The sequence below is a fragment of the Saccostrea cucullata genome, unplaced genomic scaffold (assembly GCF_032062105.1).
Source record: "Saccostrea cucullata isolate Sc308-1 unplaced genomic scaffold, CSIRO_AGI_Scuc_v1 ctg1450, whole genome shotgun sequence".
NCBI classification, from domain to species: Eukaryota; Metazoa; Mollusca; class Bivalvia; order Ostreida; family Ostreidae; genus Saccostrea; species Saccostrea cuccullata.
This window is the reverse complement of record NW_026932943.1, coordinates 449,843-521,931: the sequence shown is the minus strand read 5'-3', so window position 1 is coordinate 521,931 and position 72,089 is coordinate 449,843. Positions and strand designations below refer to the sequence as shown.

At 31.8% G+C, this 72,089-nt stretch overlaps 3 protein-coding genes across 6 annotated transcripts; 1 reads left to right on the top strand and 2 right to left on the bottom strand.

The window, feature by feature from the left end:
- Positions 1-19,492: 19,492 nt before the first annotated feature.
- LOC134236627 (uncharacterized) lies at positions 19,493-20,953 on the bottom strand. Its single transcript, XM_062718802.1, has 2 exons — positions 20,735-20,953; positions 19,493-20,316 (listed from the first exon to the last, which is right to left on the bottom strand). The coding sequence occupies exons 1-2, from the start codon at positions 20,869-20,871 to the stop codon at positions 19,515-19,517; spliced, it is 939 nt and encodes a 312-aa protein (XP_062574786.1). The 5' UTR covers positions 20,872-20,953; the 3' UTR covers positions 19,493-19,514.
- A 12,013-nt stretch (positions 20,954-32,966) lies between these two features.
- LOC134236616 (carbohydrate sulfotransferase 1-like) lies at positions 32,967-68,656 on the bottom strand. 2 transcript variants are annotated; one of them, XM_062718791.1, is made up of 4 exons: positions 68,401-68,656; positions 65,514-65,603; positions 65,217-65,397; positions 62,727-63,546 (listed from the first exon to the last, which is right to left on the bottom strand). In XM_062718791.1, the coding sequence occupies exons 1-4, from the start codon at positions 68,483-68,485 to the stop codon at positions 62,748-62,750; spliced, it is 1,155 nt and encodes a 384-aa protein (XP_062574775.1). In that variant the 5' UTR covers positions 68,486-68,656; the 3' UTR covers positions 62,727-62,747. The 2 variants fall into 2 exon arrangements, with proteins under 2 accessions (XP_062574776.1, XP_062574775.1); XM_062718792.1 differs by lacking the exons at positions 62,727-63,546; positions 65,217-65,397 and adding an exon at positions 32,967-33,142.
- Positions 37,192-41,850, top strand: LOC134236626 (carbohydrate sulfotransferase 1-like). 3 transcript variants are annotated; one of them, XM_062718801.1, is made up of 4 exons: positions 37,192-37,406; positions 38,934-39,023; positions 39,504-39,684; positions 40,435-41,850. In XM_062718801.1, exons 1-4 carry the CDS (start codon positions 37,322-37,324, stop codon positions 40,448-40,450), a joined length of 372 nt encoding a protein of 123 aa, XP_062574785.1. In that variant the 5' UTR covers positions 37,192-37,321; the 3' UTR covers positions 40,451-41,850. The 3 variants fall into 3 exon arrangements, with proteins under 3 accessions (XP_062574785.1, XP_062574783.1, XP_062574784.1); XM_062718799.1 differs by having other exon boundaries at positions 37,194-37,406; positions 40,004-41,850; XM_062718800.1 differs by lacking the exon at positions 39,504-39,684 and having other exon boundaries at positions 37,194-37,406.
- Positions 68,657-72,089: the final 3,433 nt, after the last annotated feature.

Genomic DNA, 72,089 nt, shown 5'->3' with positions numbered 1-72,089 from the left:
TATATTTAGAATAAGCTATATGTACTTTTGCTCTAAGTCAATGTTCTAATTTTGAAAAAGTAGGGCTACATCTATCACTATCAGTATTGTACTCCCTTGGATTTCATTTAGGCCTATGTAATTTGCTCACATTAATGGCATGTTTTTATTATATCCACGGAAATGTGTTGTAAAATAAATAGACTAGACAAAAGAATAGCATTTCATAAACAGTAGACATTACCACAAAGTACAATGAGTAGTAAAGAAAAATATCAGTTTCTAGTACATGTATTACGTTTGGAGATAAAAAGTTCAGAATAATAATGAAAGTGAAATAAAGATTTATGAAAAACAAATTGTAACATATATGTATTCAGCCTAATGTCACAAATCGGAACGGAAATCGACAAGCTTTCTGTAAAAAAAAAAAAAACAAGCCCGGCCGGATAGGTCAGGTCCCTATTTATATTGAACTTTTCAACGCAATTTTGCGATAATATGATAGAGTTTTCCTGCGTTTCGTAGAATAGCGGGAAAGCATTGTATGATAGAAACGTATTTTATTGGAAATGCCTGTTTATGGTAGGCGTGGCCAAAGGAAGACCAATGAGAAGGCGTTATTTTGTGAGGTGTTGGATCATTCCAAGCCAGTGCTCCGCAGAACACACACACGTGTTTTTTATATTTATATTCAAATGAATACGTTTCTATAAATAATATTAACAACAATATTGTCATATTATTTGATTTTGCTTTATTATACATATGTACATATATGGTGTTTCTGCATACCATGTACTGCTCCGAATGCATGTTCGGCATTCTCCCTTGAGGCATTATTTATACATAGCGACGTGCACATGTTTTCCATAGTTACTCGTCTATGTTTTTTTTCTGGGCGGTTTTTAATGTCTTTAATAGGGGTACAATGCATAGCATGTAACGTATAGTTACATAATGTAACCATTGCAGTTCTTCATTGATCACATACACATTAGTGTATGGCTGTTTGTTATGGATTGTTAGTTAAAGAGATATATGCCGTATTAGTGTTTTATTTTAAAAGAAATAAATGTATAGGTGGTGTCTCATCAAGTCGTATCGGTATAAGTTATATACTTTCTGCAAATAAGACTATTCCACTCCATCACTTTTAAAAGTTATGAAATATTATTAGGTAAAAATTATTTTCTCTCCGAGACGGATAATAAACCGCCTCTTATTGAAATATTCATGATCACGTGGTTTCGCATGCTCACAGCAAACAATGGTCCAATCTCGTGAATGAACCGAAAAGCATAATGGTCTACTACGCTTTTACTACAAACACTGAGTTAGGGATTGTCAATACGTGAGCACACCTCAGAGTTTGTTGCTTTTTGTACCGAGGAATAATCACGTGCAATTGTCTTTTCACTAGCAGTACAGCACGGTGAAACTCGAAACAAACGGACCTGTACAATGGAGTGGGGAAAACTTTAATCTTTATCATTGTTAATCATTTGTAGGCAAATATGAGCATGGGATTAGTAGATAATAAATGTACATAATGTATTAAGGATGTAAATGCTTGGGAAAATGCATCAAGTCTTTCCGAGAGCGATTTAAAAAAAACTAGCCTTTTCGAAAAACACATGTAGTATTTTATGTAGTAACCCATAAATGCATTAAATGCAACTCATTGAGCTGATTGGTATATTTGTCAGTCATATTGGTTCCTCACTGATCAGACGTCACAAAAATATTTTCCTCGACCTGATTATTCACATGCGCAGATCCAGGATAAACGGTCAGTCCTTTATAAATATGCATGAGAATATCGTGTTCTTTTCCGGACCAGTACTTTGTTAATACCGAATAATATTTCGTCGAATTTTCAAGAATGCTTCATTTTTGATGGCTTATCATAATTCAAAAATTTTGTTCGGTTTCAGCTGTGCAAAAATACTGCTTAACACGGCACACATATCTTTAAGCTTACAGCTTAAGTGTTGTATTATTTGTCTATTTTGAGGCAAAGTCTGTCAAATAATGTGTGAAGAATATACTTATTATATAAAGCTGCTACAATAAGGAAAACATATTTGAAAAATAAGCCAACTTTACACATATTATGTAATTTTGAATGTTTGATATGAGAAATATCATTTAAAATTGATCACATTAAAGCAAACACGTTCTTTCATGTAGTACTAGTACTTTGCATTTCTGATTATTATTTTCACACTGCATGTGAAAAAATATCACTTATATTCAATGGACGAAATATATTGCAAGAATTTCACTGTTGAAAATGATGTATGTATTGTCTTAATTCATGAAAACAAGAAATGCTTTGTTAAAAGAGGATTTAGTGGAGTTGTAAGTTTTGTCAAAACTCAGCATTTTTTTTTGTTAATATTTAGTAGAACTACGATTGTATAAAGATAAAAAAAATATTTCGAGTTAATTTTCTGACGTAAAAACCTGGAAATCCATGGGCTTACAGGGCTTCGCTATAAATGGTTTATCGAGTCACTGAGATTTTTTTATATACATATAATAAAATAATTCCATGGTCATACATGTATAGTCAGGGAGATTTTGGCTATAAGTTATAAAACTGATTCCTGGACTAAATCCGTTATTTTGCGTAAACGGGGAAGAAGGGATGTTGGCAGGTATCAGGCGCGGATCCAGGATTTGGAGTTAGGGGGGGCGCCAAAATTAGGCAAGGGATCTGGGGGCCGCCTTGGGCCCCCAGTGGGTCCAGGGCAAAGCCCTGAAAAGCCCCCGGAAACTCGTTCTAAGATTTTGAAGGGTTAAAATTTACCAAAGCCCTGGTGGGGGGCCATTTTCTAGTGATTTTGTATATATAGTATTTGATTTACGCTAACTTTGAAAATTTAGTTTTTTCCGCCACTGGATATAACAAAGTAGTGGCGCTGTGGGGCCTAATAAAACGTATAAATTTAAGATGCCATTTTCCTTATGTATATATTGTGAAGCAAAAATATGTCTTTTGAACACATCCCCCTCATTCCTTAAAAAAAACGTAAACCCCACCAACAGCGCATAGAAATATATTATTTTTACACGTTTGGGAAATGATATAACATGTTCTTTTTTCTTTTTTTTATTTTCATTTGTTATTGCTTATTAAGGAATTTCTGGATTGGAAATTTTTGGACTAAGGATAACCCTTTCCCACATTGAGAAATCCCTGAATCCGCGCCGGAATATATAAATAGATAAACATGTCCAACCATCTTCCAAACTTAAATTTATAAATATGTCCCCATTTCTGTTCTTTGTGTATGAGGGACTGAGTAAAGGTCCCCAATTCTGTAAGCTTATGAGAAGTTGGGTCCCCTACCTTTACACAGAGGTCCCCATATTGGCACTTCCGGGTCCCCATTTTCTAAATTTATGAATATATCATTCTAGCTCAAAGACTCAGTTTATTTACTTATTCCAGGATACTTACGGGGTAAAATAAGTTAAACAATACCAATTCTGCCACGAAATCGCTTAGTCCCCATTTTAAGATTTTTTGGCAGGGTCCCGTTATCAAAAAAGATATGTAGAACTTCTGATATACATGCATGTGTCCTTTGCTTACCTAATCAAGTTTTTCATATAAATAACAGCAAAGAAATATTGTTTCATCTTTTACATGTTTTATCATGTTTCATCTTGTACGTATACATGTACCTACGATATCATGTTTAAATCAGAAAAAAAGAAGTAACTCTCTTACGAGTTAAAAATTGCTTTTAGGTCCTATTACGAATTTTTGCAATATTACGAATTTTCTTATTTGACTGGACTGTTGATGAGCTAGACTCTAATGAGCATGAACCCATTGTTTTGTACAACTATGAAATACACATCAACTACGTAACAGGAAAATGTTTCCATTTCTAATTTTTTTCTCTCTGTGATAACTTTTTGAAAGTTAGCGGAGTTGATGTCTTGATAATTCTACGCAAAACGGGCTTCGCCCGTTATGCAAAGTATCCCATGTTTCCCACTATCTTTGATGCCCTGGCATTCTATACTAACTAGACAGTGATTCCTTAAATCACTTTCAGCTTGAACCACAAGTACTTCGGTCTTGCTTTATGAAAATGTTTGTACCTTGTACGGAGCCTGAATACCTTTACTTTTTTTTATATACAGTTTTGTAGGAATAAGGTACATACATATTTATAAACCAAGACCCAAGTACCTGTGGCTTGAACGCACACAATACACAGGTAATCAACAGAGAGAGATCAGGGAAGTCCGTGCATATGTCACAAGGTCATATACATGTACAGTAGTGAGTACATGTTTTTTGGTTATTTTTTTTATCTAGTCAAGTATATATGTACCAACAACAGAAAACTGCATAGTTACGGTGCTGCTCAGTAATATTCTTGCAAGCATTCTTTTGCTGATTTGGATGGTTTATTAACAACATGTATCTATAGTTATTGAATGTATTGTTTTTTCTTTTCTTTTTTTTTTATACCCGCACTTTCTAAAGAAAGTTCGGGTATATTGTTGTTACTCATGTCCGTCCGTCCGTCCGTCTGTCATACTTTTCTTCCCTGAACTTCTCCTACATTTTACAATAAATTATGCTAGGAATATACGAGATCAATTCCATAAACAGGGAGACATGGACAATTATAGATTTTGGAGAAACAAAGTCACCTCATTAATTACTGATGCAAAATCTACATATTATAAGACAGTAATGGAAAATAGTTCTACATCAAAAGAAATGTGGGGTCATTTAAATCAGCTTGCCTCAAAATCAGAAAAAAAATCATCTCCTTCTAATATCACGTATAATGGATTAAATCTTGATAATTTACAAGACATTGCAAATGCTTTTAATGAGCATTTTGCGCAAATTCCAAGAAAATTGTTAAATAATCTTTCGTTCTCTGGTTTTCAGTCAGAAAAATTGAAAAGATACACTGGAACAAAACTTGGAGATCAAGACTTTTTTGAAATTCCCTTGATTAATGAAACAAAAGTATTTGATATGTTAAAGAGGCTTGACATAAACAAATCTACTGGCATAGACTTTCTTGGACCTAGGTTGCTTAACCTTTCAGCTAGTGTAATATCCAAACCTCCAACACATCTAATAAATTCTAGCATTATCAATGGATCTTTTCCTTCACAGTTAAAGGTCGCAAAAGTAACTCCTCTATTTAAAAAAGGTGATGAATCAGATCCAGGAAATTATCGCCCAATCTCAATTTTACCAACTATATCGAAAGTTTTAGAGAAGCATGTAGCAGAAAATATACGCATCTTTACTTCACACTTTGATGTATTAATGAAAGCACAATCTGGATTTAGAGAATTTCACTCGTGTCAGACAGCTCTCACAAAACTAACTGATAATTGGCTGCATGCAGTAGACCAAGGAAATTTCGTTGGCATTACTTATTTGGATTTTAGCAAAGCATTTGATCTTGTAAATCATGATATACTTATTAGTAAACTCAAATGCTACCACTTTGATCCAATATCAATTAAATGGTTTCAATCATATTTAAATGATCGAACTCAAAGTGTAAAAATTGGTGCGTACACATCTGAATCACTGCCCGTCACAGCAGGTGTGCCACAGGTCTCTATTTTAGGTCCCTTGTTATTTCTGTTATATATCAATGATTTACCGTTATCTGTTGAACACTGTAATGTTGATATGTTTGCTGATGACACAACAATTCATTTTCATGGTAACAATATTTCACATATTGAAGCAACTCTCAATCATGACCTGTTTCAAATACAAACCTGATGTCAACAGAATCAGATGATTTTGAATACTGATAAAACAAAGTGTATGTTAATGGGAACACACCAAAAGAAATCAAAATTAGAAAACGCTAATCTTCAACTCCAACTTGCTGGCCATCCCCTTGAAAATGTTAGAACAGAGAAATTATTAGGTGTTCACATTGACCATACTCTTCAATATACTTGTCATGTAGATGCAGTTTGCAAAACCCTTACTTATAAATTATTTACTTTACGAAAAATTAAAAAGTTTCTACCATTGCATACTAGAAAGTTATTTTATAATGCATTTATTATGTTCCCCAAACGAAGTTGGGGAACATATTGTTTTTACATTATTATTATTATTATTATTATTTTTCCAAAATTTTGTCAATTTTAAACTATTTAGGTGAAACCTTTTTAGGGTTAGTAGGCATGTTATGTAGAGTTGCCAAACAAAGGTCATTTTGCGCGCACGTGCTTGCAAGAGCGCGCACGTGCATTAGGTGAAATTACCAATATAATGGATATTGCCGTAACTTTTCTATTTTTTGATGAAATTTTTTGAAACTCATAATGTAAGGATACATTAGTAGTATAGACAAGATAGCATGGTCAAAATAGCAAGATTTCACGCGCATGCACGTGCGCTTTGCTCTGATTGGCTGAAACTAAAGTATCAATAACTTTCTTGTTTCTTGTCATAATCCTTTGAAATTTTGAACATAGTCCTACATTATAATGATCAACCGCATGATATATAAGAATTTTCATGAAAGCATGCGCATGTGCGTGTGCTGCAAGCTGATTGGCTGAAACTTTAAATGGCTATATCTCCTTTGTTTTTTGACGAAATTCTTTGAAATTTAAAATATAGTCATGCATTGGGATATCCTACAAAATGATATAGAAAAAAAATCATGAAATCACGCGCATGCACCTGTGCTGCAATTTGATTGGCTGAAACTTTAAATTGCTATTTCTCCTTTGTTTTTTGACGAAATTCTTTGAAATTTAAAAATATAGTCATGCATTAGGATATCCTACAAAATGATATAAAAAAATCATGAAATTACGCGCATGCACGTGTGCTGCAATCTGATTGGCTGAAACTTTAAATGGCTATAACTCCCTTGTTTTTCACCAAACAGGATGGGATTTAAATAGATAGATGTAAGGGACTCCTACAAGAAGGTATGATCATCATGCACGTGCACGCACGTGCGTGCATTTCAAACGAGTATATTTAAAAATACTCTTGAAAGACAAGATGATATGGTCATAACGCACATGCATTCACATGCGCTTGGGTGCAATGCTAAAAATTGAATATAATTGGTATCCTTCTGGAAAAACGTTGTTAAAGTCAAAAATGCACAGAGTTTGTCTTATTTAATGAAGCTTACAGGGAATATGGCACCGAAAGGGAGTTAGGGAGCGTTTGGGGAACATCTGTAACGGTTCCCGTTACAATTAGCACTAGTTTTACCATCAATTTTATATTGCCTTTCTATTTGGGGTAACTCTCCTCAAACTCACATCGATAGAATATACAAACTTCAGAAACGAGCAGCTAGGATTATTTTAAATGAAAAATATGATGCACTTTCAATGCCCTTGTTTAACATTTTAGGCTGGTTAACAGTTCACGAACTTCTATATTTACAGAAAAGCATTCTGATGTTCAAAATATTTCATCAAATGTCTCCGGATTATATGCATGATTTTTTTGAATTTCAAAGTTCTGGATCATACACGTTACGCTCAGAGACAAATTCAGAACTTCGTTTACCAAAACATAAAACAAATTTATTCAAAAATTCCTTACAATATTCAGGGGTTATTATCTGGAATGAGTTTCCTATTAGTATTAGGAATTCCCAATCCCTTGCAATATTTAAAAGTAGTGTTGAAATTTTTTTACTTATAAAACGTACTGGTTCTGAATTTATGTTTTCCTCTCTTTTCAATGAAATGTCAATATTTAATTTTTCTGTTGTAACAAGTGTTTATATTTTATTGTTCATGTGTGTGATTATTGTCTTTATTGTATAAAACATTGTATATACATGTATGTTATAAAGAGGGCCCTGAGGAAGACTAGTGCTTGCACTAATCGGGTTACCTTCTATAAATAAAGTATTATTATTATTATTATTATTATACAATTTTTCAAAATGCTACTCCTCCTACAGTTTTGGTCTGATTTCAATATACCTTGGCACACAAGTAGACTGCATAAAGATACATGATTCTCTTTATCGATTTTTGTTTTCGGTGAACAGTGTTGCCGCGGTTACTAAAAATAGAAATTTCTATGAAAAACCTTCAAAATGCTACTCCTCCTTCAGTTTTGGTCTGATTTCAATATAACTTGGCACAGAAGTAGACTACACTAAGATACATTATTCTCTTTATCGGTTTTCGATTTCAATGAACGGTGGTGCCGTGGCTACTATAAATAGAAATTTCTTTGAAATACATTCAAAATGCTACTCCTACAGTTTTGGTTTGATTTCAACATAATCTGGCACACAAGTAGACTACACTAAGATAAATAATTCTATATACTGTAAACCAACTTTTATTTGAGACGACTTTAATTCACGATTTACTGGGGTAAAACTAGTTTGCAACGAATAATTTTAGCGATCAAGCCTTTTTAATCTGTTTTTAATAGACACAGCGACTTTAAGGACTTGTTTGCGGCGAGAAATATTAGCGATGATGAGGCTCTCGCGAACTTTGCGAAAATTTCTAGCAAGCGAATAAAAGTTGGTTTACAGTATCAGTTTTTGATTTCGACGAACGGTGTTGCCTTGGTCACTAAAAATAGAGATTTCCGTGAATAGATATAAAAAGATGGTATTTCAGAAGGTCAATCTTTCCTACATAAGTTTAAAAAATACAACTTATAAGCGAGTCACTTTCAAAATGCTACTCAAAATATGGTTTGAGTCTTATTATAATATAATTTAGCATGCAAGTAGACTACACTGAGATGCCTAAAATCGGTTTTGTGTTTTTGATTTTGATGATTGATGATGAAAAGCTACTCCTACAGTTGTACACTGTAGTCCTTTTGCAATCTTGCCACAAAATTAAAGAGACTTATTCAAGGATCATTATTCTATTTATTGTTTTTGTAAAGATTTAAGTCCCAACTGCTACTTTTCTCTCCCTGTAGTTATTACAGGTAGTTATTAGATCAGGGAAATAGTACATTCTCGGGGAAGTAGACAGTATTATGCTATTAAATTATATAACAATGTATAAAGTAACAGCAGAATAGGTTTAAAAATACACTTTACCCTATTGAGTAAAAATATATAACATAATAAGGTTATACTAAATTCCATTCATTTAATTAATAACATTGAATGATTTCAAAACTTTTGACAGATGAAAGAACTCTGAAGTATTGTATATTTTGAAAAGATAAAAACACTGTAACAATTTTTTAAAGGTAATTTTCAAGCTAGACTAAAATCTAAATAAGTTCAATCTTGATCCAATTCTTCGATATGGATTGTACGAGACATCACCGGAATTAATGCATTCTAGAAGCCTCTTGTAATAGTATTTTCCAGCATACGTTGTATTGATACAAGGTAGAATGCTGTTGCTCATGCGGCGTGGTTGATCTAAAATATTAAAGAATGTAACATGTATTTTCTATTTTCCCGGTCAATAAAAAAAAAATGAAAACCAATAATTTGCGTATTTCTTTTCAAATGATCTCCTTTTCACTTTGTAAAGAAACCCTTGGTTTTTTGTTTCATATTCCCAACCAGCAGTATAGATTTCATTGTCAAATTTTCATAAAATGCTTTCTTTAACCGCACAACAATTATTTCATAAAAATAAAGGATTTCACATTTCTCAGCAAGCTGACAGATGTAATAGTACTTAAAATTGCTATTTTCCTAACTCCTATTTTAATTATATGTTGATAAATCATGTAAATTAACATATATTATAGCTGCAATTTACATTTCTTTATCGGTTTTTTTTTTTTTTTTTTTTTTTTTTTACTTCTTTGTGGTTTACAAAGTATGTGATAATTACAAAATTACAAAAAATAGCCATTTGGCTTTTGTTCTAATTAAAAATTGGTGATTTTTTTTTTTACAAGATGAGTACATTTTACCTTCAGCATTTGGTACGAAATAATAGGCTTCAATATTCCCACAGCAAAAAAATAAAACCAGAAGAAGACATGTAACAAATGCCATGCCTGGAAAATGTTAATCCCAGAAGGTTGTACTCACTCACTGAAGTGATTATAAGCAAATGCAGAAAAGAAATATTTACGCATTTGAGAGGCCGATCATTATGGGTGCTACATTTGTTAATGCTGCTATTGAAAATGTAACGGAAGGGAAATAGCAGTTTTTTTTTATGATGATCAGATAATGAATTATGTTGTTGTGTAAACAATCAAATTACTTGCCTCAAAATGATAGCTCACATCATATAGACATAATAGCTTCATGACAATGTGGTAAAAACGCCAAGTTTATCGTCAAATGGTATGTCATCAGGTGTCATGTAAAAGATTACTACGTAGTATTTTTGTCGATAGTTATTGCAGACTTTTTTCTATTTTGATTCATTTTTTTTATTTTCATTTTTTTTTTAATTTTCATCTTATTACTTATTGCCTGAAAAAGTCTTTTTTTTTTAATTTATTCATTTTGACGTTTGTTTTATATTTTTCTTCTTTTGGGGGTTTATCTTTTTTTTTCTACATATGCCTGTGCACATACTGGTGTAAATTAGATGTAGATACTTAAAATTTATAAGGAAGTTTTTGACATTTTGAGATCAAAAGGTTTTGCCAAAATCAACGGCTTAAAAACTTACGACTTTCAAACTTTATACACACGATAAAAAAAGTCCCATCTATTTGATATCATTGAGAGCTGCTTTTTACAAAAAAAGAAAATGGAACTCGTAAGTTTACTTACTTTTTCATTGAACAATTGCAAAATGATTCTGTGAAAAACGTTCTGATTGTACACAAAAGTACTCTGAAGTTGATAATAAAAAGGTTCGTGAGTTTCTGATTGAATACATTTTTTTTTCGGAGACAAGGTCTTCCAACAATATATTGGAATTTCCATGGGTGCCAATTGCACCCCGTTATTAGCAGAGCTAAATATCGAGGACGTATTGTAAATTAACAATGGTTATTTCCATTCGTATGTAGATCCGATACATCCTGGTGAGCGTCATATTAAACAGGTCTGGACGATTTCCAAATAAGGAAGTCAAGAGCGATAACTGTGAACTGCTATAAATTCACAGAATAAACAAGGTGCTAGTCCTTCTGACCAATCAGATAACAGCATTTAGACAAACCCATGAGAAAATAAATACAACACGTGGTTTTTACGTGTTTTGCTCATAAGATTTTTTTAGGACAAACTTTTTGAAACTTTATGCGCATTTGGGAATAATATAATATTTATGACAATTCTACCGTGAACAAACACGACTAGAAAGCTTAGAATACGTTTTAAGTGGGATTGAAAATCTGTCACTATAGGAGGTAGAAATCCCAAAAGTTAATCTAACGTTAAAAATTTGATATAAATAAGGAAAAGTTTCAGTTTTTAGAGCCTGACATAAAAATTTTATTGAATGGATACTTGTCTTAATTATTTTCTGAGTGTTTATTGCAAAATCGTCCATATGCAGTTTCTCATATGCGAGGTAAGATAGTGGGATAAGACGCATTCATGATTAATTATTCTCTTTTCTCCGCGATTTACGTCTTTCCTTATCATGCCCATTTATAGTCTGCATAGCTTTACATTCGGCACTCATGAAACCCGTGATATTTTAAAACTATGTGCAGTCCATATGATAAACACTTACAAGTGTAAAGTGGATCTATGGAATTCAAGCATCATCGATGAAAATCGGACGGCTAAGTAAAATTATATTCCAACATACAGTTTATTCTGGTAAATGTTATAACTGAACTTGATAAGAATGTGCTAGTGTGATTTATTCCTCTGTAAACAATTGCATTGTATCATACATTTTTTTTTCGTTATCGAGATAAAAATATCAAGATTGTTCACGGTAAATGTGTGGGGAATACCGTATTCTTTCAAAGTTTTCATCATACTTCTAAAGGTTTTTTGTTAAAAAAATCTTATTGAAAAAAAAAACAAAAGCACGTGTTATCTCTGTGTTCTTTTAAAATATGTTTTGGAGTGTGTAAAAATGCTATTGTCTGATTGGACAGAAAAATGATTACATGTACATGATGTATTTTTATAGTAACTTTCAATTACCGGTCTTGACTTCCATATTTAGAAATCGTCCAGACCTGTTAAAGATACCATAAAATCGGACACATCTGTTTCATATTGGATATTTTACTTGAAAAAGACGTTGATGGTAATCTAACAACTATATTCTATGAAAAACAGGATTATGGTAGCTTTTCAATCTTCAACTTCCCTTACTAATGCAGCAATATACCTTCATCATCTGTATACAGAGTTTATATATGTATTATCTCAATTGATTCGATACTCCAAAGCATGTTTTACGTATGAACAATTTCTAAAACGAGGTAATTTACTGACAATCAAGTTGATGAAACAAGAATTATCAGCAATCTTGTTTAAAATTATTTCGTAAGTTCTAAATTATTGACAATCAAGTTGATGAAACAAGAATTATCAGCAATCTTGTTTAAAATCATCATTTCGTAAGTTCTATGGTCGATACATTAACCATGTCAGCAAAAAAAAAACAATTTGTCGTTGAGTCAAATGCTGACTGACGTTTCTCGAACTAAGTAATTGTAAGTCCGTTATTTATACTCTGAATTGACGACGGATTTTTCCGTTCTTTCCAGATCATGACAAGGAGCACACTCTGATATGTAGTGTCCTGTCGGCAGGGGATGCCCACTCCTCCATGGCACCTGATCCCACCTCTGATGTTTCGGATGTCTGTGTTTGCTATACTCTGATTTTGTATTGTTTTATGGAATTTTGATTCTGAATACTGTTCGTTATCTTGGCATGTTTCAATCTTCCTGATTGATCATATATCTTATCAGGAAACTGAAAGAATGTTGCATAATACTAGTTTTGTTAAGAATGTAAACACTGAAAAAAATAGATAATCTTTTCTAAATATTAATTGTAAATGAAATCTCGTCTTGAAATCAAATTTTAAAATGCGCATATTTCAGCAATCAAAAAAGTACATAAACATTTATATCGAAATGGTACATAATTGCTTACACAATATCATGTTCTACCTAAAATGACGGAGAGGACCTTAGTTTGACCTTCATTTTTCGCAGCTTATCAAACTTTAATCTGATCGATACTTAATCTCATTTTTTGTTGACTGAAGGAGAAGTGGGGCAAGTTAAAAGTACTGTATGGCAGAATTTTTATTTTTGTCATAGAACAGACGTAAGAGCTACATAGTAGCTGTCAAAGCCACACGCTGCTACTGTGAAAGACCAATCCTTGGGAATACAAATAAACCAGCAGTGAATTTTGTATGAAATGAAGGTTATTTATTTCATCTATACAGATAATACAAAAGTTGGCAGTAACGTTCTCTTAATGAAACACATGACGAATTCAATTCTAAGATGCAAACAAGGCAGATCAATCAGTGTAAAAACAAATTATTGTACAGTTTTTTTTTTCATTTTTCTATGTTACGCTTGTTTATAACGTCTTTGGAAGAGTCTGTTCTTTAATGGGAACGTCCACATTGGTCTGTAATAGCGGACGGACCGGAGACAGCGAAGTAGTTTATAGAAATCTGGGTGGAATTTGTTGGCAACCCTGAAGCACGCACCCAAAGGATTTGAGGTTAGCCCTGTTGAATGTAAAAAATATTGATAAAAATTGAATACATTGTACGTTTTTCGAGATGCATTTTTCAAGATATACATCAGAAAAAATATGTACATGTACTCATCACTAGATCGACAGTCAATGCTATTAACCAGAAAATTGTACATTCAACATTAAACATTTAAGAATAAATAAAAAAAATGTCTATTTTTACGATAATCAATATCTTATTGTAAATAATAGTAGAAGGTCAAATACTAAAGAAAGAAAAATATGTCAGTCAATGATATAAAACATTCAGGCACCCGGATCATGAGATATCTTAACCTTCAGCCAATTTTTTTATATAATACGTAAGTGCCGAGAAAGCCTTTCAACTAACTTCAAGCATATCAAAATTAAAACAGGTTTAAATATTTATTAACAATTTCATGTTAGTTGCAAAGGAGAATAATTCAACAATTAATGAATAATTTACAGGAGGTTAAACCTTTGCTTAATTGTAGGTCTATTTCATGATCCTATGGCCCGAATACCTTATAGAATATTTTTTTAAATATTCATCAAATCCGAAGTGATAAATATATATGTATTAAGAATATTCAATAAATAACTTAGGTTACATGTAATGTTTAGAATTCTTTACTGATCAATAACGTTAAAAAAGATTTTTTCTTTGTAAATGATAGAATTTTCACAAAAGAGAAAATTATTTAATTAATATGTTAATAAAGAAAATACATACCTGTGTGCATGAATCTAGATGCTTTAAAAGATTTGCTTGTGTCTAGACCATAACACAAAATAAGCAATAAATAGATGGATTTCTGTGTAAAAGCCATTCTGTCGAGCTGATGAGGCAGGAAATCTTATTCTGTGATAACTAAGCAATGAATGTATCCTTATATGCATAATTTCATTTTGTGCAGTAATTGAGGCATTTAGAATTGTTTTATCTGTAATTTACACTATCAATCCAATGACGTTAACTGTGGCATTTAAAAGAAATGGAAAGTTGACTCTGAGGACAAAAGTTTAACCAAACTGGAAGAAGTGATTTTGATCATCATGACCATGAACTTATGATTTATTTGCTAATTGCAAAGGTGCTTATAAAACGTAAATAAAAATAATTAAATTTCACTTTATAAGAAAACCTCCACCATTCTCACAGAGCTCTGCCGCTGGTGCCTCAAATTTCAGAACTTTGCATGGAAGAGGCACCTTTATAATTTGCCCATCAAAACTGTATATTTGGTTTGGTTGTATAATGTACAGGAGAAGTGAATTTTTTTTTTCGTAAATTTGTTGGAAATGAGTTTTTTTTTATCAATGGTATTGCTTTGTAAGTTTTCCTTGTCTTAAGAAATACTGAGAACAGGCACGTAACGTTCGTTATAAATAGCTAAATCATAGAGCGTTTTCATAGTCTGATGCAAAACAGTGACGGAATTAAATGTCCACAACTACTACCCAGTGTATGATTCAAAATATTACATTGGGGATTCAAGCTTCGTTGTAAATGTATAAATATGCAAACAATCAATCATACGTCACATCATCTACGAACGAGAAATTCTCCTCGACGATTTTATCATCTCACGCATACCCCAACGCTTATGTCTGTATATAAAAAAATTCAAAAATACCCCCCACTGAGTTTTATCACCTGAAAAGTCTTGTTTCTTTTTAGATGCATCTTATCCCTAATCTGCTGCCCTTTAAAATAATCGTCATTTACAACAAAGGTACTTGCCGGTGGAGAGCTGCAAATTTTGTCCTATACTTAGGGCCATTGAGCCGTGAGGGATATTTTTCGTGCCAGCACCTACTGCGACACGGGACTTCGGTTTATACAGTCTTATCCCGGTCTACAGGTCCCATAGTGGGATTCGAACCATGACCTATGAAAAGTGTCATTGAGAAATCATGTCATGTTAAAATTCCATTTATGTTTATTTTTTTTAATGTGGGGTTCCATGGTTATAACGGTCACCCGAGTATCATGAGTCAATACCATTATGACCAAATTACCCCAATTTGGACCGAATGTTTTATTTTCTAGTGACTAACAAGATCTGCGTAGAGGGTCTGGAGTATGATGATAAAGTATTTCGTATAATAACTTACATCGAGATATTGTCGCTTAAATCTTGGGTTGTAAAATTAACTTGATAATTTTGTTCAGGAGTCATGGTAACCATGCAAACAATTTGCATGAATATATGAATGAGTAAAGAAGATTTCAAAGTGACATTTTGAATAACTTTACCATTTGTCAACCTCCGATGGCACATCGGTTGACAATAGCTTTCCTTGTGATGTCAGTTTCAATGTTATATGAAATAAAAGAACAGTATTCAAGCTCAAAAGTCTAAGATTTTAAAGTGAAATTTTGAATAACTTTACCATTTGTCAACCTCCAATGGCACCTCGGTTGACAATAGCTTTCCTTGTAATGTAATATGAAATAAAGGAAAAGTATTCAAGCTCAAAATTCTAATAAAACAATGCAAATCAGTAACAGAGCAAACAGAATCTTCAAAGCAGCTTGGTGTAGGTGCCATGGAGCATTTAGCTTCCCATATCGACTGGTCACAGACGCCTTGTGCTCATCGTCATGATCGGGCAAATTAAAAAGCCGTAGACAACTCAGTGTAAATAAATATGATTTAACAATTGACATAATTTCAGTCATAATTCGAGTTACTTCGACCTTTTAAAGGAGTATAAAATACAAATAATGGGCAGATGTTCCTGAAATTACCTACTGTAGGTACTAAATTATTTTGCATTAAAGGACTTATCACGTGTTCGTAAGTATTATTTGAAATTAGAAGCCTATTACCTCCATTATACGCACAGTAGATAAATTTTGTATTTTAACTGTTTATATACTGCTGTGATTAACCAATTAGTGACAGAATGAAAGGCCCTGATTTAAAAATATTAGTTAATTAGATAGCAATAACGTGCCCTGTGACGTCAAAGAAGACAATTGCTGATCAGCTTTTCACGTTTTATTATTATCTTACTAAAATAAACCCAATACAAACTGAATTTTATGCGTTATAGACGACCAAAGCACTATTTTTTCGATTTGAAATTAAATACCAATCCTTATCTATTAGAAATATCATCAAGAAAAAAAGTCTGCATGAAAAACATATAAACATTGTACGAGTGTTGTCCCAGAAAAACTCTTGAAATATTTCATAAACTACAAGACCAAAATTAATCATTTTTGGCACAATGTTGAGAAATGACATTTTCGTCATTTTGGTTATGTAATATAGGGTTGTGACATAATATGCATTTAGAAACAACGTTTAAAGGGTGTTAATTAAATGTCGGTGGTCGGCTCACGGTGATTTCTTGACTCTCACAATTTGCATTGACAGCGATGTTTCTTTATCTGACTATACGGAAATATAATGTGATATCAAATCCGTAGAAACTGTATGATCAAGAGTTTTTGTGTAGAAAAAATATATACGCTGATATTATGAAAAAGTAAAATATTACGTTATATGAACAAACACTATAAGTTAGATAAGGTCAAAAATGGCGACATCAGGGGAAAATGCGGCGTTTTTCTGAGACAACCCTCATATTATGACAGTGACGATAGGGAGAGTGACGCGGCGAAAACGATGAAACTCGGAATTACAATACGATGAGATTTGTCATCATATTTTGTCTGAAAAAAAACGTGAAAATCAAATAAGATACATTTTGGTAAGGCAGACTTAATAACTTCAGGAAAAAACTACTGCACAAAATTTATTTTACCTTTTTTTTATCTTTTTAATTTTATTTATTTATTTATTTATTTTATGGTAGTAGATAGGGATGCTGGAGTAAACGTATTTTAAAAAGGAAAACACATAGAACTTTTAAATTTTGATATACCTGTTATTCCTTAATCATTATATTTAAATTAAAACTTGACAGGTTTTAGTGTATTTAATTCAGAAATTCGGGAAATATACATACAGTTACTTTACAAAATATAGTTACTTTACAAAAAAAAAAATTCTTACTAAAATTATTTCATCAAATTTTAGTGAACCACCAAAATTATTTAGAACATCAAATACCTACTGAAATTTAGCAGATCAAATAAATTAAAATTTTTAGCAACCTCTAATCAAAACTTAATTAATAAGTTTTGTAGTTTCTTATTAATTATTTTTAACCGTTCTGTATACATTGGAAACCTTGATCTTCGTGAAAAGTGCGGTAAAATGAGATGTTCTCCGACTGCAGGCCATAAATGAGGCAAAACCTGGTCATTGAAAAACATATAAAACATACGTTTAATTTCAGATAAAACTCATTATAATAAGTTACAATACAGTAGGGAAAAACGCATGATACGATATGATCACTATGAAATCATCAAAAATATAATCAGAATAAGCTTACTTTGAGCCGACGACTGAACTGTCAACTAAAACTTAATAATGAAAAAAATAATTGTTAACTTTGAAACTCAACAATATAGGTTTCTGAACATTAATGAACTTGAGGACTTTAAGACCTGTTAAATATAAGGAAATGTTTCAACGTGCAGAAAGAAATCATTTATCTATTTAATTAATTCTTTCACAGTGTAATGCTTATGAGATTAATTTCATGATATCTGAAACCTTAGATAAATAAAACTCTTACATCATTGTGACGACAATTCACACTTCCCACTCAAAGTTATCCGTTTAAATAATGATTTATAATGAATTCAATGCTTAAAACTTTTTTGGAGTTTTTGACTTATGTCAGTTAGAAAATTTAAGAATATTTTTTTAAATAGCTTAAAAAATTAAAAATACGAGGAGAAATAGGTTAAGGAGGTTTGTGAAATTTTAAGGGTAATCTTTTTTATCTATCTAATAATGTTCATTCGACATAAGATTTAATTGTATTCGCTGAAAAAATATTTTATTGATCATAGAATAAAAAAAATGATTTTTTTTAAAATGAGACTGTTGCTATCCTTATTTCATCAATTATTTTGCCAATAGCCTACTTTGATTTCGAAATTGCTTGTACGTACAGCATGTTTATAGGACTTATCACGTAGGTAATGTTTGTTTGGATGAGAAGTGATGTATGCTGTAAGTATACGAATTCTATGAGAAAAAGAAAAACTTGAAGACTACTTAAGGACACATGATACAAACAAAAAAAGGAAGTCTGGATTAGTATATATTTTTTGGCCTAATTTCATTGAAAATGATACAAATAATATATTTCTAGAATATAAAGAAATTGTAAACCTATGATATTCAAAAGTCTGCCTATCTGAAACCATCCTTATTTACCTATACAAATATTTTGTTACTTCAAATTCCATTTTTGTGAAAATTTGACTAAAAATTCAAAAATTACGCGGTAAAACTTGTTCATTTTATTCATTAAAGCATGAGGCAGGTCGTTTTTTTCATTTTTTTTGACAAAAGTTTGTTTGTAACATCTGTCCTTAATTTTGCTGGTTCAAATCCCACTGGGGGACGGGGAACCGAACCTTGGGAAGAGACTGTGTGAAGCGATGTCCCGATGTCGGTGATGGCACGATTAAAAATAAACTCATAGCCAAAAGACCCCAAGCGCCTAGTACATGCGTAAATTTGCTTTCGTCCACCCGCAAGTGGTGGCGTCTCAAAAGTGGTAAAATATTCACAACGAGACCTTAAACACCGAAAAAATAGGAACATACCCGTTTACATTTAGCGTGGCTTAATTACTTTGCCTGCGGTTTGTACTGATTCCGTGGCAGTATATTCTATTTTCACTTAGGTTCTTGATAAGAATGGTTATAAAAATCAAACTGGTTCTTTAACATGTTTAAAGACAAAGTTTATTGTATATAGATATATTTACTGAGGTATATTTCTTTCCCATGTTCTACATGTTCTATGTAGGGGTTATCCAGGAAACGCGAGTCGTGTTCAGTATGTTATACTCCAGGTGTTGATATCCTAATTTTGAAAACAAAAATGAACACCATAACTCGGTAATATTTAAAGTATCTTCACTTATAAGAGAAATCCATCTGTAGGCGTTTTTCAGTGCATTTCCTCGATCTGTACAATAGGCGCAACGCCAAATAGGTCCTTTCATAATCCTTTCCACGAACCATTTTCTTTCTGCCGTATACTCCACATTCAAAAAGGCATATATTTTAGCCACTTCTATATTTGGATACTGGCAGAGTTGTTCGTATATAACTTTCATCATTCTTCTCTTGTGACAGGGTTCGAGGTCTTCAAAACTCGACAGATCATACGAAATAGTGTTACACAGTTCCCTGGCTAGCGTAGACACATTTTTCCCCTCATTTATAAAATGCTCAAATTGAGAGTTTACTATTCCACGGGGATCTCGAAGCAAATAAATAATTTTTAAATTTGGAAGCCATTTTAAGAGCTTTCCCGCCATAAATATAGAAAGTCGGACGGTTTTTATCGTCCTTGACGCCGCACTTCTACATTTGATTCGTAAGAGTAATGCGCAAGTTTTCACAATTCTTAGTTTAGTTTTGTTTTGATGTTTCCTGTTCGATGCTACACAGTAGTAGTAGTCTCTGAGTTCTGGAGTGTGATGCAATATAAAACGGTTTGTTAAAGAGGTAATATCGATATTATCAAACTTACACGTAAACCAATGGTAAAGTAATTCTGCGTAGACTGATTGTTGTTCCTCTTTGACAATGTTTCTAAAAGAAAAACAAATGAAAATCATACTTAATGACTATTTTTTTAGGGATCAATGTTTAATCGATTGACCGATTACTTGGTTTAAACGATGGCTGTCGGTTGGAAAATCCGTTAGTAGGGAAAACTGTATTTATATAGCCTCACTTATAATTATAATAATTTTATTACAACGTCCATACTTTGCTCTGGGAGACCCAGAGATAAAAAGTAAATTAGAAGGTCCCAATTGAGTTGAAAGTCAAAATGTCATTACGTAATAAAGAATTGTGGTTGTATCGTTCAATGTTATTCAGTTGTATAGGAGGAGTTGAGTATAGGTAGTTTGAGTTAAGTACCGCATAGACAGTCGTACATGTGTTGATACTGAGAGAGAAAGAAAGGCAGAGAGAAACACAGAGATAAAGAGTTTAGAACCACCTGACAGTTCCATTTAGAAATTGTGTGGATCTGTTTTGTCTTATTGCCTGCCATACACCATGTAATGGTTCAAACATGTAGAAGTCGCCCTCCGTGTGGCGGACAAGGTCAGCCGTCAGTGTGGATCCCCCTCTCATGTACCCCACTATCAGCCGCAAAGGGGTCTTATCCTTGGCGTGATATCCAACTATATAAATATAAAACAAAATTAGTAAAGATGAAGAAGAAGAATATGCAACGGTAAACAAGTACCTCACGTTTTTCACAGTTAAAATTTAAATTAATTGCAAAAAATAATAATGTGATTTTTTTTTCTTTTTGTACAGTAAGATGTGTTTGTGAAACACTGATACTCCCGTATGGGATCTCACAGCGAACGTTAAGGTTTCTAAATTGCTAGTTAAATTACAAGGCCAAGCAAAACAAGTTGTTACTCAGAGGAGGGACTTGTGTCACTGGTTAATGTTTTCTAAAAGTGGGTCAAACTTCAAAGTTACTGATGCCCCCGTTTAACAGGTATATTGGCAAAGGGAAAAGTTTCTGATATTTAGATCAAACTCCAAGGACAAGAGATCAAAAGATATTACTCAAAAGAAAGGACTTATGTAAAAGAAATACCTTGTAAGAAGAAAGACCCAAACACCAGCCATTTAAAAGTAATGGTCATAGTATAAAACTCCAAGGTCAAAATGTCAACAATATGGTATGTTTGGTAAGCAGGGGAAGACCTTGTCAAAAAAAAACACATGCAAAATCTGAAAGCCTGAGTACCAACTGTTATTGAAGAAGTTTAAGTTAAATTAGGCCACACTCCAAAGTCAAGGACAAACGCTGTTGGTATCCAAAGGATTGTTTTTTCAGACATTTTGAAAGTCCTGTTCAAAGGTAAAGTCAAGGTTAAAACTATTTCTAAAAGTAAGTCGATCTCTAAGGTCAAGCTCAAAAGACGAAAAACTTATATACCCTTGGAAAGGTCTTGTCACCATAAAAAACACCTGTGAAATATGATGGCCAAAGCACCAACTGTTCAAAAACATGACGAAGTTCAGAGTGGACTAAATATTTGCAAAGGTGGGTCCAACTCCAAGGTCTAATATGTTGATATGTAAAGATACTAGTAGTTAAAAAAGGAATACATGTGTGAAATATATTGTTGAAAAACATAGCTTCAATCAATCAAAAGTTATGTGCAAGTTACTGTTTTAGTGGACAAACAGACGAACGGACAGGGCAAAAACTATTATATCCCAGTATATTCGATAACAGGGGACATTAAAAATAAGAAAATAAGCCATGCTTTCATACTTATACATTTACAAAGAGAATATCATATAGCATAGCATCTGAATTAATAATGTATTTTTGTATGTACTAGTTATTAAACTTGTGGAAAATAAACCGGGAGAGAATTTACAGCATATAAAAAATTTAACAATACTAAAAAAAAAAATTATCCACCGCTTTTACCTTTAGTTTTCAACAATTTCCATATAATATAAGAAAAATATAGAAATAATAATTAACCTAATGTAAGCTTCATTATTAATCAACAAAGTTCAAATACAATATAATGTTCTGATAATTATAATTTTATAGTTGACGATACCAACATTCATTTAATACGTGTAAAGGTTTGGCTGAGGATAAACAAAAGAGGCTGTCCATCTGCAGCATGTTTATCATAGGAAGAAGTCCCTTCACTACAAAAATCAAAACAAAGAAAAAAAGAACATAAATCAAATCTGAAAGTAACAATGAAGAACATTTTGCAGACACATTATTTTATGGATGCAATATTTGATTTTTCTTTTTACTTTTCTCGTAAAACAAAAGTTATATATCATCTTAGTTAAGAAAGATTAACACAAATATTGCCTTAACCTAACAAAAACAAATGCACTAAAAAAAATAAGCTCTCTTTACACGCTTCTCATTTCCACAAAACCATTACAAATGTGTTGTGCAACGGCTTGCCTTTGTAAAAAATATTATTGACTCTAGCAGAATAATTTCGGGGTCATTATTCGTCTTTACACAGTCAGAGCTATTTATATATATAAAAATAATGCTTCCATTTATCAAGTTGAAGTGCTGAATAGAATTTTTCGACACCCTTTAGATATATGGAAACAAATATCTGTCAAGAATAATCATTGCAAAAAAGCATAAACCATTTTTGTTTTAATCTTCGGTTACTAAATGGGTGATCGCCCGAATGACGCATTGGTTAGAGTGTTTGCTCCAGAGGTATGTGATGGCGTCTAGATATAAGTAGAAATGAGTTGGATGTTAAGTAACTAACAAAAGAAAAGGCTGGGTATAAACACATCATTATACTTAACAAATTTTTTTTTCTTTCGTTTTTACCCTATTGTTTACAAAAATCATTCGATAAACATTTGGAGATAATGGATTTTTGTGATGATAGTAGAGGAAAAAGAAATTGATGGGAGTGGGAAAAGGCAGATTATTACATAATGGCTACTGTGCTATAGACGTTCGGAAAATAATGATTCAACTGCTTCCGGGTAACTAGATTTTAATTATTCTTTTTCAATAAAAACGTTTTTTCAAATGGATGTAACAAATAAAACAATTTTTTATTAAGCATTATAGCAGTGATACTTCCATTACGCAGAGCAGTACTTGTTAAGGTTAAGTAAGGAGGCGGGGTTTAATCTATACGGGAAATGTTTACTATGACGTCACATTAAACATAAGGTCTTCAAAATACCTCAAAATAAAATTATTTGTTATTTCAAACACCTGGATAGCTGTAGACTACATAAAACATACTATTACATGCCTTTTTGTTATTTGTTAAATCCCACACAACAATATATACGAAAAAGAAACGCAGGGTAAACTTTTGATGTGAACGAGATTTATTTTTCTTTTTATGCTTTCAGTATTCCTATCCAACTTTTAAAATTACCTTTAAAGAAAAAAAGTAATCAAAATCCCATCTGATTTTGTCTTATAGTTCATGAGTTATTTAAACGTATACGATGATACCACCCAAAAGTGAAAATTGAAAGCTCTCAGTATATCTTCAATGTATCCCCTGCGCATCTGTCACAGCCTTGATTTTCATTTTTATGGAATTCATCAGTGTTTATCTTTCAAACCCTGCCTAACTTGGACATGGGTAACCAAGCCAAAATATTGGTCAAACGGCGCGCGCATGCGTCAGTGAAAGGAACATATAGATAAAGTTGAGCGGATCAAAAAGCCAAATTGCTCAATTGGTTTCTTTCAGTTTTGGCGTGAATGTAATGAATATTATAGTCTACTGCATTATTAGCGGTTTTGTGGTAGAAAGGTGTCGATTTAACAGGTGGCAGGATGAATAACCCGATCGCAACGTGACTCTTTTTTGCGTTAACGTCATATTCACGGTTGGTTGGAACCCATCCTTGGCCTTCTCTGACATCGGGTAACACGTTCAATTGGGAAAAAATTACAAGAAACTGGCCAGTAATAACCCATTGTTGCCTTTGTCCTAACGTAGGCACTTCAAAAAATCAGACCCCATGGAACTTCTGTAAACTGTATCTAGATTTCAGGAAATTCATATCGTATCTAAATATTGAAAAACAATGTGTATACCTCAAATGCATCAAATAGTACAAAAAGATTTGTTGACAAACTCGTCGTTATCAATTTGACGTCTTTAGGGCTTTTTTGCGTTTTCCCTAAGTGACGTCTTACATTTTACGGTTGAGTAACACTAATTGTGGTGCATAATAACTGACATTCTCATCTGATCAATTTTCTTAATTTTCGGTCATGCGGTCAAAAGAATTTCGAATATTTTACAACCCTTCGTTGTTTTCTCCTTTCTGCAGTACATAAACGATTAATTGATCTCAATGCACTTGTCAATGTGACTTCATGTCGCAAAAGTTGAAGCAATTTTTTACACAGTGAGAGGCTGATCAAGTCACATTTAGTACAATGAAAAATGTCTTTTGTTCTCAAATAAAATATTACTTGCAGCTACATAAAAGACTGTTAACTTGGATGCGATGTCTATTTTACTATTTTATTTATTAAATATGTCCGTATATTCTCCAGACAAGTGACGCTGTCGTATTATAAAATGCTTTGTAAATTAACTTTTTCGACTTTGTGTTAATTGTCATAAAAACTTTTCATATATTTCGACAAATGTGATAAATTATATAAATTCCGCACAGCCTTAATCCCCACTGAGGTATAGTCAGAGATTGAACAGTAATCCCTTAATTGACTTCTATTTATATTTATTGACACTTAATCTTTCATCTTTTATTATATTATATACATGCATTAAAATATCACCATTCCCTCAATAATTGTTTAATATTTGATTTCTATATACTTTTGTTAATCCTTTTATTTTACTCTGTCTTTGTTCAGTATGTATGATTTGTTGTTAAAAAATTATAAGCAGTTGGGATAAGACCTTTGGTGTTGATAGTTCCCAAGGTCATGTATAAAAGTTTATTTCTTGTTGATTCTATATAAAAGTCCAAAATTAGTAAATCCTGTTTGTCTCTTGAGGCTTTAAAGAGTCTGGGTTCAACAATAAGAGGAAAGCTCACGGTTGACCCAGAATCAGTAATAATAGACGGACGAATTCATCCCGTAAAACATATCTACATGCTTTATACATGAATGCTATTTATGAGAATCATTTCCAGTTTGTCCCACATTAATATTATAAACAAACAACCCAGTGATATTTGTTAATTTTATAAATTATAATCATAATTTGAATAATGTTTACAATAAAATTTGCCCTATAGCCATACTGGTCTAGTCTTTTTCATATTTCAGATGTTGATAAACTTTGTCTTCTAACAGAAAATAATATATAGCAAAAATAGATATGAATGCTTTTATATAAAATACAAATCATATGAAATATAACCTACATTATACTAGCTAAGAATAAGAAGAAAAAGGCTGATCATGTTTGCTAGTGTTGCAAAATTGTTTCCATGTTTTTATTCAAAATAAACTTGTTTTGTCAATGAGTGTCTGTTTTTTTTGGTTTTTTTTTAAAGTGTCACTGTGTTTATCTTGGCTAATTGGCTGGGACACCCCTGACTGCAGATAATGAGGTGTGAACTATGAACTGCATAGTATTGTAATAATTTTTACAACTCCACCACAGACAAACAATCTTATAGAACAATTGATAGCTATCAAAACAATTCCTACTATTTCAACACAGAAGAAACTGTTAATGATTGTTATCTATTATTAATACTTATAGGTATACTGTTGAGTTTACATGTTTATTGCTAAGAGTTCTAATTCTATTTAATTATTTTTTTTTCGAAATAATTAATACACAAGGTTATTGTATTAAATAATTTCTGCAACAATCAAAAGTTATTACATATGTAGATATGGAGGTTCGAATCCAAACTGTTTGAATACATTCAAAGTTAACTTCAGAGGATATCACCAACATCACTGCAAAATTTTAAACTATTTTTTGTGCTTTGATATTTGAGGGTGGAGGAAAATTGAAAGAAGCCGATTATTAATCGATTGCATTGTCTGATTGATTACATTTTCAGTAATCATGCCAATGCTTGTCAGTGAAGTCCTAAAAAGAATCACCCATCCTTAAAAAGTATCATTTTTATCTTTAAAAATCGCCATTATTTCCATTTGTAAACTTAACTGTACTGCGTACTTCTACATGTACATTATAAGTTAATCGGAACTTTGTAATATCATTAGTGAACATGTGATTTAAAAAGCTTTTCTTTTTTTTAAAATGGGTTTCTATTAGAATTAAAAATCCATACAGTGGTCACATTAACTAGTTTGAAAATCAGAACACATTTTGTTATAATATAAATTACAAAACATGTAACATATATTCCAAAAAATGGAAATTATTTACTCATATAATTTGACTGCTTTTGATGTATTGAGGAAATCTTCCACCAGAATATATTATTAAAGTCTTACTATAACCCATTGTGATAGAGTCACGATCTGTTTAAAGTCAAGCAATGTCAGTATAATCAATGTATTTCATCTGACATGCACAGTTATTACAAAACCCATATTCAACTGACCTTGCTCAGTTCAATCACGTAAACATGTTATACACGGTGATACTTTTAAATCAGAATTTAAAACCCCGCTAAGTTTTTTTTATGTCCAAGTCTAATTGTTTCGCATATACAACGTAGTAAATTGAGTTAGTCCAGTTGCAAATTTAAGAAACATAAGTATGGGTATTATTTGCTCTCTTCATGAAGGATGTATAAATGTTTATAAAAACATATTGCAAACCATGTGCTTACATTTTTTTTTCACAAATTTTAGAGGAAGAGATTGAAACAATTAAAATGGATAATATTTCAAAAGATTTTTCATAATTAACTTAATTGTTCACAGGGTAGAACATTGAGATGGAAAGCCATCTACCTTTTACATTTAAATACTGCGAAACCATTAAATTTTGGCGGCGTTTGATTTACTTTGATTCATATCACCACAAAATATTGAAGATCAACACATGTTCAACTTACATAATACATCTCTAATAAATGAATGATTTTACATAAATCTTCGAAATTTGAACCCAGGATAATTGATTTATTTTAATGCTAAAGTCCTGAGCATGTTTTGACAGCATTTGTTTTCCTGTTATGCTTCAATAACATATTTACTATTCTAAAGTTCAAATTAAATTATCCAATAAAAATTTTACATGCAGTATAATAAAATCAAACAATTTTTATCGTCATCATTTAAGAAAAAATACCCATAAATAAAATGATGATATATTTAATATAAGAGTTCGAAATGAAGACAATTGAACTAGCTCTGAAAAAGACCTTGTATTGATTTATGAAATGATGTATAGCTTCTTGTAAGAGAAGGCTTCATATCATGAAAAATTTACTCACCTCTCATGATATCAAAAACAATGTAAACAAACAAGCATCCAGCAATGAGAAAACTGCATTTCAAAATACTAACACAATACATTCCTCGGTACGAATACCTCAATTTCATCTTAAGGTTACAGTCATTTTTTTTTTAAATTGCTGTATTTAAAACAAAAGCCTCATACATCATGATGTTAAAGATTACAAATATTTGTCAAATGACCACAAAACAACATTGGGTTTAAATGGCATTTAAATAACCGTAGCATGGGCCAACCTTTTTGCATATATTTTGTTCTAACAGTCGGGCATTGTATAACTAAATAAGTAATTGTAATTTACTATAATGTAATACATTCGTTGAAAGTAATTGAAAGTAACTCTTGTTTTTTTTTCTGCTTTTAATCACAAGTAATTGATTGCTTGTTTAATCCTAAAACGTCATGTGTTTTACAGTTACATTTCAAATACTTTTTTCCATGTAAAATCTTCAAAAAGATGTTTTCTAACGATACATAACCAGTACTATTTGGCAAAAGCTTGTGTTTATTTAATAATCAAATGTTTGGATAATATAACTTGTCGGGCCAATTAAAAAGATCAAATTTAGTAATATTGCTGTTTCGAAACATACATGTATATGTTCTTCATTTTTGAGGGGAGTAAAACTACAGTAATTGTTGTTTATTTAAATAAATTCTTCAAAGTAATAAAGAGTAATTAATTACAATTGTAAAAATCATTGCACTTGTCATTGCAAGCAATCTACAAAATTATCAATGTTCATGCATTTGAAAGTATTTAATTACCTTTTCATGGTCATTTGCAAAATTATTTTGTAAAAACACATTCTGACTGCACACACAAGTACTCTGCAGTTGACATCAAAAAGATGCTTGAGTTTCTGATTGACAAAATCTATGTGGTTTTTAGAGTCCAGGTCTTCCAAACAATCTAATGGAATCCCCATGGGTACCAATTGCGGTCCGTTACCAGCAGACGACCTTTTTTTGTTCATATGAAGCAGCATTTGTGTAAAATCTTATTCGTGAAAAGAAAACACTAGCTATGGCTTTTCAAATCGACATTTAGATATATCGACGACGTAATGTAAATTAACAATGGTTATTTCCATTCCTATTTTGATATGATATATCCTAGTGATCTTGAGATAAAAGATACATGTACCACAGAGTGTGACACATCTGTTCCACAATTGGATATTTTACTTGAAAAAGACACTGATCTTACAACTAACCTCAATGATAAATGTGATGACTTTAACTTTTCTATCGTCAACTTCCCTTACTTATGCAGCAATAAACTTTCATCACCTGCATACGGAGTGTATATATCTAACATGAGTCTATACGCATGTTCTACGTATGAACAATTTCTAAAACAGGTTAATTATTGAAAAACAAGTTGATGAAACAGGAATATCAGCAATTTCGTTTAAATACATCATTTCGTATGTTCTATGATCGATATTATAGTTTGCAGCTCACTGTAAAGTTTCACGTTACGTCACGATCTAGATGACAGCTGCGCTCATGGTATATTGTACACGCCTCCTAACCGCAAGCTTTAAGACTGGAGCTTTCTTCTTAGCCCTGATTTGTTGCTCGTGCAACAGACTATTTCCGTGTCAATGTTGATAATTTGAGTTGACCAATCACGTTAATTGTTTACGCTGGATGCATCTGACGAAAAAGATCGTGACGTAACGTGAAACTTTACAGTTAGCTGCAAACTATAATAAAATGACCTTGCATTGTTGGCCAATACAATTTATCATTGAGTCAAATGCTGACAAGCGACTTTCATACTAGTCGTTCGTTCATTATTGGGTACCACTGAATTAACGACGGATTTTTCGGTTATTTCTCAATCATGACAAGGAGCACACGGCTGTTGTGACCGGTTAGCAGGGATGCTCACTCCTCCATGGCAACTGATCCCACCTCTGATGTTTTTGTAGGTCCGTGTTTGCTCTGCTCCTGATTTGTATTGTTTTGTGGAGTTTTGATCTCATGTGTTTCATGTAAATGACTCCAACCTTGCCAACAGCATTTTTAATCATCTACTTCCAAATACAGTGGATTGATACACTGTACACTGTACACTACGACTTTATATGACTTTTATTAACGTAATATCAATATTGATCAAGTTTTTGTTATATATATATATATATATATATATATATAGAAAGCACAAAGAAATTCACTTTTACATGGATACCCACTTCCGTACCTTCGGAATCTGTCTCCTAGCAGTGCAGGAACAGCGCGCTAGACCGCTTTATCTAGGCAAGTCTAGACAGATTCCGAAGGTAGATTGGGGCGGAAGTGGGTATCCATGTAAAAGTGAATTTCTTTGTGCTTTCTATATAATATTTCTTCACTTAGGACAGTTATGTTAGTTTAAGAGTTGTTGTAAAATGTGCTTTATATATATATATATGTATATATATATATATATATATATATATATATATATATATATATATATATATATATATATATAATGTAATTTGTGCTGTATAAATAAAATTAATTTCATCACAACATGTATTGGTAACAATCCTCTAAAAACTAATGTCCAAATAACTGTATCTCACTTCCATTCTCAATGACCGTGTAGTGTAGGGCAGCGTTGTGAGAATTCCATCGGCATCGAAAGCAAGTTTTTAACTTGCCTAGATTGCCGAGCGGTCTAACGCGCTGTTCCTGTACTGCTAGGAGACAGATTCCGTAGGTCGAGAGTTCAACCCCGGGCTTGAGTATCCTTGTAAAAGTGAATTTCTCTGTGCTTTCTATATTAATATTCCTTCACTTAGGGCAGTTATATTAGTTTAAGAGTTGTTGTAATTTGTGCTGTATAAATAAAATTAATTTCATCACAACATGTATTGGTAACAATCCTCTAAAAACTAATGTCCAAATAACTGTATCTCACTTCCATTCTCAATGACCGTGTAGTGTAGGGCAGCGTTGTGAGAATTCCATCGGCATCGAAAGCAAGTTTTTAACTTGCCTAGATTGCCGAGCGGTCTAACGCGCTGTTCCTGTACTGCTAGGAGACAGATTCCGTAGGTCGAGAGTTTGGGGCGGAAGTGAGTATCCTTGTAAAAGTGAATTTCACTGTGCTTTCTATATTAATATTCCTTCACTTAGGGCAGTTATATTAGTTTAAGAGTTGTTGTAATTTGTGCTGTATAAATAAAATTAATTTCATCACAACATGTATTGGTAACAATCCTCTAAAAACTAATGTCCAAATAACTGTATCTCACTTCCATTCTCAATGACCGTGTAGTGTAGGGCAGCGTTGTGAGAATTCCATCGGCATCGAAAGCAAGTTTTTAACTTGCCTAGATTGCCGAGCGGTCTAACGCGCTGTTCCTGTACTGCTAGGAGACAGATTCCGTAGGTCGAGAGTTCAACCCCGGGCTGGGGCGGAAGTGAGTATCCTTGTAAAAGTGAATTTCACTGTGCTTTCTATATTAATATTCCTTCACTTAGGGCAGTTATATTAGTTTAAGAGTTGTTGTAATTTGTGCTGTATAAATAAAATTAATTTCATCACAACATGTATTGGTAACAATCCTCTAAAAACTAATGTCCAAATAACTGTATCTCACTTCCATTCTCAATGACCGTGTAGTGTAGGGCAGCGTTGTGAGAATTCCATCGGCATCGAAAGCAAGTTTTTAACTTGCCTAGGTAGCCGAGCGGTCTAACGCGCTGTTCCTGTACTGCTAGGAGACATATTCCGTAGGTCGAGAGTTCAACCCCGGGCTGGGGCGGAAGTGAGTATCCTTGTAAAAAAGTGAATTTCTCTGTGCTTTCTCTCTCTCTCTCTCTCTCTCTCTCTCTCTCTCTCTATATATATATATATAAATATATATATATATATATATATATATATATATATATATATATATATATATATATATATATATATATGTATATATTTTAAATAGGGAGACTTCTGTTTCGATCTTAATAGCATTAAAAATATTCATCCATAAAACATTTACAAATAACGCTGCTAAGAACCATCAATTGTAGTTTGAAAAATAGCATAGAAAATATATTTTCAAAAACCAGAACGAATTTGATTTCTATTAAATAGTGTTTGGTTTTTTTTTTATATTGACCTTGCAAATATTCTATTCAAAAACTTTTAGATGATCATTCAACAATTTATAAGTTAATATTAACAATATTCAAACAAGAAGGGAGAACTAAAAGCAAATCTATGTGTCATTTGAAATTGAATTTTCTTAGTAGCATTATTAATGGTATAATTTTAATGTGAGTTCATTTCTTAAGAAGGCATCCAAGACACAAAAGTTGTGTTTAATTCGTCGTAATTTAAATGTTTATATCCCAATAAAGGAAAGAGAAATGAGCAATATAGGTCAATATTTATCAAAGTTTTTCCTCTATAGCACGAATCCATCTGTAAGCATTTCCTAGAGCATTTCCCCGATCCGTGCAGAAGTGGCATTTCTTTACTGGTCCATTCATAATCCTTTTGATATTTTTTTTGGTCATGTTTGTAAACTCTATGTTCAAAAAGCTGTATATTTTTGGCACAACTTTGAACGGTATTGACATAGGTTTTCATAAATTATACTCATTATCCTGCTTTTATGACACAATTGTAAGTTTGTGAAAATATATAGCTTTTTTTTATATAAACATTCGTCACATGTTGTTCAAACTGCCTTTTTTTTAAAAGTTTTCCCGCCATAAACATCGACAGCCTAATGGTTTTTATTGTTCTTGTTCGTGCTTTTGTACATCAGTTATGCAATCAATAAACACACCTTTTCACACTATCTATGGTACTTTTGGATTTATTTAAATTCAAAACAGTGTATCCGTAATACTCTTGAAGCTCTGGTGTGTGTATTGAAATGAATGGGTCAGTTAAACCAGACAAGTCAATTTGATCAAAATTACAGGTAAACCAATGATATAGCAGCTCTGGATAAAGGGTGTCAAGGTCACGTCCTAAAATTATCCTGCAAATGAAAGAGGACAAAAAGAAAATTACTTTATTATAAAGGTTTAGATTAGATGTTGATAATTCCTAAAATTAAAAGAAAAATGTCTGTATTGAAAGTTTATTTTGATTCAAATTTTGCATGTCTTTTAGTTGACTCATCTTTTTATAAAATAACTTTTACAGAATCTGTAACTTATCAAACAAAGACAATATAACGAACATAAAATTCAAAAAAGGCATAAATCTATAATAAAGTAACGAATTGACACTTAAAGTACTTGGTATTTATTGGAATTGTACCTATACGTTCCTTTAAGGAATTGCGTTGTATTTCCCAAACTTTGCTAAATGCCATGTAATGGTTCAAACATCTAGAAGTCTCCTTCTGTGTGACGAACAATGTCAGCTAACAGAGTTGTTCCCCCTCTCATATAACCGAAGATTAGTCGTAAAGATGTTTTCTCCGAGACTTTATAAAACTCTAATAATGATAACAACATCCAAGCATTCCTTTATTCGGTAATTCTCGTTTTGCGACCGTGAGTTTTGAAAAGGCCAGAAAAAGCTGAAAATACAAACCTGATGAATGTAAACCGATAAGGATTTATTCGAAAAACATTGTACGCTGTCCATCTGCATATTTTCAAAGAAAGAGAATAATCCCTTTTCTAAAAGTAAGGTAAAATTACAAATGTATAAGGGCAAAAAATAATGATATGCTAGATTATTTAATGTGATTTAAAAAGATATATTTTATGAAGTACACGCCCTTAGATGTGAATGATATGGTGCTACTCAAAACATGATCATGTATAGAATCTTTTGATTGAATTTTTTTTTTCATTTAGATTTTTCTCCTTTTGACATTTTTCTAGCATGAATTGGAACGCCTTAAGTGTTTATTATTGTCAGTATTGACCTTGGACTATGTTTTTCTAGTATCTTTATAATATTCATCGAGAATTCCCGTGCTCATTACTGTAAAGAATTTTAATTGTTTGATAACGATGTGTTTAACTTTTCGATTTTAAAAAGAACCTGACTAAATACATCATTTATAAAATGGAAACAAGATACGTCCTTTTTTATTCGTACTAATTTTTAACTCAACTGTGTTATTGTTTACTTCTGTTACAATAAGCAGCATGTTCTTAATTTAAACTATTTAATTATAAAAATTGCAATTTTATAAAATTCAAAAAAGAAAATGAGCATAAATTCATAAAAAAAATTGCTTTTGAAAAAAAAAAGTATCAATACAGTTTTATTATATGCGCTGTTCCCTCCCATTAAAGCTTAATGCCTATATCAGACGAGCTTAAAAGATAAAATGTTATTTATTGATTTACAGAGAGGGGAGGATACCTCTCTCCTAGATTTAAAAACAACAAAGGGAAAAGGTTAAATAAACAAGTCCAAAATAGGCATAGAAAAGGCAATAAGTGTCATAACTGTGTACTGTCAAGACAATGAGCCGCTCTACAACTATACATCTATTTGCAACGCATAACATTTTTCTGATCATTTTTCTGTATTTTAAGTCAAAGTATTAAATATCAAAACAGGACCCTAAAGCTTTTTAATAAATTTGACGATTAATACCTCACATTAATGATCTGTTATATGAATGTTTCCTATGTGTATCCCATCAATGATCTTTGATAAAATCTTATGTTCCCTTCTGGGTGGTTTCAAAGACATTTTTAATTTTTGATCGACTGCCACCCCCCCCCCCCTCCCCGCCCTTCAACCTTAAAAAATACATTTGTGTGCCCCATTCGTTTGAAATTCTAGACAAACACTTGTCTTCCAAAATTTTGACGTGGGGTACAATGTCATAATGTTGATTGTTTGGTTGAGTGTGTATTGCTTTAATCCCTCTCGAGAATTTTCCACTCATATGGAGACGCCACCACTTGCCGGTGGAGAGCTGCAAATTTTGTCCTATACTCGGCACTCATGCCATTGAGCAGGGAGGAATCTTTTTCGTGCCAGCACCTACTATGACACGGGACTTTGGTTTATACGGTCTCACCGAAGGACCGGTCCCCACATCCAACGGTGGGATTCGAACCCGTATTGTAAGGATCAACTCCTTACTTCGCGACAGACGCTCTAACAACTGCGCTACGCGGGCGACTCACAATTCTGATTTTGATAGTTCAAGATTTCCTTCTTTTGCCTTATGATTCACAGAGATACGACTTTAGATATGTACTTTAGAAGACTGGTTTTAGGAAAAATTGCCTAATTTTGCAGTTTTTAGTTGCAAAAAATGAAAATATGTCACGATTTAGTCTTTTAAAGACAAATATAATTAAGGCTCCGAAAACATGAGGGAAAAATGATAAAGTAAACGATAATAAATAAATCTTTTTTACATTTGGTAATGAGAAATAGATCCAAAAATACGAAAATCAATGCCATACATCCAGGAAAACGATGCATTTTTGAGAAAACCTTCTTCTAGAACACCAGGATCAAACTCCTTTTTATTTGTTAATGTATGGAATACTTTCCTCATTCACTACCAGGGTTTTGAGCTGATAAATTGAAAGTCCTTTTTTGCATGTCTCAAACATTGTAACAAATATCCCAATTCATAATCTCGATTGATTAAATTTTTGCTTTAATTTGAAAGCAAAATAAATCTAGCTCGCACAGGAATCTTTTGCACGACAAATGTGGTGACCTTCAATTTGGCTCCAGCTACTATATTTCCTTTACTAACCCACATTAAGCATTTCCTCTTCGTTATACAAATGCAAAGATCTCCTCATTTTGAAAAGCTGGGCTAAAAGGACAAAGACAAACCAAATACGTGTTTGATTTGTAACAAACGGTATTGTTTTGAAACGTCGAAGTGCAAATTTGTGTTTTAAATATCATTTTTAGAAATCCAAATATGGTTTTTTTAATATCAATAAAAGTTTTTATCTAAGATTCATTTATCTTCTATCTATTATAGGTTTTTATTTATTTATTGATTGATTGATTAATGTTGCTTAATAACTTGCTTTTAATTGTTAAAAGTTGTACAGTCTTATTGATTGAATACTTATAGAACATTTACAGATGTATATTTTACATATTTATATCTTTACGAATTTACGTATTGAAATACGTTTGAAATTACTGGAATGGCTTGACAAAACACAAAATGTCTGTAAAATAGCATGGCAAAATACAGAATGTAAATAATAGGATGAAATGACCAATAGCAGTGTGACACTAATATAAAATGACATGACCAAAAGAAACTGTTTCTGAGATGATATAACACAACAGAGTATTTCACATAAATGAGTCAACAAAAGAGTATGTCACTTATAAGGCATGCACAACAAATCTCATATAGATATCTCAAAAAAGACATGGCAAAACGGCGTATATCAAATAGATGTCATGACACAACACAACATGCCTATTGGACGACATGACAAACAAAAGAGTGTTTCACTATAATGACAGGATATCAACATGTCATGAAAAAGACATGCAAAACATAGTTTTTACAGAAATAAAACATAAAGATGACAAGATGTCACTAAAACGACATAATAAAACATTCTTTGTTACCTACATCATAAATAATAATATTACAAAACACAAAATATCACCGATATGACATGACAAATGCTGACTGACGTTTTTCATACTTATTGTTAGTTCATTATTTTTTACATTGAGGTGTCGAGGGATTTTCCAAATCATCAAAAGGAGCACACGGTGGTCGTAACCGATCGGCAGGGGATGTTCACACCTCTATGGCACCTGATCCAACCTCTGATGATTTGGAGGTCCATGTTTGCTCTGCTCCTATTTTGTTTTGTTTAATGGACTTTTGAGCTTAAATACTGTTCGTTATTTCCATTTGTTTCATGACAAACACAGAATATCGTTTAGAGGACATGATAATTAACAGTGTGATACCAAAATAAAATAACATGACAAAACTCATGGTCTCTTAAGATTTAATCAAACAATACGGCATGTCACCAGATTGACATGCCAAAAACCATTGTCACAAAAAACAACATCGCAGCATATCACGGCAAAAGATTGCATCAAACAAAGATGACATGGCAAGTTGATGATAGAAAAGTTAGTCATCACGTTTATACTACAGCTTGTTAGATTACCATTAGCTTCTTTTTCAGGTAAAATATCTCAATATGAAACAGATGTGTCAGACTCTGTAGTATCTTTTATCTCAAGCTCACCAGGATATATCGTATCCACATAAGAATGGAAATTACCGTTGTTAACTGACAGTATATCGTCGATTTACCTAAATGTCGACTTGAAGGCCACATCAAAGGAAATCTTTACAGTTCGATAATTATGAAATGCCTATTGTTGGTATGTTATGTTATAAATACAGTTGCCGGCGTCAAATTCAAGGTTACTACATTCGTATTACATATGATTCCTGTGCGAGCTAAGTTCACAGTCAGATGTTTTTTCTTTAAAATCAAAGCATAAAGATTTTCAATCAAGATTATGCATCTGGATATTTGTTACAATGTTTTAGACATACAAAAAGGACTGTTTTAATTCATCAGCTTAAAACAATGGCAGTGAATGAGGAAAGAATTCTATACATTAGTATATAAAAAAGGAGTTCGGTCCTAGTGTTCAGGAAGAAGTCTTTTTCAAAATGCGTCGTTTTCCTGGATGTGTGGCATTGATTTTCCTATTCTTTGGATTTATTTCTCTTTACCACATGTATGAAAGAATTTTAGGTATTTATTATCGTTTATTATTTTTCCCTCAGGTTTTTGGAACCTCCATCTTTAGTTTATTTTTAAATGACTAAATGAAATATATTGAGATAAATTATGACTCATTATATTCTGCTCCTAAAACGGTAAAATCGGGTCATTTTATCTAAAATCAATACACCAAACGGCATGTCTATAGTCATTTCTTTTTTAAATATAGGGCAAAGAAGTCCCGAAGTTTCAAAAGCCTAATTGTCACATTGCACGAAGACCAAAGTTTGGAAAGAAAAGGACTGCTTTCAATTTGAAACGAATGGGCCACACAATTTTATTTTTAAGGAGGGGGGCACAACCGGTCAAAATGTCTTTGAAACACCCAGATAGAATTATAAGGGTGTTATGAAAGATTGATGGGGTACACATTGGAAACATTTGTATAAATGATAAGAATAATAATGTGAGGGATATATCGTCAAAACTATTAAGGAGGGTCCTGTTTTGATATTTAATACTTTTACTTAAAATACTGAAAAATGTTATGTGTTGTATATAGATGTATATTTGTAAAGCAGCTCATTGTCTTGACAGTACACAGTTAACATACCTATTGCCTTTTCTATGCCTATTTTGGATTTGTTTATTTAACCCTTTCCTTTTGTTGTTTTTAAATCTAGTAGAGAGGTGTCCTTCCCTCTCTATCGTTCTTCTGTAAATTAATGAATAACATTTTGTTGTCTTTTAACATTTTAAATAAAAAGAATTTCTTTGGTTTTATTCCAGATTTAAGATATGCTACTAATGGTTTTCATTTTTGTTACATTTTTGCAAAAAACAGTGACAATTAAGACATTTGGGAGAGATAATTCAAAGAAATGAAAATATGCATATGCATTAATTTTTTGAAATAAGACATGTTTCTTGTCTCGGTAAAGGGATTAAAAAAATTGCTTAATTAATCAAAGCTTGTTTGATATAGGAAATTAAGCTTTAAAGGAACGGCGCATTTAATAAAACTGCAACTATGATTTTTATCATGAGGGATTTTTATGAATTTAAGCTCATTTTTTTTTCGGAAATTTTGAAAAATTGCAATATTTATAATGAAATAGTTTTAATTATTCCATTAAGAACATGCTGCTTATTGTAACAGAAGTAAACAGTTACACTGTTGAGTTAAAAATTAGTACGAATGAAAAGGACATGTCTTGTTTCCATTTAATTCTTTTCACTAATGAACACGGGAATTCTCGATGAATATTACAAAGATACTAGAAAAATCATAGTCCTAGTTCAATACTGACAATAATATACACTTTAGATTTTCCATTTCTTGCTTCAAAAAATGTCAAAAGGTACATATTTAAATGAAAAGCAATAGTCATTCAAAAGATTTAATACATGATACATGATCATATTTTAAGAAGGGCAATATCATTTATATCTAAGGGCGTGTACTCCATAAGAATATTTTCTTAAATAACATTATATAACTTAGCATATCATTATATTTTGCCAACATTCATTTGTAATTTTAACCTTTACTTTCAGAAAAGGGATTATTCTCTGTCTTTGAAAAGATGCAAATGGACAGCTTACAATGTTTATCGAATAAAAACCGTATTCATTTACATGCACCAGGTTTGTATTTTCAGCTTTTTTTTTATCTTTAAGGAAGCTCTAAACACTAATAAAAAGTTGGTTTTTTGGACTTGGAGAAAAACATATCATACAAAGGTGTGCATTTTGTTTTAGTTAAGTTCCAGTGTAGGGTACCTGCTTTATTTACGCAGGAAAATTTTTCAAGGACAATAGACTATTCATGAGCAGAAATCATTGTTTTCTACTTACATAGGGAAAATAATTGAAAAAAATGAATTCATTTACTTCTTCTTGGTCTAATATAATGCTAAGAATATTCTGATCTATTACAAATTTTGTAACGAACTGTAAATAACCATTTTTTCTAATCTTACTTCCAAGGGTAATTTACTCTAACTGCCTAAAATTACTCTTTAAATAGAACTCTTTAGCGTGCAGTGTTTAGCGCTTTCCTAAAAACTCACGGTAACAAGAGAAAAACCGAATAAAATAATGCTTGTGTGTTCTTATCACCATTAGAGTTTTATAAAGCCCCGGATAAAACATCTTTACGACTGGTCGTTGCCTATATGAGAGGGGGATCAACTCTGTTAGCTGACATTGTTCGTCACACAGAAGGTGACTTCTATATGTTTGAACCATTGCATGGCATTTCGCAAAATTTGGGAAATACAACGCAATTTCTGAATGGAACTAAAAGGTATATTTCACAAAAATACCGAGTACTTCAAGTATTAGTCCATTACTTCATTATAGAGTTATGCCTGTTTTAAACTACTTTGTATAAACTAAGTATCCTGCTTATTTTATGTTCATTATATTTGCTTTGTTTAATAATGTTTTACATTTTCTGGAATAGTTTACTATTAAATTTATAAAAAGATGAGTGACTAAAGGACATGGAAAATTTGCGTCAAAATAAATATTCAAAACATATTTTTTTAATTTTAGGTATTATCAACATCTAATTTTAAACTTAACGTAATAACATTTCTTTTCTTCTTGTCCTCTATTTTCAGGATAATTTTACGACATGACCTTGACACCTTTTATCCAGAGCTGATTTATCATTGGTTCACCTGTAATTTTGATCAAATTGACTTGTCTGCCTTATCTAACCCATTTATTTCAATACACACACCAGAGCTTCAAGAGTATTTCAACTGCATCATATCTAATTTAAATGAATCCAAAAGTACCATAGATAGCGTGAAAAAGTGTGTTTATTTATTGCATGATAGATGCATGAAAGCACGGTCAAGGACAATAAAAACCATAAGGCTGTCGATGCTTATGGCTGGAAAACTTTTAAAATGGCTTCCGAATCTAAGGATTATTTACTTAGTCCGAGATCCTCGAGGTATTCTCAACTCGCAATTTGAACAACATGTGACAGAGGAGAAAAGGATGTTTACAACTGTCAAAAAGGTATGTAATTCTATCTTTTCAGATCTGTCACACACTAAGGAGTTAAAGTTGTGTCATAAAAGCAGGATAATGAGTATTATTTATGAAAACCTATGTCAATACCCGTTCAAAGTTGTGCCAAAAATATACAGATTTTTAAACATAGAGTTCACAAATATGACAGAAATTTATATCAAAAGGATGATGAACGGACCAATAAAGAAATGCCACTACTGCACGGATCGGGGAAATGCCCTAGGAAATGCTTACAGATGGATTCATGCTATAGAGGAAAAAACCTTGATAATTATTGACCTATATTGCTCATTTCTTTTTCCATCATTGGGATACAAACATTTAAATTACGAAGAATTGAATACAACTTTTGTGTCTTGGATGCCTACTTGATAAAAGATCCCATTGAATTTATACTACTAGGGAAATTGAGTATGACATGAAACATGTTTTTCTTTTAAATGTAGTTCCCCTGCTTGTTTGAGTATTGTAAATATTTCCTTATAAACTGTTAAATGATCATGTAAATATTTTTAAGGTACTCTGATCCGCAGGGTCTGAAAATCAGGTATTAACCAATTGAAAATGCTCACAAAAATGTCTGAAATCTCCGAATTACATGTTTTTACCCAAGATATTTTTTTTTTCAAATTACTTCTCTAAAGTTAATCATATTTTATAGAGAAAATTAGTTAATCTAAAATAAATTTTCAGGAAATTCAATTAAAAACACTTACTATGTATTCAAATTTGATAAGCAAAAAGATTTTAGTAATAGAAGTCATAGGCATCCAGGCTTTTGAAGCAATTGCTCAATTTTTATACATAAAAGGTACTTTAGTTTTTTCAATTTACTTCGGTCATTTTACAATGCAAAGTGTATATACAATTTTTATGCATTAAAGGTACTTAAGTTTCTTCTATAAACTTCGATCAATTTACAAAGAACATCGTATAAAGATTTTCCTGTCATTTAAACGCAATAAATCATTTCTAACTTCATGTCATGTTTATAAACATTGGTATGTACGGTTAGATTTAAAGAATTTTAAAATACTTTTATGGGTTAAAAATTAGACCTATCTGAGAACTTCAAAGAACCTTGAAGTACGTTTAGGGGTATAAATTGTTGCATGAAAAGATTTAATTTTTTAGCATCATTTTAAGATATTTTGAATTAAATTATTAATTAATGAGTTATCCTTTCTGGCTGAGGATCAGAGTACCTTGAATAGAGATTTTGTCAATATCAAGAGAAAATCAAGTTTTGAGAGAAATCAAATTCATTCTTGTTTTTTAAAACTTATTTGTCAAGGATATTTTTCAAACTACAATTGATGGTCGTTAAGAAGCCTTGATTTTGAAATATTTTATGTCTGAATTTATTTAATGCTTACAGGATCGCGTCAGAAGTCTCTCCTCTTTAAAAATATTTTTTTAAAAACCGTATCAATATTAATAAAAATTATAGTTTGTTTATCAATCCACTTTCATTGGAAGTAGATGATTAAAATGAGAAAATTGACACTCAAACTGAGTAGTTTGACCAATACAGCAGTTAATGTTTGTTGTGAGAAGTTAAGAAAAGCGATTGATGGACAAATTGCTGGTCCCAGTTTTGTTCCACGCTTTCACTGAAAGTGGGGGATATTAATTTTGGTCCGTCCGTCCTGTCCATCCGTCCGCCCGTCTTTCTGTCTGTCTGTAACACTTTCGTTTTTCATATGATATCTCGAGAACCCTTTGAGCTTTTGCAATGAAATTTTTAATAGCAACTCCCTATGGCCCAAAGAAGAAATCTATTGATTTTGAGGTAAAAAAGTCAAAGGTCAAGGTAATAAATTTATGAATTCTGTCTGTCATAGCATTTTTGTTTCCGCGCAATATCTCAAGAACACTTTGAGCTTTTGCAATGAAAATTTTCATAACAATTTCCTGTGGCCTAACAAAGACCCTTATTGATTTTGAGGTCAATAGGTCAAAGTTCAAGGTAAAAAATTTATACGGTCTGTCTTTGTGTAATACTATCGTTTCCGGGCGATATTTTAAGAAGATTTTGAGCTTTAGCAATGAAATTTTACACCAAAACTCCCTTGGGCCTCTCTCGGCCCTTTCTAAGTGTCCTGTCCCGTTTGTGTTATTAGTATTTATTGTGTTAAATGTCGCTTGGCACCATTTTTAGCACAGGGGCACGTGGATAGCTATTACGTATAATACAGGTTGTCGGTAGACTTTTTATTCTTATTACATCTATTAGAACTGTTTAATAAAGCCTAAATTAGACACCATGCATTCATTGTGTAAAATTCTGACAAAATCAAACGTGAATATATTGTAACGGGACTGTCTAGGGGTTAGTCCCGTACATAAGTCCGAGTTCAGAAGGATAAAAGAATAACAAGAATTTCAGTGTTTAAAGAATCAGATTCTATATTCTGTTGCAATATTAACAATTTAACACAAACGTAAAAGATATGAAACAATATCATATAAAATCCAAGAATGCGATAATTACCATCGTAGAAATTTAGCCCCAGTCCCCAAAATGCGTCTGATCGATAATTAATAATAATGTAGACTGCTCTTCATATAATAATAGTAAATCCCGGCCGGGTACTATAGACCCGGGCACGCCCAATTAACCCGGACGGGTTATAAACAATGGGGGATAATTCTAAACAACAAGTAATGATAAATAGAGGGAAAATGTGAATAAAATATGTCACATATACATAAATACACTGTAATTACATACACATACAATTAAATACATGTAAAAACCACCACAATATGTTACATGTATGTGACATAATAATATTTGCATATAATTTCCTACGGAATAAAGTGGCTCCATGGTGAAGTGGTATGTCTCTCGCTTAACATGTAAGAGTTTCCGGGATCGAATCCCGAATTTTTTTGGTTGAAATACTTTTTTTAATAAATGATAATATTCAGCACATGAAATGAAAAAGTTATGACGTCTGGCATGTACAAACTCATAAAATCATTATTACAGTGTGATAGATATTCTATATTTAAAAAATCCTCTATACACCTATAAAAGAATAACAATCAAATCTTCATATCCATACCGGCATTTTTTATTTGCCTCAATATACATGTATACATTTGATAATTTAACAAATTCAGTCAGGGGGATCCGACCTATGTTTGCTCTTGTCTTTTTAGTTCGTCTCCATCAAAGCTGTCTATCATTATCTATCGGAATATACAGTCAAGTCAACCTCAAACCCTTTCAGCTAGAGATAAACTTCTTCTCCATACTTTCGTTTAAGTTTTTTCATCGTTAACATCTGTTTTCCCCATGTACATGTACAGGAGTCATATCCCGCCCAACATATAGTATTGCCTGATAATTTTGTGCTCGACATTAAAACCCAACGTCACAATTTTTGACAATGTTTTCATTTAAGTGGCCCCGTGGGGATCCGGGTTAGAATAGGTCCTCAGTACCACCTTGCTTGTCGTAAAAGGCGACAAAATGGGGCGGCCCTTCGGATGAGACCGTATAAACCGAGGCCCCGTGTCACAGCAGGTGTGGCACGATAAAGATCCCTCCCATTTAAAGGCCGTAATTTTGTTTTCGAGCATAGGCCAAAATTTGTAGCCTTTCACCGGCAATGGTGACGTCTCCATATCAGTAAAATATTCTGGAGAGGGACGTTAAGCAGTATACAATCAATCAATCATTTAAGTGCTTTGACACATACCTTCATATATTGGCCATTAATGATGTTAAATACTTGAATTTTTATGTACTAGTACATAAAGGTATCAGGTATTTATGTAGGTAAATTTTGTGACATTATATTTCCGTAAATTCTGCTAATAAAGCAAACTTCATTGGCAATGCCATTTGTAAAAATCGGTCGACCGCCGATATTTAACACCCTTTAAATTCTGTTTTTCATAGCATATGACATCACAGTCCTACTATATTTTGTAAAAATAACAAAAAGATCATTATCCAACAGTATAAAAAAATTAGTTTTGCTTGAATGGTATATGAAATATTCGAAAAGTTCGCGTTTTTCTCAGACCCTCGTGTATAAAATGTTGGCCCATGCTTCGATTCTTCAGATACCATTTAAACCTAATTTTGTTTTCTGGTCATTTGACATACATAATTGTAATCTTTAACACCAAGATGCATAGACTTCTTGTTTTAAATGAAGTAATTTAAAAAAAGGACTGTAACCTTTGGATGATGTTAAGATTTTCGTACCGGAGAATGTTTTGTGTAAATTTTTTGAAATGCAGTTTTCTAATTGCTGGATGCTTGCTTGTTTACATTCTGTATGATATCTTGAGAGGTAAAAAAAAATCTTATCACTAAACCTCCTCTTAATAGATGGGATATTTCACGTTTTCAATCAATACATGTTTATTTTCAGAGCTACATGTAGTTTATTTTTCTTTAATTCGAACTCTTGCCTTGACTGTATCTTCATCTTATTTACTGTCTTAAATTTTAAATGATGATGATAATATTATTTTGAACTATGATACTGGAAGTGAAATTCATTTTTGAAAGTAAAATGTCAACTTTAAAATAGTTAATAAGTGTTTGAAGCAGGCATGAATAAATTCTGTAGGGTTCGTATTTCTGTGCTGTAAACGTACATAATAAGCAATTTCGATTGAGCCAACTTAACTATCCACTGATAGACAAGAACTTATGAATCGCGCATATGGAAATACGTTTCTAAACGTATTCTAGTCATAATTAAGCGTGCATTTAAAAAAGCAAACAGGGAGTAGCAAGTAGGCACTACAATAACAATTACGGTTGAAATAAACACATTTACAGTGGGTTTTTTGGGGGGGAGGGGGAAGTAATAATTTAGACCACGGTGAATTCTATAAAAGGGGTTTACAATAGAAATCCCTTCAGAGACAAAATGAAATGCTTGATGTGTTATGAAGAAGTGTAATCATTTTCTTTAACTAAAATTAATGTTTTTTTTTTTTTTTGGAAATCTCGCAGTCTATATTATTATGTAATAAGTAATTGGTATAAATTTTGTATCTCTTTTTTTAATTAGAATAATACGAAGGAACAAAAATGCTGTCAAAACATACTCAGGATTTTAGCAATTACAGTAAATCATTTATCGTGGGGTTAAAGTAAATAAAACATAATCAGTTCCTAAATGTAAAAGTTTTTTGTTATGCTAGAAATAATTTGTATTTATAAATTATATTTCATTTCAGTTCCAAGATTTATGTAAAATTATTCACTTATCAGTTATCTATTATCGTAAATGAAGATGTGAAGATGTTTTACAATGTATATGTTTAACATGTTGTGGTAAAAAATCAAGGTAAATAAAACACTAAAGAAAAAAATTAGTGGATTCGCAGTTCCTAAACGTAAAAGGTTGATCACTTTCTATCTCAATTCAACTTTCTAAATTGAGAAAAATCAAGTTATTATGACAAATATTTTGAAATAGTATCAATCATCAATGTTTCAATTTCTTCCTCTAAAATTTGTTAAAACACTATCAAAGGTTTTTCTAATGCTAATTATTTGTATTTATAAATTATATTTCATTTCATTTTCATTTCAGGTGTTATTTTTGCATATATCTGTCAAAATTAAATAGTTTTTATTGTAATTTTACACCTGACCTTGTGTACACATAATTCCTGCTTTTTTTATCACATTGTGAAGCATATGGTAATATTTACTGCGTACATGCCGCTCGAAAGATTACAAATAAAGACAAATGTTTATTTATTTCAAGGGTCTTGATGTAACGATGTTAGTAGCAATTTGAAAGGCTAGAATTCGGAGTTGAAATAACCTTGTTTACTAATCATCAGTCAATAAGGTCTGAAACAATATTAGAATAGGACTATTAAAAAATTGTCAGAGTTTTTAAATTCTGTGTTATCACTTTATACAACCTATTATGGTGACTGAGCAATGTCAATATTCTTTACAAATAGCAGTGTGCAAGACAGATGACACATTGATTACACATTGATTGAAAATTAACAGATTGTAACTCTATCACGGTGGGTTATAGTAAAACTAATTTTTTTCTGAGGAAAGATTTTCTAGATATGTCAAAAAACTAGTTCTCGGTTTTATCTAAATACGACATAATTTGCATTTTGCTCGAATGAATTTATGATATGAATTTCTTATCATGAATCACTCAAATACTAGCTGTAGGGACGATTAATTTTAAAAGACAAAAAAGGCTTTTCAATGTTTTCAATAAGGCTTATGTGTACTTTTAATATGATATGTCTAAGAAAACTACAAAATCATAGTTTTAAAGCCATTAATTAATTTATAATGTGCATGCTATAATGTGAAACTGAAATATTATTTTCAGTATTATAGCATCCATGTAGAAATAAAAGTTTTTATTGAAAAAGAAAATTCAAAATCTTGTTACATGGAGGCATTTGTCATTAACCGGAACTCTAAGGAAGTCTTTATGAAAAATATTGCTTTTTTATCTGCATTTCCTTTTTTTTTAAATAATATCATCAAAAATTTTCTTGCCAATTATCGGTTATCTCTATATGAATATCGACTGGTTCTGGAAAAATATGATAAAAAAGTAAAAATTAATAAACTTGTAAATTGATTTGATGTTTTATTTTACTAAGCTAATATATTTTTTGTTTGTATGTTGTGTAACGCCTGACTCATATGGAGACGCCAACACTTATCGGTAGTGAGCTGCAAATTGTGTTCTATACTCTGTACTTGGCTCAGTCATTTAGCAGTGAGTCATCTTCTAATTGCGAAGACCTCGGTATACTTCAGTTTGCGGTCTAATCCGAAGGACGAAGTACTTGTCTTCAGGTCACACATTGGATTTGAACCCGTGACGTAAGGCTCAACTTCTTACTCTGCGACGTGAGAGCAGACGTTCTAACCACTGTACCACGTGGGCGACAAACCATCTAGTCACCGAAGTCTAAAAACCAAATCTTTTATAAATGCTATTGACAGATATTTGTTTCCATAATTCTAAAGAGTGTAAAAGATTCTACTCAGCATCTTAACTTGATAAATGATAAATGACGAAACTGCATGTAATAGTAATATATGATATAGTCTAGAGCTATCCAACAGTTTAATACACCAAATATTTCATTTTATGAAAATTTAATGACCTGATAGTTTGTGTGACGTCATATCAAACCTCTCCCTATAAATAAGACCCTCCTCCTAATTATGGAATGAAAATGCCATAAATTCATGAATGTACTCTTAAATATCTTTCTCAAAGGGATTTATTTTTACTTGTTTAACATTTTAAATGAAAATTTTTAAAGGATAATCTGTATTTGAAACTAAATGATTTATATTCTGCATAAAAAAAAATACAAATGAGCGTAAAGTTTTAATTTTGACTCGCTTGCAGAATACCTTAACTATACAAAGGCATCACTGACTTCTATAATACAAACAATGTAAGATAATACTCAGTATTTATAGTTAGGGCGATAGCTAAATTTTCGACTTGCAGAGTATTGTTTGAAATATTGACTTCTTCCTTCATCCTTAGAAATAGAATTGCTCTCCAGTGCGGAATTTGCAAATGAACAGTACATTACACAGAAAGACAATGAACAGTACATTACACAGAAAGACGATAAAAATGTTACACAAGTTCAACAAGTCAGGTACGTATTGATAGAGTAAGAAATATCTAATAACACAACACTCCTACAAATCAAAACACATAGACAGAAACGAAACATAAAGACATTTCATAATGAATGAAAATTAATAAGATATTAAAACGAATACCAGTAGATTGTTATTTATATTAAACAAGTAAATGAATTACAAGATTAACCTACATGTACATGTCTGACCAGGCATCCATTATTAAATCAGAAAAATATAGCTGAATCGAACTGTGATTGAATATGCAATCTGCTATACCGTAAAGGCTGAAGAGCTTAGGTTGGGGAATTCGGCGGTTTTCTTACTTTTTATAGTGCACGATTTGGCAAAATCATGCATGTTAAGAAGAAGGTACGATTTCAATACAAATCTTGTCCTGTGGTTCTCTTAAAAATGAAACTGATGTAAAAAAAAAAAAAGAAATGAAAACACATGTACTCTGATTCAATGAAATTCCATGCGTAAAAATCATACAAATCTTTTTTTCTCACATGCATTTCTAAATCCTAATTGTGACATCATTCATAGTTCAACTCAAGTAATATTTAAGCTAGTTGGAAACTATTTGAAAATGTTAAATTTGTAGGGCACAATAAAGCTAATAAAAGCTTTACAATAAAAATGGCACCTTTCTCTTAGTACAGCGAAATCCATTGGTCCTCGGTAGGTCACTTGTCAGTAATACGCAAAGGAATGCTAAAAAAAATTTACCTGAACAAAAGAAAACACTCACACATTGTTCTCACATACTTGCAAAACATGTTGTTTTTTGATTGGCAATGCGCGCCAATCGGAATGCAGTACATAATATTGCGCAAAACGTCATTATATTTAAATGATAATTTAATTACAACTGCGACACATATATACATGTGTATAATGCACATCTGGCAACTCACAATATGTAAAATTTGACAATTTTCCACAGAGATGTATAATGCAACTGTCCCGCCACAGCTGAGGCTGGTTTTGGGGTACATGAGAGGGGGGTCAACACTGACAGCTGACCTGGTCCGTCACACTGAGGGGGACTTCTACATGTTTGAACCATTACATGCATTATCACAGGCAGTGCGATGGGAAAAAACAACAACATTTCTAAACGGCACAAAGAGGTACTTTGTAATGTTATGCATTAAAAACTCTTTTCTTTACCTGCATTTTAATGTTTCTTTACCTACATGTATTAAGGTTATAAAAATTTACATAACATGAGTAACTGGTGAAATTGGTATCATTTATATACTTTATTTTCTTTTTATTACAGGACGATTGTGAGAGAGAGGCTCGAATTTGTTTATCCAGAAATGATTTATTACTGGTTTACGTGTAACTTTACCCAAATCGACCTGACTGCATTGACTGATCCTTTTATAGCGATATATACACCGGAACACAAGGAGTACTATCAATGTTTTGAAGATAACATGAACAAAAGCATGAGTTTGATTGAAAGTGTTGAAGATTGCGTTGATTTTTTGAATGTACAATGCTTAACTGCAAAGACCAGGACAATAAAAACTGTGCGCTTGTCCATGTCCATGGCGGAAAAACTCCTAAAATGGCTGCCAGATCTGAAAATTATTTATATAATACGGGACCCAAGAGGAATCTTGAATTCACAGTTTGAGCAGCAGGTTACGGAAGTTAAAAACATGTCTGTTACTGTCAAAAATGTGTGTGGTGCTATTTCGACAGATTCGTCACATCTATCACAAATGGATTTGTGCCTTAAAAGCAGACTAATGAGTATAATTTACGAAAACCTGTGTCAAAACCCACTCACAATTGTACCAGAAATATATATGTTTTTCAAAGCTGAATATACAAAAGAGGAGGAAGATTATGTGAGAGAAATAATGAATGGACCGGTTAAAATCTGTAATTATTGCACAGATCGTGGGGACGCATTAGGAAACGCTTATAGATGGATGCGTGTTATTAAAAAAGACACATTAAAAACCATTGATCATTATTGTTCATTTTTGTATTCAAAATTTGGATATCAACATCTAGAATTTGAAAACTTGAACATTACGAGGTTTTCCTGGATACCTGTTTCATAAGGGATAACATTTTGCACCCTAAATTTATGTAGTCGCCTCTGTTTAAGAACTGAATAATCACTCATAAGATCATATGGTTATATACATTGTGTTTATCAAAATATATGCAGCTTTTTGTTTTGACAACTTCGTGGTTTATGTACTTTTTATTTGTCAAAATATATTTGCCAAACTGTGGATTGTTTGCAACAGAGGATATAACATTGTCAATTTTATTTTTCCTTGTACCAAGGAAATATCCCGGTGATCTCCGCTTATCTTGATGTGTGTAATATATCTATTGTCATTTAATAAATAACAATTCTCTTTCAATGTACATTGTCTTTGCTATTTTTCAACTACAGCGGTAGCCTAACCAAATCCCTAGGATAACATAAAGATCATTCCTCGAATTGCAAAAATAGGGTTTATATTATTTTTCCTGTAAGTATATCTATTTTTTTTCAATAAACTTTGCCTCAGACGTGTCACATAGTCGAAGAAAGAGGCCTGGAGATAATTGAACAAGGGAACCATCGCAACATCTCAAACACGTGGTTTTTTTTTTTTTTTGTTGTTTTTTTTTTTTTTTTTTTTTTTTTTTTTTTTTTTTTTTTTTTTTTTTTTTTTTTTTTTTTCTTTTATAGAATCATGTCGCCTTATATTTATGTGAAATCTCTTGATAAACTTTCCACTTGTTAATTATTCTACTTGAAATTTGGACTGTAATGTACTTGTTGCGTTTTTAAGATCACGTATGAAAAAGATTCTACATTTTTTTTTTCGTGTGTACTTAAAACAAGAACCTTAGACGTCAAATTGCTGGTAAAATAATTTGCAAATGAAAGGTTTATCAAAAGATTGAAAATTGAAAATCTGCAATATAGACATAAATGCGAGAGATTTTTTGTGAAATCGTTTACACAAAAGTACGCAATTACTGTACGACGTATTAACGTATTGACGTTGTAAAAATTAAGTGCAATCACTGGGAATTTAGTACATTTATCATAGTGTATTACACTGTACATTTATAAATAATTAATCAACGGTATTAATGAATTAGCGCATTGTTGTCAGCACCAAAGCCGCTAAAATATGAAATCTGCTTTTCTAAGTTCACATAAAGTATCAATTCCCGGAGTATCTTTATTAATCCTCAATATCCTCATTCGACATTTAGATATATCGACGACTCACCGTCAATTAACAATGGTAATTTCCATTCCTATGTCGATGCAATATATCCTCATGAGCTTGAAATAAAAGATACCACAGACTCTGATACATCTGTTTCAAATTGAGATATTTTACTTGTAAAAGACGTTAATGGTAATCTAAAAACCAAGTTCTAGGATAAACGTGATGACTTTAACTTTTCTATCGTCAACTTCCCTTACTTATGCAGCAGTACACCTTCATTACCTGCATACTAAGTATACATATCTCAATTGACCCGATACGCAAGAGCATGCTCTACGTACCAACAATATCTACAACAAGGTAAATTATTGAAAATCAAGCTGATGAAACAATTTCAGCAGTCTCTTTAAAGACATCATTTCATAAGTTCTATGGTCGATACAATGACCTTGTCAGCAACAATTTATCATTGAGTCAAATGCTGACTGACGTTTTTCATTCTTATTGTTAGTCCATTATTTATACACGGAATATACAACGGATTTTCCTTTACTTCCCGATCATGACAAGGAGCATAGGGCGGGTGTGACCGGTCTGCAGGGGATGTTCACTTCTCCATGGCACCTGATCCCATCTCTGATGTTTTAGAGCTAGGTCCGTGTTTGCTCTGCTCCTATTTTGGATTGTTTTAGGATTTTTTATCTGTAATACTGTTCGTTATCGCCATATATTTCATTTAATGATTTAAAGAGGTGAGCTAAAAGGGTTAAAGAGAATAGGTCTTTGTTTTGTAACAAACGGTTGTGTTTTTGAAACAGTGAAGTGTGTAAAAAATAGTAGAGAAACCCAAAATTTTCTCTTTATATACATATTTTTTATCTATTTATTTGTAATTTTTTTTATACTGTCATTTGTTTTTATTGATTAATTAATTAATTGTTTTATCTTGCTTTCAATTACTTTTAGTATTCTAAAAAAAACACTTCTATTATGCAATTCGTAATAATTCTATAGTTGTTCTTTTTAGATATTTTTTTCCAAAAATTTGTATTTCTGTGCATTGAAAATTTAGAGAATATTAAGTGTTGGGGTAGTTACCATCAACAATTAAATTTCTTATTTTATAATGATAATCATTTTTACGTCCTGTTTATCGTTTACATAAAGAATAATTGCTACTGCATGCAGTATCACCAAAATAGCATTAGACACTATTGAGGATTCCTTAATATACACAGTGAATTAATACTGTATGTGTACTTTGAAAAAATGGGTTTCATATTTTAGCGGCTTTGGTGCGGACAACAATGCACTACTTCATTAATACTGTTTATAAATTATATATTAATATACATGTAATACACTATGATACATGTACTTAATTCCCAGTGATTGCACTAAATGTTTGCCACTTCAATACATTAATACCTCATACAGTAATTGTGTAATTTGTGAGAATGATTTCACAAAATAACACTCACATTTATTTTAATGTTGCATATATTCAAACGAAATCTCTTGATAAACCTTTGCTAGCAATATGACATCTAATTAAGGTTCATGTAGCGTTTAAAAGTATATGCGTAAAAATGTAGAATCTTTTTCATGCGTGTTCTTAAAAACTGGACATGAACCTCAGATGCCAAACTGGGAGTAATATAATTTGCAAATGAAAGGTTTATCAAGAGATTTCACTTGAACAATTTGATTTTATAGTAAAACAGCTTTCTTGCTGATTCTATAGTAATACGTTTTTGCTTGTCTGATAGTACCAACTCGATCAGACTGGAAAGTTTGGTTGTGGTTCCAATATCTGAAATTGCCTTTTCTGGACATGTTTTTCTTAGGATATTTATGATCTCAGTCTTAAATCTCAGTCACGATTTCAGGCACAAAAAAACACTTGATGTGGCCTTCAACTCGACATTAAGATATATCTTCGACGTTTTGTCAATTAACAATGGTTATTTCTATTCTTATGTCGATACGATATATCCTGGTGAGCTTTTGCTGAAAGATACCACAGAGTCTGACACATCTTTTTAATATTTGGATATTTTATTCGAAAAAGACGTAACCGGTAATCTAAAAACCTAGCTCTATAATAAACGTGATGATTTTCACTTTTCAATCGTCAGCTTCCCCAACTTATGCAGCAATATACCTTCATCACCTGCATATGGAGTTTATATCTCTCAGTTGATTCAATACGCAAGTACATGAATGTACAACATTTTAGAAATTGTACGTATGTACAATACTAAAACGAGGTAAATTATTCACAAACAAGTTGAAGAAACAAGATTATCAGCAGACGGTCTCGTTTAAAGTTATCATTTCGTAAGTTCTTTGATCAGTACTATGACCTGTCAGCAAATACAATTTATCATTGAGTCAAATGATGACTGACATTTTTTATGCTATTTTTAAGTCCATTGTTTACTCACTGAATGATGACGTCGGGTGTGATCGGACGGCAGGGGAGGCCCACTCCTTCATAGCACCCGGTCCCACCTCTGATGTTTCGGAGGTCTGCTCCTATTTTATATTGTTCTATGGACTACTTGGTCATTGGTCATTTGCAAAATCATTTTGTTAAAAAACTTTCTGATTGCACACACAAGTATTCTGAAGTTGACATCAAAAATTAAAGATGCTTAAGTTTCTGATTGAGAATATATATGTAGATTTTGGAGACATGGTCTTCCAACAATCTATCATATGTTTTTTTCAAAACACTGGACTAAAAATTCCTATGTATATATTATTTTCAATTTATACTGAAGTTAAAATTATTTGTTTTCTGGGTCAATCAGTAAAATATGCTGAGGCGAATTGAAATTGAATTTCAAACTAGAATTTCAATCTAATGTTTTCTTGACCGTCCGCGTCGAATTGAATTTCATTGTCTATCATTAATTGTTTTGATTGTAAGAGATAGAAATGACGTAAACTGTATATTTCTAATCTTGCCAGTTAATGTTCCGCGGTCTTAACAATGAACTATCAAGTATCAGAAATGAATATACACTTTTCACTTTGAATGAAACATGAAAAAGATAAACAGGCCCAAAGCTCAAAAGTTTGTTGGAACGATGCAAATTAGGAGCACGGTAAACAAGTACTAAAGATTAGTAAACATCCCCTATTGACCAGAGACACCTAATCATTGGTTTTGTAATTAAGAAACCTATCCATTATAATTGCAAAGTTAACAAGTTAATGATTTCCTAAATAATATACTTTCTTTCAATAATTCACACGATATGACCCAAAACAAACTAATAACACTTTTTATTATATAGTCTATATAAAGTCCCTATATAATCTATACAAACGCAAACAGTTCATAACACTACATATTCACCGGATTTTAGGCCGTATTCCCGGAAATTCAACGCATTGTGGACATTTTTGTAAACAATGTTTTATTCTTTATTCAAACCTATTTCAGTTATTATTTTCATTTGTGCAAAACTCACGGAGGTTACAAAGAGTAATCTGGAGAAATGTTCATAATTCAATGGCTTATTTATTCCACATATAATAAAATAATTATGTCTATTGGTATATTCCCTATGTAATATTTACAAGCGCAAACAGTTCATAAATGTTCATAATTCTTTTTATTATATAGTCTATTTATATTCCCTATGTAATCTTTACAAGCGCAAACAGTTCATAACACTACATATTCACTGGATTTGAGGCCATATTCACCGGAGGTTCATTGCACGTGCAGCAGCATTGTGACGTCACAATCACCACCTCAAACAACGTTGTAAACAATAGTTGCAACGGCCGCAGCCAGCAACGTTTAAGAGCAGTGAAAATATTATACAAACTTACTGCAGGATTTTTTTTAAACATGTGGACGTCTTACACAACGAAAGTCGGAAAGGGAAACACGGAAGTGACAAACTGTTATCTGGACATTTTTTTAACGACGGAAGTTCGTAAATGAAAATGGTGTCGTCATTCAGCCTTCTATGTCTTATTTATTCAAATTCAGACTATATAATAAAACAATTATAGACTCTTTTGATGTTGAATATTGTTTGTTATTCACCAGAAAAATATCAATATTGACCTTGGCTTCGCCTCGGTCAATATGAATATTTTTCTAGTGAATAACAAATCATATTCAACACTAAAAGAGTCCATAATCGTATATTGTCTGTACTGATTCTTCAAAATAATTTTTTTTTTACTGAAAGTATCCTTTTGCTTGTACATGTAACAGTCTCGATCAGTAAATCTTCACATACAAATGTATGACTCATTTGTAACTAGTCTCATGCTCTTCATCATTTTAAGAGTGAGTTTTTTTTTTTTTCTTTTTTTTTTTTTTGCTTCGTATGAATGACGTCAACTTAGTCACACTTCACTTATTTTGATAGTCGTGAAAATTAATGTCGTAATTTGGCGTAACTTTCGTGTGACAATTCCACACAAATCTTAAGACATTTTGGGTTATTTCATTTCACATTATTTTTGAATTATTTCATAAAGATCCGCCCACAGATATTAATGTAGACTCATTTTTGCAGTTATAACATATTTCAAAAATATAATACAGTTCATCCGAATTAATTGTTGAAATCAGTTCTATTGAATGAATATAATACATTTAATTAAAAAGAATTAAAAGAGTTTTCAAATACCTCTCGTTCATCAGAAAAGATTTCTGCTTCTATATCAAGATAATGTTAATGTAGAGAATTTATATTAGTTGATTGTCAGATTCCGGATTGTTAGCTACCTATTATTAATTTCCCATTTATCTGTATAGCTTTATCCATTAGTAAGCGAGGTAAGTTTATTGCCCTTTAATTACAGTGATAATTAGTTAATCACGGGTGGTCCTTGTATAATTTTATTTATTATACTTCTGTTAGAATGTTTCCTATATAAAGTTCAGAAGGTAAAATAACTTTTATTTTTTTTATAGTTCACGCATAGCAAAACTATACCCCGGGGTATAGTTTTTGCTATCCACCCTCGGAAAATTTTCATGCAATTTTTGCCTCCAATTTTGATTCCCAGCGATAAATTTATTGACTGATGATGTCATAATGACTTCAGTAGCATTGTGACGTCATCAGAATTTCAGATTTTTCTTGCAGTATTATCTTACTCCAAATAAATTCAAACCTCAGAAATTATATTATACATCAGTATAATAAAACGCCTATCCACTGTTTGTGAGTGGGATAGCTCTTTCATCAAACCCATGACACGAAGTTCGCGACAGCCTTCCCGAATATTTCTCGGGCAAGCCCTCGATCAAAAACGGCTTGAAAAATAGTTCGCTAACCTGTTAATCACGGGTTTGATATTCCCTGTCACGGGTTTGATAAAAGAGCTATCCCACTCACAACCAGTGGATAAGTGTATAGTATTGCCTCCCCACTTAGAGGAGGTAGAATTATCACTCCCCAAATTGTGGAGGCTCAGTTTACTATATAAATGAGCGAATTTGATCAGTTAGTCAGTTGAAGGAAAGTTATTATACAGAGATAGTTGAAGGTAGAGTTAGTTGAAGGAAAACTTGATGCTATCGGAGTTTAATAGTATACACTTATCCACTGGGTGTGAGTGGGATAGCTCTTTTATCAAACCCGCGACAGAGAACTATTCCCCGAGGGCTTGCCCGAGGGAAATAGTCCCTGTCAAGGGTTTGATAAACGAGTTATCCTACTCACAACCAATGGATAAGCGTTTTATTATACTGATGTATAATTTAATTTCTGAGGTTTGAATTTCTTTGGAGTAAGATAATTCTGCAAGAATAATCTGAAATCCTTATGACGTCACAATGTTACTGAAGTCATTATGACATCATCAGTTTAAAGATTTATCGCTGTAAATCAAAATTGGCGGCAACAATTGCATGAAAAATTTCCGAGGGTGGGTAGCAAAAACTATACCCCGGGGTATAGTTTTACTATGCATAAACAATAAAGGATAGTTATTTTACCCTATGAACTTTATATAGGAAACATTTTAACAGAAGTATAATAAAAATTGACTAGATATCAGAATGGATTTCTACTGGATTACGGGATTTTAGGATTTTATATATTTCATTTAGATTATTTTACTATTATTTCTACTGTGAAATGTGGACTTTTTGTGCGTGTAAATATTGTGTGTAGATATGTAAATAAATTAATGAACTGTAATACAGACTTATTATTCAGCACAATACTGAGGAAAGTTGAGAGTTTAAGGGAAAAACCGCTCGGACAATAAATATGTAGTCACTCGGCAGCATAGCCAACTTTCCCGCAGCTCGGCCTGCGCTACATTAATTAAAGTTGAACAAAGATAAAGGATTTTACATAGATCTCCTATCCAATTTCTTTATCAAGTAATTTATCTTTTAAACACAAACAAATACGAAGGGCTGAGATTAATTAACATACATAGAATTTCTTTTTAAATGAAACATATGGAGATAACGAACAGTATTCAAGTTCAAAATCCATGGAAATTCCCGAACAAAAATATAATGGATATACATGTAATAAGCTCCATATGTATTTGGCGATTGATATATCATCAACATTTGCATCTTACAAGCTCATAAATATCTCAATGTCAAAAAGAGCTTCAAGTTGGATGAAATCAGGTGGTCCCTTCATGAAGATTAAAATTTTTCTATTCTCTTTTTATTTTATTTTTATAATAATACGTTTAGAGTAGTTGTCATTAAAAAAAGGAATAACTTACGAATTCACTAACAAAACTGGATCCCGGCCAATCGCAAGGTTAATGTGATAAATAAACAATGAGTGAAAAAGTAACAAAATAATGATAAAAAATGCCTAAAAGTCTTTCATACATGTTGTTAAGAGAAATTAATCCATACAACAGGAAAATCAATGCCACACATCCTGCCACACATCCTGCAAACGGTGCATTTTTATTCAAACAAGTCTCCCCTACTCTCAAAAATAAGGTTTCAACTGCTTCTTTATATTTTAAAAGGTATTGAAAACCCTTCATTCACCGACATGATTTTAAGCTGATGAAATATAAAAGTTCTTTGTCTGTCTATTGAAAAAAATCTAATATTCCGGTGCAAATTATTTATCGATAAACTGACCTTAAGTTAAATGCAGGGCGTAGGTTTGCAAAGAGCGAAGGTAATGTGGTTACCTTGACTTTGTCGCATTCCCTTTATTAATCCACAAAAAGAGTTTTGTAACTGAAGACAGAAATGTTATTTTTTTTCATTTAAAAATTTTATCACTACTATGATTAAACACAACTTCAAAGAAAATGAGGTCAACAGATTCACCTATCTTGGTAGTGTCTTCAACAAAAACCGTGGTGGAGATGACAATGTCAAAAGCCGAATTAAAAAGAAAAGATAATGCTTTAACTTTTCTATCGTCAACTTCTTTTACTTATGCAGCAATATATCTTCATCACCTGTATCCAGAGTTGGTACACGCAATTCGATACGCAAGAACATGCTCTAAGTATGAACAATTTCTAAAACGACGTAAATTATTGACAAACAAGTTGATGAAACAAAAATATAAGCAGTCTCTTTCGAAGTCATCATTTCGTAAGTTCTATGGTCAATACAACGACCTTGTCAACAAATTCAATTTTTCATTGAGTCAAATGCGTACTGACATTTTTCATACAAATTGTTAGTCCATTATTAACCGGTATACACTGAATATACGACAGATTTTTCGGTTATTTTCCGATAATGACAAGGAACACACGGCGGCTGTGACAATTCGGCAGGGGGTGTTCACTCCTCAATGGCACCTGATCCCACCTCTAATGTTTTGGAGGTCCATGTTAGCTCTGCTCCTATTTTGTATTGTTTTATGGATTTTTGATCTTGAATACCGTTCGTAATCTCCATATGTTTCCTGATAAGATATTACATTTCATAAAGATGGCTTGGCGAAAAGAAGCACTTCGCAAGGACTTTTTACCTTAATTTAAATTTAGTATATTATTATTAGTTATCTACATCCAATTGACAGGCTGACACAAGTTAATTTACGTTAGATTAAATGTAACGGGATTACAACTCATGTCCCACCCCTTTCTTGTTCCAACGGCCGTGCATTAAGAAATCAATGATAGAAAAGAGTCGTTAAATTACCTTACTCTCTAACATGGAATAATTACCTTGCATTTAAAAAATCAATGAGAAAAGAGATTCATTAAATAACATCTCTTTTAACATGCATTCTAACTTGGGAGAATCACCTTGCATTAAAAAAAATCAATGAAAAAAGAGAGTAATTGAATAACCTTTCTTTCTGACATGAATTCTGACAGTCATGTAAAACGTGAGCAAAAAGTTAGATTTAAATAGAAAATCGTGCTTAAAATTTGCTAGTTTGTTTCCGTTGCAGTGTTAGAATATTATAGTATATTTGAATCACCTGACATAACTATGCTCTCGGGTCCCTTTTTCTATGATAAATTATAATAAATCTACATCCATTCTGGTTATTTTCAAACAAGAGTGAAGGAAAATGACACTTTTTGAATCGTGTCGATAGTTTGTATTGCTTATAATATTTGAAAATAATGCATTGTCTGTGAATAATTGGACCCTATGATATCAAAATTTGGCCTGTTTTGTGACAATATGTTCCTTTATGGATAAAAATGGATAGAATAGACGGGTCTTATTACAATAAAGGAATATGCATGTCCTTGTAATCTACCTTATACTTTATTATTTCGCTGACAGATCTAGAGAGCAATTGTCCAATCTGATGACAAAACATCCTGGTTTACTAAAAGTTAATATTTTATTTCAGGCACGTGGTGTTGGTCATTTTACACATTATTTCTCTTTTTTTTATTTTCAAACTTCAAAAGGTCAACAAAACGGTCTTTTTTGCATGACATTGTACACATGGAACTTCCATGCCTATCGTTTAGGACCAATTAAACAATGAACATGAAATTTGTCTTCACCGATACTAGGGAATACCTGTAGCCATGTGTCCATTAATAGACCTACAAAACTACAAAATTATACAATAAATCAAATATTTGTAATTGTGAGCATTGGAATTCCTATTTAATCTTACAAATGATTATCACCTGCATACGGAGTTTATGTCCTCTGTTGAATTTCTAAACAAAACCTAATTTGCAGAAATACAAAAGGAAACCCAGCCCTAAAGGACAAGATAGGCTAGTCAAGATAGTCTTTTAAAATAATGCATCAGGTGATAAGGGTATATTGCTGCTTAAGTAAGGGAAGGTGACAAATGAAAAGTTAAAGTCAACACGTTTATCACAAAGTTTGGTTGTTAGATTAACACTTACGTGTTTTCTAGTAAAATATCAAAATATGAAATAGGTATGTCAGATTTTATGGTATTTTAAATGTCAAGACCACTGGAATATATCGTGAACATATGAATGGAAATAACTATTGTTAATTGACAATACGTCGTCGATTTACCTCAATGTCAAATTGAAGGCCAGAAGAGTTTTTTCTTTCCTGTTTAAGACTTTGAATAACAAATACATAGGTCTGCTTTAAGCGGTGCGCAATTGGTACCCATGGGAATTTCAGCCGATTGTTGGAAGACTTTGTCTCCAAATACCAGATAAAAATTGTCGATCAAAAAAAGTCAAGTATATCTTAATTATCAGCTTCAGAGTACTTGTATGTAAAATCAAAATGTATATTTAATAGATTTTGCAAATGCCCAATGATTTTTACACATTAAAAAAGTAAAGGACAATATCGACTTAAATAACACCACTTAATGGCCCCGGTCTAGTGTATCTTTCAGAATGATGCAATAGTTTATCAAACAAAGACCTGTTGTTACTCCTGCTATAAAATGAGTATTAGTTCTAAGTTGTGGGATACACAGGGGTCACAGAAAGGTAAAAATATATCAATCTACATTTTTTTTTCATATTAATGCAAATTTTCTTTGATTTTAGAGCACATTTTGCTTCAGAAAACATATAGCCGGTAAAATCATATAAACATTTTGTACTTGTATATATCTGTACATGCAGCAATCAGTCGGAATGTCGGAAATCAAGGAATTGAAAAGTTGAAAATCTAAAAATAATAATAATTCCAGAAATGAAATGCGGCCGCGGGAACGCGGGGAACCACAGTGCTTTTAATTTCCTTATTTAATTTTTGTTCAAAACCTTTTTGATTCATCAGTAATACATGTATTACTTTGTCTATTTGATTTTTTTTCTATCTATCCATCTACCCACGCATACCTTCATAGTCAAACACGCATATAAATTATTGTTAGTGTTTTGATCAAGAATACTTAGAAACGTCAGAAATAGTACTAACCAATCAAATATAATTTAAGTTTAAATATCTACACACCATAATTAAATTCATTTGAAGATCTACATCCATGGAAAATGATTATTAAATACTTATTGCCCTACTCCCCTCGCTGTCAAACAAAAAATCCTCGGACCAGGCATTTCTCTTGAAAAAAGAATGAGGCGCTCTTGGCACATACTAATATTTTTACTAACACTCATTATATTTATGTTGTATACAAAAAGAAAAATAAATAGATTGAATTACAATAGATCGAGTGCCAATGTGTGGTTATAATTATAAATTGTATAGTAATGGGAAAAACTAATATAAGACAAGAGGAATGAAAGTTATGATGATAAAATGATACTAGCATCCCACGTATATTACAAAATTTTCTTTTACATGAAATTTGATTTTTGTGAACACATTCTTCTAGAATTCAACATATCATAAAATGAGATAATTTATTTAGCAAAATTTAACTTATTCACATTTCTTTTAAATAAAAAATCCATATAGGCCGTTGTATTTTTAATTTACACTTGATAATTTTTTCTTACATTTTCATTTTGTATCATAATCATAATTAAAAAATTTTATAGCTTCGATCAAACTTTTAATGTCAATTTTACTTTATTTTGATTTTTTCAGTCTTAATCATCGTTTCATGTTTTATAATATTTTTGACATTTATAATTAGTACGTTCTTAGGAGAAAATCTATTGTTTTAAAAAGTACCCCTTTGGGCACCCCATAAAAGGTTATTGAGAGTTATCCCCTCTGAGTATCCGTATAGTTAGAGTAAACAAAACAGTTTCCTGGTAGTGTGGAAGGCGTGAAAATAACGTTAAATATTATCCACTCTCACTATATGTGGTGTTGTTATTTGAAAGACGCTTTTTAGCGCTAAGGTAAGGAAAATGAATCTACAAAGTTTCTTAGAGAGGAGAACATTTTCTTTCGATCTTTTATTGTAACACATATGCAACCTAATCATCAAACGAGTGAAAAAACTAAAAAAAAAAAATGCTTACATTTGGCTATCTATGCATGTAATATTAACAATTTTTTAATAAATAAGGAGAACTAAAAGCAAATAAATGTGTCATTTTAATTTCAACTTTCTTAGTAGTATAATTGGAATGTAAGTTCATTTATTCAAAAGGCATCCAAGACACAAAAGTTGTGTTCAATTCGTCGTAATTTAAATGTTTATATCCCAATAAAGGAAAGAGAAATGAGCAATATAGGTCAATAATTATCAAGGTTTTTTCCTCCATAGCACGAATCCATCTGTAAGCATTTCCTAGAGCATTTCCTCGATCCGTGCAGTAGTGGCATTTCTTTACTGGTCCGTTCATAATCCTTTTGATGTATTTTTTCGTCGTGTTTGTAAACTCTTTGTTCAAAAAGCTGTATATTTTTGGCACAACTTTGAAGGGGTATTGACATAGGTTTTCATAAATAATACTCATTATCCTGCTTTTATGACACAATTGTAACTCCTTAGTGTGTGACAGATCTGAAATGATAGAATTACACACTTTTTTGACAGTTGTAAACATCCTTTTCTCCTCTGTCACATGTTGTTCAAACTGCGAATTGAGGATACCTCGAGGATCTCTGACTAAGTAAATAATCCTTAGATTCGGAAGCCATTTCAAAAGTTTTCCTGCCATAAACATCGACAGCCTGATGGTTTTTATTGTCCTTGACCGTGCTGTCATACATCTGTTATGCAATAAATAAACACACCTTTTAACGCTATCTATGGTACTTTTGGATTTATTTAAATTCAAAACAGTGCATTTGTAATACTCTTGAAGCTCTGGTGTATGTATTGAAATGAATGGGTCAGTTAAGGCAGACAAGTCAATTTGATCAAAATTACAGGTAAACCAATGATACAGCAGCTCTGGATAGAGAGATTCACGTTCACCTCGTAAAATAACCCTGCAAAGTAAGGATGAAAAAGAAAATAATATCATTACATGAAGTTGTGAATTAGATTTTAATTATTCCTCAAATTAAAAGGAAAAAAAAAACTGTGTTGATTTTTTTTTTATTTTGACGCAAATTTTGCATGTCCTTCAGAGTAGCCATACTTTAATAAATTTAATACAAAAAATATAAATAAATACAAAAATAACTTTCTCTAAAAATGTAACATTATCATACAAATCAAATGTAACGATCTTAGAATAAGCAAAATATTTCATTGATACAAAGTAGTCTTAAACAGACATAAATCTTTAATGAAGTAATGAATTAACTTAAAGGAAAGATGATATAAACAGATTTTACTTCGGAAGAGACGGAAAATCATGTCACAAGTTTAGGAAAGTGGAAAAATGAAATAGAAAATATCAATAATATTTCAATTAAATTACAGACACTGTAAAACGAGAATATTTGGCGCACTACTAATTTTAGCGCTTATGGCGCAAGAGCGCCTGAAGGTAAAATTTATTGTGATTTCTAAATATTTTGTGTGTGTGTTCAAAGTATATGTAAGTATATGTAAACCGGAACTTGCGATTACATAATGTGGAAGGGTCGTTGGATTTTACGTACACACTAGCACTGCACATGGTAGAATCGATCGAGAAAGTTCTGCCAAATTATAATTTAATTAAACTATTGTTACCCTGGTAGTTCTTACCTGATTCTTTATCATTGGCACCTTTAAAGTCTGGCTTCTCGGCGTCTTAATTATCTATCGCCTCGAAGTAAACAGTGCAATTAAGCATGGCGATTGACCTTGCAGGAAATACCTGATTGTCATCTCCCTTTATGAATACCGTTTATCCAAGTAACTTTCTTTCCATGCATGCATTGTTTTAATATGAATAAAATGCGTAAAAACTACATTTTTTTAAGATAAAAATTAAGTAAATTTTAACACTGTGTAACGTCCGTGTTATTGCAACACCATAGTAAAGGTGACGAATGTTTACTTATATATATGGGAGTGCTATTGTGTTACCGTGCTTGACTAATTAGAAAGTCAATTACGGATGTTGATAAAAAAAACGCAAAATAATGCATTTGTATATTTTTATGACAAGTGCAAGCGCTAAAATTTATTTGCGCCAATGCATCCCAATTTGCATTTGTGCTGAAATACGTATGCGCCAAATGTTCTCGTTTTACAGTATGGACAAAACGCATTCAGTAAAGGTTCACAGGTGAAAATAAATTAGAGAATATTACCTTGGTGCTAAAAGACCAAGCCAGGTAAATTTTATGAGGAAAAACAAAATGACAAAATATCAGCAATGTCACATAGGCTGACTTTAAAATTTTGCTTTTCTTACAAAATTAACCTGGATTAGTATATTTTTCGAAAGTTCATATTTTAAACTTTTACATATAGCACCAAGGTAACATATTCTGAAATTTATTTTCACCTATTAACCTTTACTGAGTGTGATTTGTCTATATTTGTTTTTATTGAAATATTATCAATATTTTCGAAGTCTATTTCTTTTTCCAGATCTTAGGAGAAAAAATTATCAACTTTTCTAAATTTGTGACATGGTTTTAAGTCTCCCCCAAAGAAAAAATTGTTTGTATCGTCAGTCCTTAATATTTGAAGTACTTGGTATTTTAGCGAACCGTACCTTTTCGTTCCGTTAAGGAATTGCGTTGTGTTTCCCAAAGTTTGCGAAATGCCATGCAATGGTTCAAACATATAGAAGTCCCCTTCTGCCTGACGAACTACGTCAGCTAAAAGAGTTGATCCCCCTCTCATATAGGCAACGATCAGTCGTAAAGATGTTTTTTCAGAGACTCTATAAAAATCTGAATAAAGATGACAAATAAAAACGTTCCTTTACTCGGGAATTCTTCTTTTTTTTTTTTTTTTTTTTTTGTTACCGTGAGTTTGTAAAGATCAAGAAATAGCTGAAAATACAAACCTGGTGCATGAAAATGGATACGGTTTTTATTCGATAAACATTGTAAGCTGTCCACCTGCATATTGTCAAAGATAGAGAATACTCCCTTTTCTAAAAGAAAAGGTAAAATTGTATTGACAAAATTTAATGATATGCTAAATGATGTAAAGCTATTTAAAAAAGACATTTTGTTGGATAACACGCCCCTAGATATGAATGAGTCTATTTACAACTAATCATCTACATGTATTTATAACACAGAACCTTTTTTCTGTATTTTAAATAAAAGTTTTCAAACAGACCCCTCCTTAATAGTTTTGACGGTATATACTTCACATTAGGATACTTTTGATCTGTTGCATGTATATGAAAGTTTCCTATATGTTTCCCATCAAAGATCTTTGATAACATCTTATAATCCCTTCTGGGTGGTTTGAAGGATATTTTGAATTTTAGATCGATTATTGTGCCCCCTTCTCCTGAAACTAAAACCGTGTGACCTTTCGTTTCAAAATCTAGATAAATCTTTTTCTTTCGAATTTTGGCATTGTGTTTAATGTCACAATTCTGAATTTGAAACTTCAGGATTTCATTCTTTTGCCCTATATTTCATAGTAATACGACTTTAGATATATCCTTTATAGTATTGATTTTACAAAAAAATGACCCAATTTTGCCGTTTTAGTTCCAAAAAAGTTTCTATCTGGATTTAGTCATTTATGGAAGGTTCATACTTTTACGGATCTGGTTTTAATTTTACACACCAATACCAAATTTTGATTATCACTTGTCTATAGAAATGAAATCTTTTTTGATGATTGATAATAATATAGCAAGTATATATTTGTTTTTTATAGTGTCATCGTACATACAAAACATTTGATATACATTTCTTATGGGAATTGACACTTTGTACCCTGTTCATAGAATCTATATGTCATTAAGTTCAAACAAAGACACGTACTTCCTAATTGCCTTTATGGACATAAAGCTTTCTTAATATTTTTTTAACGTAGAACCTACGTCGTATGACATCCTTACTAGTGAATGGGTTAAGCCTGTGCTAGATCCATTATGACGTCATGATTCAATGTCACTTTCCCGTACATTACAGTTTCAGTAGAAATAGTAGAGAATACTGCATTTTGAAATTCACAGAATTCAATTAAAAATCATGCCAAAATAATCTTTATTCAATTTATATATTTTTTGGTTATAATGGTTAATGATTATATATTTCTGGAATTAGAGAAACCTGTAGGCACCTTTCATTTACTAGATGTTGACTTTAATTTTGACAATATCTTGTGTAATGAAATTACAATATATACAACTTTCTGTAATAATATTAATGTGAATGGTACATGTATGTAATCATTTAGAAGGAGGGCAAAAATCGAAAGGAATCTTCAGTTGCCAACTAAATAGTGTAATATATTGATGAAATGTGCCTAAGTCAAAGATGTACGTGTTATAGATCATGCGATCGTGTGTACATTTTTGTGATATCTATCATGAATTGATGTGCTCTTCATAATTATTTTGTTACTTATTCATATTCTTGGTGTTTGATTACAATTTTTCTATTAAATATGATCTTTTTAAATAAAAAGTACAATTTTTGATAAACATTTTTAATCTGAAAGTAACCCCAAACCGATATTTAATAATTAAATCCCGTGTAAGTGCAAAAAGGTCAAGAATTTTAGCATCGGTAAATGACCTATATCTCATTAGTTAGAGCCGAAAGGTATGTATTTTAATCACTTTTTGTAATCATTAGGGTATGTTCTTCATCATATTAAAGATTTAAAACATTCTGACAAAGACTTCTGAAAAATATTTACAAATGTAGGGTGGAAAATTGACAAAAAACAAGTTCATTTGCCTATTATTTTTAAACGTGGACTTTTCTTTTATGTCTGTTGAATAAAAAAGAAATTATTTTTGAGAAATATTGCAGAATATTGTTCAATTAATAAAGTCAATAAACGACGATGTTTGAAAAGGTATTTTTGTAATTTTTCATATTCTCTTATTGACAAGTATCCCTAAAAATAACTGAAAATGTGTAGTCGCAGTATGTAATTACCACACCAAGTTTCACAGGTGTACTAGATTTAAAAACAAGGAAACATATCATGAGCTTTTAACTAACTAATAAGCAAGTACTAATTTATCATTTTGAAAGTTTGAAAATCTTGCGACAAAGAATTTTCTAAAATAGGTTCTACCTTAAACAAATCAAATAGAGATATATTTTTATTGATTTTAAGCATATATCACCTTTTTAATTTTACTTTTTTATATTTTCAAAGCATGATTGAAGAACTTGATATTCCGAAATAGGGGGTATACGTGTCCAAAAGTCTGTTTTGTGAAATTTTTATGGTCAACAATGATAAAATATGTGTTTTTGTTAGCCTTAGATATGATTCTTATATTTTTTTTAAATGCATTTGAATAATTTAGATTTTGAGAATTTTTAATGATTAAGATTTTTTGAGATTTTGATTTTTTTTTTTTTTGATTTTTTTCTGATAGACTTGGACAGGTTCAACATCAATTTTTTAATGTTTTCCGGTAAAAATTCCAAATATTCTCCTGAGAAATTCGTTATTTTTGATTTTCACAAATTTAAACATTAATTTGATGTGATTTGGTACAAAACGTTCAATTTTGGCTGTTCAATTTAAAGAGGTGCGTACTCTGAGACATGTTGTATGAAAACTGTGTCTTTTGCGGGTGTTTTACATAGCTTATGAGTTAATTAAGATATTTAAATAAAAAAGATTATTAGTTTGACAGAAATTTTTGAAAGTACGGACCTACCTTAAAGATTAAAAAAAAGATGGAAGTTCCAAAAATCTGAGGAAACAAGAAAACAAACGATAATAAATACCGGTACCTATAACTCTTTCGTACATGTGGTGAAGAAAAATAAATCCAAAGAAAACGAAAACCACTGCCATACATTCAGGAAAACGTCGCATTTTTTTTTTAGAAATCCTTCTTCTTCCAGAACCCTGGATCAATCTTCTTTTTCTTTGCTAATGTATATAATACTTTCCCCGTTCACTACCATCAGCTTTGAGCAGATAAATAAAAACATTCTTTTTTGCACGTCTCAAACATGGTAATAATACCCCAATGAACAATATCGATTGAAACCTTTATGCTTTGATTTAAAAAACCCACTGATTGTGTTAGTTTGAAGAAGAATCTGTCGTGCGATGAATGTGGTGACCTTGAATTTGACGCCAGCTAATATATAACCTTTACACACCCTCTTTAGGCATTTTATATTTTGTTATCCAAATGTAAATTAAAAAGGTGCGCTAAAAGGGCGGAAGAGAATTGGAGTATGTTTCTATAACAAACGGTTTCGATTTAGAAACGGTGTGAAGTGCGGATTAGTGTTGTAAACATTATTTTTAGAAAACCAAATGTTTCTCTTGATATTAATATTTATTTATGATTTATCTATTTTTAAAATTTTCTCTTTTTTTTTTGTTTTCATTGAGTAATTGATTTGTTTTGCTCTTAATTTTTTTAGTACTCTAAAAACAATATTTCCATTAGGCAATTCTTAAGGAGGAACAGGACCTTTCGCTGAAAAAATTCCTGTCAATGAATTTTTTTTCGTATTTTTTATGTTACTAATTTAATATGTACTTAACATTTCAAAACGGTCCTGTCATGGGATTTCTTGACTTATTTAAAAGATATCGCACCACAAATATCGCCCTGTTTAGAGTTTGTATGGAGTTTAGATACTTCATGTTTACGGGCCCACAACGGAGTCCATAATGCGAATTTTTACGCACAAACGATAAATATGATAGATAACACTACATACTCAAATATTGCAGAATATTCATAGTGTTTAAATTATCTGAGAGCAATTGTTTTAATTCTATATAGTATTTGGGTGGGATAATTTCTGCATTTTTCAAGGCAGCTTCAACCTCTTTTGGAAAAAATTCTGTCTATAAATATTTCTAAATTTACGATTGAATGCCAGTCCTTTAATGTAATTATTTACTGCATAAATATCACAGGGTGAAGCTTACCTCAATACCGCACTGGACATCGTTGAATTAGACGTAAACATGATAAAAACGCTTCACGTTTGTATTTTCCGAGTGCGGGAAATCAATTGTGACGTCACACGAAAACATGAACATTCAAAATTATCTAAATAGAGAGAATCTCTGCTACTAAACACGAAAAAATATCAATCTTAAAAAATCTGCTTTAGAAATTTATCAGAATACATTGACAGTGACTTGTTTATTATGAAATAAATTGATCATGACGGGTATGTGTACTTGATCTAGCTGCACTGAGAATTCAAACACTACGTCTATGATGTCACTGACGTCAGACTGCAGGGTAAAGAGAAACAAATGTGTGGATTGGGCAACTTCACAATATCTAAATGATGGCAAGATCTTTTTAAAAATTTTAATAATAATAATTTCTAAAATTAAATGTTTAAAAAACAATTTTAGAATTTAGAATGAATTACACAGGAACTGTTGATTTTAACAACGTTTAACATGTATATCATCACCGATTATGACGTAATATGTCTTTTTAGTCATGTGACATGTGCCCTCTCTCCCCTTAAGAATTGATAAGTGATTGTTTTTATTAAATAATTTCTTGTAAAGTTGTAAAGAAAACTGATAGAACATTTAAAGTCCTTAATCGTACATGTCTATATCTTTACGAATTTACTTATTGATATATTTATTAGTATTTTATTTACTAAAATGGCATGACAGAACACAGAATGTCAGTAAAATAGTATGTCAAAACACAAAATGGTACGTTTGCGAGAAGCGCTGACTTTTACGGTTGAAAGCTTACTTGTACACTAGGACAATGTACGGGGGATCTTTTATGATATAAATATTTAGATCAACAATTAATTCAGCAAAAATATTGGGTTATTTCAATGCACATATAAGCTGTCCTCGATGAAAAATGCAACAAACATACCTTCAACTCCTGCCTTCACATTTTAGTACCCCTAACACAATACCTATGACCACTGGAAATGTTTTCCTATCTATTATCAATCCTGTACCTCCTTGCATGATACAGGTTTAAATGTCAAAATAAACTGTCAACAGCAAAAGTCAGTGCTTCTAGCAAAAGTAAGTTAAGAAGGATTGACAAGTAACAGTACAATGATACTAATATACTAGTACTAGTAAATTGACAAGACAAAGAGTAATGTTTCCGAGATTATGTGACCTTGGACTATGAAATATCATATAAAACCAAATAAATCATTTTTATTCGAAGTGTTTAAAGACAACAAAATGTTATTTATTCATTTACAGAAGAAAAACGGAGAGGGGAGTACACCCCTCTACTAGATTTAAAAACAACAGAGGGAAAAGGTTAACTAAACAAGTCCAATAGGCATAGAAAGGTAATAGGTGTCATGACAGTGTACTGTCAAGACAATGAGTTGCTTTACAACTATTTATCTATATCTATTTACAACACTTAACAATATCCTGGTCATTTTTCTGCCCTCCTAATTAATAATTTGACAGTATATATTTCACAGTATTATACTGATCTGCTAAATAAGTGTATTCCATTTTAATCCCATTTTAATCCAATTAAGAATATAATATCAAAATTATGAGCCCCATTTCTTTCAAATATGAGGTAGATCGTTTTCTTTGAAAATTTTGGCATGGGGTACAACGTGACAATTCCGACTTATAATCTTCAGGACTACTTTACTGCCTATATTTCAAAGAGATGAGATTTTTAGAAACCAAATCAACCAATTTTGCCGACTTTAGCTGCCAAAAATAAAAATATGTCCTGATTTAGTCATTTTAATTATTTATAAATGTACAATGTAATACACTATCATAAATGTACTTAATTCCCACTGATTGCACTAAATTTTTACTACGTCAGTACATGTACGTTAATACGTCGTACAGTAATGACGTAATTTTGTAAGAATGATTTCACAAAAAATCACTCGTATTTATATTTATGTTGCAGATTTTCAAGTGAAATCTCTTGAAAAACCTTCCACTTCCAAATGATTTTACATGCAATATAACGTATAAGGTTTTTGTCGTGTCTTTCAGAACACGCAAAAAAAAGTAGAATCTTCTTCATGCATGGTCTTTAAAATGCCACATTTACCTTAGAAGTCAAATTGCCGGTAAAATAGTTTGCAAGTGGAAAGTTTATCAACGGATATCACTTGAATAACGCAACAACATGGTTCCATAGTAAAACAAACGATTGAGATGTTGAGGTAGTCCTCTTGTACAATTACCTTTAGGCCTCTTTCTTCTACTATGTGGCACGTCTGAAGTAAATTTTATTGGAAAAATGCATATACATGTAAATATCATGAACCCTATTTTGTGCAATTTGACAACGGAGATACAGATATCATTTAATTTATGACAGTAAAAAGTTTTATGCTGACGAATTGCAAGTTGTGTTTCATATTTGTGTTATGTTCAACATATATATTTGTTCTTATAGTAATTTAGGTGTAATTGTAAGCCCTTACAAGGGCCTCTGCAATTTTTCCCCTCTGGG

What these genes read in the sequence shown, in the direction of transcription:
- LOC134236627 (XM_062718802.1), bottom strand. Translation starts at nt 20,871, where the DNA reads ATGAGAGGGGGATCCACACTGACGGCTGACCTTGTCCGCCACACGGAG. An exon ending in TTTCTAAATGGAACTGTCAG is followed by an intron (nt 20,317 to 20,734) that starts GTGGTTCTAAAC and finishes TTTTTCTTTTAG; the next exon opens with AAACATTGTCAAAGAGGAAC.
- LOC134236626 (XM_062718799.1), top strand. Translation starts at nt 37,322, where the DNA reads ATGCGTCGTTTTCCTGGATGTGTGGCATTGATTTTCCTATTCTTTGGA. An exon ending in CATGTATGAAAGAATTTTAG is followed by an intron (nt 37,407 to 38,933) that starts GTATTTATTATC and finishes CTTTACTTTCAG; the next exon opens with AAAAGGGATTATTCTCTGTC. An exon ending in TTTCTGAATGGAACTAAAAG is followed by an intron (nt 39,685 to 40,003) that starts GTATATTTCACA and finishes CTCTATTTTCAG; the next exon opens with GATAATTTTACGACATGACC.
- LOC134236616 (XM_062718791.1), bottom strand. Translation starts at nt 68,485, where the DNA reads ATGCGACGTTTTCCTGAATGTATGGCAGTGGTTTTCGTTTTCTTTGGA. An exon ending in CATGTACGAAAGAGTTATAG is followed by an intron (nt 65,604 to 68,400) that starts GTACCGGTATTT and finishes CTTTTCTTTTAG; the next exon opens with AAAAGGGAGTATTCTCTATC. An exon ending in TATCCATTTTCATGCACCAG is followed by an intron (nt 65,398 to 65,513) that starts GTTTGTATTTTC and finishes ATCTTTATTCAG; the next exon opens with ATTTTTATAGAGTCTCTGAA.